Source organism: Melozone crissalis, unplaced genomic scaffold, assembly GCF_028551555.1.
Source record: "Melozone crissalis strain CALT ecotype California unplaced genomic scaffold, PUWL_Pcris_2 ptg000034l_1, whole genome shotgun sequence".
Lineage (NCBI taxonomy): Eukaryota > Metazoa > Chordata > Aves > Passeriformes > Passerellidae > Melozone > Melozone crissalis.
This window is the reverse complement of record NW_026535812.1, coordinates 16,758,126-16,821,610: the sequence shown is the minus strand read 5'-3', so window position 1 is coordinate 16,821,610 and position 63,485 is coordinate 16,758,126. Positions and strand designations below refer to the sequence as shown.

The window sequence follows — 63,485 nt, the reverse complement described above, 5'->3', positions numbered from 1 at the left end:
GCAACCCCCCCACTTCAAACAAAACAAAAAGAGAGAGGGAAGGAAGCAGAGACAGGAAAGTGCAAGGACACTCTTCAGAGAGGCCACTGCTGCAGGATAAAGGGACAGATTTTAATGAATGTACTGAGGTTCCCTCTGAAACTTACTTTAGGCACCTGAACAAAATTTACCAGCTTTGTGCAGGAGTTTAAACAATCCCCTGCTGCCAGCAAGGAGCAAGTGCTTGTAGAAAAGTAGCTGCCTCCTCAGAGCTGCTTGGGGGAAGCTGGGCTGGATTGAAACACAGGAGATGTGTCCATCTCACTAGAACAAATAATGAAACAATGAGATGCAGAGCAAGGAAATCTCTTTTTCAGATTGGGCTTTCCAGACACAAATGTGTTACTGCCACCAGAAAGGTGTCAGATCACCTGGATTGGTTTTGGTTAAGAAGCCTTGGTCTCTGCCCTATTTATGGGCGTGACCCAGGAGCCAAATCACTCGAGATGAAATTGGTTCTCACTGCTTCTCACTTTCTGGGTGACTTGAGCAGTGACACAATTGCTGACACTGCTTTAGTTGCTGTAATTGAGGTTTCAGGGAACCTTAGGAGCCCCAGCATGGTCTGAGATTTGTGGAAGTTCACAGTCCTGCAATGCTGGCATGGAGCTTTTGGTACAGTTAGGGTGGAAATTCTGGCTGTTTCAAACAGCCCAGTTTCCACAGGCCTTGAGGGCGGCAGGGGCTTTATCGAAACAGAATTGTTTTCCTCAAGTCCCAGAGCTGCCACATTCCATTGCCCAGCTGCTCACTTGGATGAGGAAGAAATAGAAAGGAGCCAGTTTCATGGAAAATCATGGTAGGCCACGATCTGCAGAATTAACAAAAAAATGTCATCTGCTTACCAGGAGCCAGTCCCCTACAATACTGCAAATTTGATCCTGGGGGAAGGCTGCTGGAGAAAAGAGTAAAAATTTCATGGAGACTGTGCTGCTTGACAAAGAATTCATTTGGTGCTAATGGTTCTGCTTCTTGCAACAACATGAACCACGCTCCCAAAATGCAGTGCATGAGCAGCCAGGAACAATAAAGTGATTTGTTCTCAGGAAGGATTCAACCTCTGCCAGCAGGCAGCCGGATCCAGGCGAGGGCTCGGACACAGGGCGGCACACGGCAGCCCAAATGAGGAACTCTATCACTTGGCACACAGCTGCTATTTCCAGCTCTTTCATCCCATCCTCACTCCAGCTCGACTTTTTCACTCTTCAGAGGAGGAGAACTAAATCTGATCTACAAAGGCCAGAATTTTTCCTTGAGATCAGTAGTAGGAGGTGTCCTTGAACTCCTAAAATCCCTCTGCAGGTGGTCTGATTGTCAAACAGCCTCAGCATTTGTAGCTGTCAGTTACAGCCCAATATAAAAGGCACCTTAAACATTTACAGAATAAACCTTATTGTTTCAGGCATCCACTGCTTTTATTTGTCCTGTTTATTTGGTTCCTCAGAAGAGTTAGCTCTCAGCATTATTAAAGGAAAAACAAATAAAACGAAGTAACACTTTAAAAGTCTTTTAAGATGAAAGCCAGCAAGGCATATTGAAAACCATTTTTGAAATTAAAAGCAGTCCTAGGTCACTCACATGCAGAGTGAACAAAATAATTGACACTCCCAAATCTGTTGCCTTAAAATTATATTAGAATAGCATTTCCCATACTTGAAGATAAGAACAAAACATTAAAATTGTCACCTGGATTTCTTACTGCTTATGTGAAGCATTCTCGCTTTCACTGCCATCAATTACTGCCCTAGTTTCTTGGAAACTTGGACCATATGCCAAGGACTGCTGACAGAACTTGTACCAAAAGGAGGACATGTTCCAGAAAGTTATTAGATGTCCTAGGGTGTGCCACTGAGCCTGCTGCTCAGAGAGCACCAGGTCCTCAAAATTGGAAATTTGGATCATGATGCTGTTACTGAATACAATGTCACTGCAGGGCAGAAAGGAACCTGGAGCTGGGAGGAAATCTGCTTTGAAATGTTGGATCCCAATTTGTGACAAGATGTCAGGCTACAGAATTACAGGTCTGATACCAGTAGGACAATGTTCTACCTTCTGCACCCAGAAATTGGTTTCTTTTTGAAATCCATTAGCAGCAGATTGCCATAGCTTGGCCACAACAGTCTGGTCTTAGTCTCTTGTGTTTGTCTTGAAACATCTTGCTATTTTCCACCTGTCAATAAACTCTCAAGAGTCTCCCTCCTTTCACAATTTCTATGGATAGGTTGGGAAAGTGCAGCCTAGCCCAGAGAAGTCCACGTGGCTCAGTCACAGAGGTAATTTGGCACAGGGTTCCCACAGGATCAGTGGAGGTTTGCAAGGCTGTAATTGTAGATATCCTCTATTATAGAGAAATTATATAGATATAATAGATATCCTGTGTGCTGCCATGCCCACACCCCTCCTCAGGCTCACAGAGCACAGGAGGTGCCCGGGGTGCCTGGCAGGGCTCACATACTCCTTCCTTACATTCAAGCAAGGAGCACTCCCCAAGATCTCCCACATTTCCTCTCCTTGGAAAGTGCTTGGTCCAATATTCAGTCAGACTGCAAGCAAGTGTGAGGATGGTCCAAACTGCCAGGAGGTTCTGTCTCAAAGATAAACTCAAGCCCTAGCTAAAAGTAAGTCTGATATACTTAAACACCTGCAAGGAAGGCAGCATGTTTGGTTTTTGGCTACCACCACACCAAGATGTGCATGAACACCATGCAGAGCTCCTTATCTCAGCACTGCCATCTCCGCCATGATTTATAAAGATTAGTGAAACTTTGTTTAAAGGGACAACTCAAAGCCAAACCAAACCACCGTCCCTTCCCATCACAGCAATATTTCCCCTCCAGAGAACTTCCTTGCTTGTCCTCCCTTACACACTGAAATTGTACAACAAATCATACTTCTGACAGCAACCCAGTGCTGTTGGTGGCATCCCACATGCCTGGGCTCTCCTCATGAGAGACCACAAACAATGAGTGGTTCATGGTTGCTTTGCAACACTTCTGAGTAAACACCATTACCTGTGCAGAGGCAGGCCAGGCTGAACTGAAGGGAGCCGAGTTTCCCACTCAGATGGAGATAAAAACTGCTGGGGACAGAATTTATCAATAATAAACCAGAATGAAATGTAAAGAAATTCATACAAAAAAGTTGCATGACGCCCAAACCAAATATATCAGAAAGAGAAAGAAGAAACAAAAAAAACCCTTTAGGAGCATTTTTATTTAATCATGGAAAGATAGTACAGAATGGGCCCTCTGTGCAAACTTCAGCCTTACAGAGACTCAAATAACACTCTGCATAAAGAAAATGACAGTGAATATACAGCAATTACATCCAAAAGACATGGTAGCATCACTTGGGACTTTGGTCCCGGAAAAACTTTCCTTGCAGATCCGTGTGTCGTTTGCAATAATTTTATTTGCTCTTTGTGAAAGAAATTACAGCCACTCTGAGTGCAATCACACCCCTCCCACAGGGGCAGCAATTTCCACTGCTCCTGTTATGAATTTCCCAGGAAGGTGTTGAATCTTGCAGCTACCTCTTCATGGCACATACAAAAGACACCCAGCAACTTTTCAGAGTGAGGTGCTGAATTTGCTATGTGTGTGCTACTGACCTCCATTCAGGGACCTTCTCACCCCAAAGAGTGCAGTTCTATGAACAAAGGCAGAATTGACATTTTTTATTAGCTTCAAATCTCCTGACTGCCATCACAGGGGCTTTTTTGTGAAGACAGAGGAAAGGAGGACATGTTACTTCCTCAGCTTCTCAAATTACTCTTCAGCTGATAACTTATTTCTAAGCACATCCATAGTTTTTCTCAGTATTTGGAAAATCAGGATTCTCATGCATTAATATAAAAATAATCTTGGATTTCAAGCTCCATACTCTCACAGCTAAGAGAACATGGGGAAATATAGAGTTCTGCAATGCAGCAGGCCTGAGCAAGAAACACTCAAGCACACACACTTCAGTTGGTTCCTTTCAGTCCAACTCAGCAAGGTGCATTTTGGTTTTCATGAATCTTGATCTGCTGGAGCAGCTGCCACACCTACCAACCACCTTGGGGTGTCTGGCAAGGGGTGGTGAAGTTTTACCTCAACTCATAAAATCAGTGAGGTTTTGGGGTTGTTGTTCCCCACCGCCCCAAAAAAACTAGTCTGCTCTCAACACTTTTCAAAAGCTGCTCTCCATCTTACACAATGAGATCTATCATGAACATAGCACAGATCCAACATGAAACTCAGCCCTGCTGTAAATAAAAGGTAAATAAAACTCAGCTGCTGGAGCATTCTGTTATTCGTGTATGCAAATGAACTGCCCAGCACTTCATTCACAACTTGGCTGTTGATGCTACAGTGCTGGAAGAAAAACAATTTCAGAGGAAATTCTGCCTACCCTGGAAAGCCAGAGGTGAACTTTTATGGCTGTTTTCCATTACTGCCTTTTTGTGAACCAGAGGACATTTTCCCATTAGTTGTGTTTATCAGCTCAGAGAGGAGGCAGATGACTCTAAGCAGAGTCAGAGATTTTCTGTGACTCCTTTGTCTGGCAGGGGGACCTGTGTGACAGAGGCTAGCAAGTGTCTGGAGTCACTGCATGTCCTGAGTAGTCTGGGAGCTAAAGTAACATCCATACTCTGCCTGCTTGGTGTTACTGAGTAGTAAATGGTAACTTCCACATGAATTGACTGGATTTTAACCTACAGGAGGTCTTCTCCTACAAAACACTCCCATTCTGATTTAATGTCTATCCAAAGGGGTTTCCTGAACCTGTGTGTGGGAAACACAACTTTCTGCAAACATTTGACACAGCTCACTGATCTCAGTGGGTCTGAAGCAATGACATCAGTGGCCTTGGCTCTCCAGTTGCCACCACAGAGCAAGAGGCCCAATTCAATGTCTTGTCAGAAGCACAAAGCTTTCTTCTGGCTCTACAGAAATGGCTTTACAACTCTTTACTTTAGGGGAAGGCACTGTCACTACAGGAGTTGCTTTACCTTTCAGGCTGTGTTCCACCTGTTTGCTCTCCAAAACCAAAGCCTCACCTTCCCCTTTTTCATACTCATTCAAACATTTGTTTCTGAAGTGTGACTATGGCAAATACACTGTCAGCTTTTGCACATCTCTGCCTCAGCAGGAGCCAAGTCCCAGTGTAAACTGCATTTATGTGTCCTAGCAGCTGTGACATGAAGGGGTGTTACTCAAAAGCCACCCCCCAGTGAAGACTTCAGTGTTTCCTGGTCACTGTTACTGTTGAGAGAAAGAACAACAAACAGCACTGGCCTTGTAATTCACTGGCAGAACTAACTGCTGCTTTTTATTTAGTGGAAGGATTCCTGATATCTCTTGTCTAGCCAGCACTTCACATGCACCAAAGACCAGCACGAATTCCATAAAGACATAAACAGTCATTGCTCTGAAGTGAGGAACATAAAAAAGCCAACAAACACCAAAGATGATGGAGCACAGTTACATGTAAAGAGAAAATTGCTTCTGATCTGTTCACATTCTCATGGTTTCTTCTATGAATGAAGAAGCAAAGCTCTTCATTCCAGGGGAAAAAAAAGAGATTTTTCATTCCACAGATGTTAAACAGTAGAATTAACAAAAAAAAAAGCAGAAAGAAGTAATAGGAGTAATTGCTGCAGATAAAGAGCTCAGAGGTGAGCATGGATGGTGCCTTGGGCACTGTAACAGTGTTTTTCATCTGCTACAGGTCAACCAGAAGCTGATAAAATACCTCCTCTTCAGGGCCAGGAAGATCTCACCCCACACAGGAGTGCTCTGGGCTGCAAGGCTCTGCACATGTGGCAGACACTGTCCCTCTTCACACAGATCCTTTGGACACAGACACCTCCCAGCCCAGTCACACAGGCAAAATTTTAAAAAAGCAATTGGCAGGCTGCTTCAGCAAGCAATAAGTAAAAAATACAGTTTCTTGGTAAGAATCCTGGGCTGAGCCTACATTCTGTTTCCAAAGACATTTACACTGACACAGAAGGCAGAGAGCAAGAGTTCCTTCTCAAGGTGGCAATGTCACTTTAGAGCAAACAATCAGAAAATATCCATGTCCTCTGTCAGTTCTGGGCTGCTGCTGAGACTCAAATTCTAATAACAAGGCCCTTGTCTTAGGCAGTTTTAGAGGCCACAGACACATCCCATCAGATAATCCCCAGTCCCTGCAGTGCCAACAGCCTCACTCTCCTGTGCAGGTCACCAGTGAAGCTCATTACAGGAAGCTGGCTCTGTCCTTCAGCAATGTGACAGGTGATTCTCGAGGAAAGGAACTGTTCTCACTTCCTGTAGGACTGGCTGCCTGCAGAAAAACATCCAGAAAGGGTCTGTCAGCTGAGAGCAGGATTTATTTACAAGACAGAAGCTGCCTGAGGGCAATGCTTGTTCAACTTGTACAGGCACACAAACATCACAAAAAACATGCAGAGAGGCACTTTAACTCCTTTAACTCCTGATGCTGCAACTCAGAACTGCAGAATGTATTTATGGCAGCCCCTTTTCAGGGGATATTGAAAGAACTGAAAGGGCATCACCGGGGCCCAGTTACACTCCTAACAAAAAACATTCCCCATTCTTCTGGTAGAGATTTTTGTACTGCCCTAGCTGCAATGTGCCTTGGTACACTGCAAACAGCTTCAGCACACCCATGCTGAGCTGCCTGGAACAGACAGAGAATAAGGATCAGAGTGGATTAAACCACACAACCATGTCCACATGGAACACAGTTGAAAAGGTCTACATTTGGAGGTGCCTGTGCTCCCTGTGGAACTCTATTTTCCAGCCATGCTGCCAGTGTCATCCCTGTACCATCCTGGAAGTGGAAATCACAGAGGATCCCAGCATAGCTGATTTTATTTCATATTTATTTTATTTCATATTCATTATATGAAGAGCTTGCTTTTGCTCTAGAGTTCAGCTAACAGCAGGGGCTGCATCTCAGGCAGGAATCTGGCCCCAGGCCTGTAGCTGCACTGAGTACCTGGGCTTCCTCTGCATTCCTCAGGCATTCCACACACTCCATGCTCCAAGAGGAGCGGTCAGCTGGTTCAGGTAGGTTTACATAAAATCAACTTGTTTCCAGAAAATACACCTGTAATAAACACTAAAATCAAGCTAAAAATGTGCCTCTAAAATAAGTGAATGCAGCAAGTAAAAACAGAAAGTCATCTTTTTCTCATCATGTCCATCAGCTATAAAAACTTGCATTTCTTCAGAAATACTAAGAAATCCACAAATTAGTCTTCCACTGGAACAGAGTCTCTTTAGATGTAAAATCCTACATACCTATGCAGCAGGCAAATGGGAGGCAGCAACTGCTGGAATCTACTGATTTCTGATATCTGTGCATCTGATACCATTTTTGACCTACAGATGAGTCAGCTAGGAAATTAAAGGAGCAGTAAGCACAGAGCTTTACTGGGGAAACATTAGGGGCTCACTTGCTTCAGATCTCTTCCATGCATCTCTAAGTAACAGCTGAGAATTACCTTTGAGAAACTCAAGTTTCAGTGTGAGTGCTTAAAACCCTTTTTAGTCCTTAAAAAATCTGGTCCTTACAACCTTCATGTAACTCTTCCCACCTATGAGAAAGTTCCTGCAGGAAGGACAAGAACTAATTGGTGCTCTGTGACAAGAAGGCTGGACACATGTACACAGAAGGAGTGGAAGATTAAGTTGTTTGCAAAATAATGTATTTGCTATTTTTAGCAGGAAGAGCTTATCATTTAATTGTTGACACTGTCTCATGCCACATGTGGACAGATAGAAAATGATAGCCTGGATTCCCCAGCAAAAAACTGGGAGAAATGGTAAATGGACCATAGCAAGTTGGAATGCTTGCTATACATTCAGCATACATTCCCTGCAAAGAGGTATAGTGTAAAACAAATAAAACAATAAAAGTTAGAAGAGCTCAAGTATCTGAACTAACAGATCACATATACTGAATCCACAGAGGACCCCAAGTGATCTACTTTAGAGCAATTTAAAAATAAGATATATTTAACACTGTGCCCCTGGAAAAGGATCTTGCTCCAGAGCCTCCTGAAAGCAACACTGGTCTGTCACATCTTTCCTAGGACACTCTCCCAGGTGTGCAAAGCTGCCCTGAGAAACCAGAACATGCAGAAGATTTTTTTGTGCACGCGCGCACACACACACACACACACACACACACACACTCTGTACTTTTCCTGCCCTCACTAGGGCTTCTTTTCCATGGGCCAATGCTTTTGGAAATGAACCGAAACAGGAACCAGGGACAGACTCCTGGGTGTTAACACCAATTCCAGTCAGGGCTGCTGTCACAGGAAACAGAGAGCACTTGTGTCAGAGGTAAAAGCCAGGGCACATGCAGCAAAGGTAAAGCTGAAACAGCTGCATTACCTCAGCACAGGAGTGTTGAAGCAAGGAGCCTCCAGGTCAAAACCTCCTTTCGCCACCGAGAACATTCCCTTCCAATGCCTCACCTGTACTCCCTGAACGAAACCACACCACTTCTCTGCATGTGCAACTGTGTGGAACAATGAATGAGCAACACAGAAGGCTCAGCATGCTCTTTCCAGCTCTGTTACTGGTTTACTGGGTTATTTAAACTCTCTTCATTTCATTTTCTCTATCTGTAATGAGTAGCTAATGATATACACACATTTCGAGTATCTTGGGAAGGTATTGACTTACTATGGTTTTGTCAAATGTTTCAAGGTAACAGTTACAGCTAAAGAATAGAGCTAATGTTGCATTGTGATCAAATAATCATCACTAAACTTGTTATGATGCCATGCTCCTGCCATTTTCACTGATGATGGACACAGAGTTGTATTAGAATCCAGCTTTTCCTATCCACACACCTGAGAAAAAGTTTGCTCATTACTGAAGAATGCAACTTTCTTCCCCCTCCACCCCAAAAAACACCACAACTGACACTCCACACGTGTTTACTGATGTGTGAGCATCCAAGATCCATTTTTCCTCTCTACTGAGCTTGTGCTGCCTGGCTCAAAGCAAGAATCCATCATTTTCCTCCGTCCTCACGTCAAAGCCACCCTCTCTTCTGAACCCCCCACAGATGAAGTTCTTATAAACTTCTGCAGGCCACAGCATGGCCACATGGCTGTGGAGTACCAGTCTCCAGCAGAAAGGAGACTGCCAGAAGCAGCACATTGTGCTTACCCTGCTTACCAAGCTGCCCTGAGCCATCTCCTGGGCTGCCTGACATCTGCTCTACATCCAGCTGCACTGCAGACACACCCAGGGATCCGACTTCAAGTTACACCCTAACCCTAACCCTAACCCGGTAAAGCAGCCTAGGGTGAGGGATGGTCCCAAGGAAAAAGCTTGGAATAGGGCTTTGTGAGATTTAATGACCAGTCTACAAATCCAGAAGACACAAAAAACCTGAAGAAAAAAATTCTAGATTTCTTAAATGAGAAATTTTTTATCACAGTCTTGAAGTTCAGCTGCTACTAACCAGCTTCTCATCTTATTACTGTATTTGCTCGTGCCTCTTGTTCACATCCACATCAGCATTAATTTAAAGATTTAGACAGTGTTATGCCACCATTCCTTCTATCTCTACAGGAAGAAACTTGAAATACTTCTATGAATTGGTTCAAGCCTTGAAGCAGGTTCTGTTACAATTCCTGCCTGGGTACCCTGAAATAAGTTTGGAACATTGCACTTGATGATCTGTGTTAGCTGGTTAAAGTCACAAGTGTCACACCAATGTGACTTAGAGGGAAAATGTGGCCTACTTGTGATTGCCACCTTAAAATGTCCTGACTCATATCTGGAAATTTCACTCTTGCAAATGAAAGGGCACTTCTACTGCACTGATTGATCTCTAGGTGTTACTGCCACAGAAAATATCTGCTCAACTGTGCCAATAGTAAAACTTGCCATAGAACTGCACCTGGAGGGTGCCCATAGGCAGAGCAATGACAGATGCAGGTCCATTCAGTGGGATGAACAAGTGTCTAAAGTAAAGGAAAAATCTGATGACATCTAGAGAAGGTCTAATCTGAAACTCATAAGCTTCCCCAAAAACTTCTGAGAATTTGAGTCACTTTTTTCCACCCAGAGACAGGAAAAAGCATGTCTTTTAACTGCTCACATGACAGCCTGGAAATAGGAGCAGTGTTCAGCAGGATATAATTACATGGTTGTACATCCTGCAGATGACAAGCACAATGTCATATACTCCTGGCACATTTGTAGCCTACCACTTCTTTCCTGAAGAGTTTCTACAACGCTCCCTCCTTTCTCACCCAAGGAATGACAAACAGAATGATGGCATTTTCCACTTACTCTGTCTACTCCTTGAAGATCCTGAGGAGCTTGGATGGCTTGCTTGTTGGGGTCCAGACTGAGAGAACTGGGGGGCAATGGCTGGGACCTTTCCCTTCCTGGGGCTGCTGCTCTGCCCGTCAGGAGTGCGCGGGATCTTGGGTTTGCTGGTGAAAGCCAGGGCAAAGTCACTGGAGGAGGAGAGGGAAAGGGTCAGCAATGCATGGAGAAACACATCTGCATAGTGAGGCTGCAACCAAGTGAAACCTGCAGTGCGTGCTGGGACAGCCTGGCAGGTGCTCAAAGCTCAGGGAGGCTGCAAAATGGAAAGGAACATGGCACCACAGGCACTGCCTGGGCCGTGTGCTCACTGCACAGCCTCCAGCCTGGCTCTTGACCTCTCCATCCTGCCCAAACCTCACTCTGCACAACAGGAGTGAACACGGGCACTCAAATTCCCTGCAAACCAGGAACTGAGCTTTAGCTTGTTTTCTGTTGTGTTTATCACACCAGTGACTCGTTCTGGGGTGCAAAAAATACACAGATATGCTACAGCACAGGAACACATCCTTTTAGGGCACAGACACCAGGATTTCTTCCAGGTACAGGTCAGTCTTGGCAGACATAGGCAGCCTCCCTGGCTCCTGTCTGAGATAAGATTTGTAGAACGCCCTGAAGGCTTTGTCAAGAGAGCAAAAAGCTGTGATGGCGTCTCTAAAATAAATTCCTTAAAAACACAGGTTCCTTGCTGACACTGAGAACATAAAGCAGGTGCTGCTATTTCACAGTCTGCAAAAAAATACCATTCTTTAAAATTTTGTCAATAACTGTTTGAGGATACACTGCCCTTCCTTGCCCCCAGCATAAATATAGCTTTTCACAGTTAAAATAATGGAGGCTACCAGGAAATAGCAAGTCTCTAAAATAATTCTGAATCTAAATTAATGTTTGCACTAGTGAGTCGATTTTCTCTTAAGAGGAGAAAAGGTTAAACCCAAGTAACTGCTACATGAAAACTTCATCACGTTTAAAAAGGGAAATAAAAGAGCCAAAGGCAGGACATCGAAAGGTGCCCTCTAAAAATCGGCGATTCAAAAAGAAAGTCCCCGTGTTATTAGCTCCATCAAAAGAACCCTTTGTGACCATCAGAAGGGGTGATTAGGGGGATTTTCAAGATATTTGATCTCCCCTCCTCCCCTGGGAATGCTGCTGAGTCAGTACTGATTAGCCCTTCCATAGCCCTGCTTCACCTTGCAGGGAGATTTGAGCAAGTGTTCCTTTTGTATTTTAAATAGCATCATTGTCTGTATTTCGCATATGTATATGCTGCTGTTGGGGGCAGAGAAGTGCTAACTGCTCTGCTGAGAACCATCTCTGCAGCCCTCTGCCTATGACTATTACAAGTGTTAATACCTGTCTCAGCTTCAAAGGAGGAGGTGGCAGATGGCAGCAGAAACAGATTGGTAAAACAACCAAAAAATAAGACTGCCAGGATAAAACCTCAAGGCGTGGACCGCGGAGATATTTAAACATCTTTAGCTCCATAGAGGAGTGTCATTGTTATTGCTTATTTTGTCATTTAACTCAGTCTGACCTGCATCAGTTGGAACAATCATTTGTTCCTGTGGAAGTAAAACAACTGCAGCAGAAATGTCACTACTAAGATCTCATTCTTCTCTCCAATTGATTTTGCATCCTTTCACTCAACTCTGTGCAGTTAAGTTCCCAATTTACACTGCTAAGGAAGAGGGGAAAGAGAAGTGACCACTTCCAGAGCCCAACTCAGCCCTCCTTTTCTCATACATACCTCTTCTAGGAAGGTCTTGGTATTTGCCAAACAGGTATTTGCCTCCAGGAAGGAGGCAATTCTTACAGTGGACAAAACTATGAGCAAAGAAGTGATTTATTAGTCCTATTTGTTTTGCAAACAAATTATAGTCTGCGTCCAGGAGTGAAAGAATGAAAAGGCAGGTCTAGTTGCAGGTATTGCAACACCAACATATTAACAAAAGACCCTTGACACAGAAAACCCTGGGCTCTCTTCAACTGAGAATGGCTGCATTCCTGTATCTGTAACTCAAGGCTGTGTTTGGAAATCCAAATTACTGCATGCATGCTGAGGAAACACAGGGTGAAAAGATATGATCTTCCTCTGCAGGACACTGCACCTGTGCCTTCACTCCTATAAATTCCCTCCTGAGATTTATACATATGATTGTGAACAAATATTAAAAATTACTGGGAACACACCTTTTAAATAACAGGTTATGTAGAGAAGCAAAGCATCTCACTAAGGTGGGGGACAAGATGCTGCCAATTTTATTGCTTCTTGGAAACAAAGCCTGAAAAAGAATATCCCTATCTCCACCACAAAGCAAACAATTTGGTCATAAATTTGCATGGTCTATTTGTACTTCTATTATGTGCTTAGCTACTGTTACAAGAGACAACAGAAAAAAAAAAAAAGCAATGCTGGCCCAGAGGTATGACTCCTAATCACTTCAGCTGAAAACAGTATCAGTTTGTTGACAATGTATAATTGCTCAGATCTCCCCATGGAAACAGTACAACTGGGGAAAAAGCCCAACCAAACAACCAGAGCCCCACCAGTCCCCCCAAAACCCCCAAACCACAGACTGGCATCTGCAGGCATGAAGGAAACAAAGTTCTAGACACAGAATCTTTCTGAAGTGCTAGAGCTGTAATTGACACAAATAACCAAGCACTTCTGAAAAATCAGATGCATAAAGAGCTGTAAAAGCCTTCCTTTAACACATCTCCACCCATTCTGTGTTTTAGTTCTGGAACATATTTGCTTTTAAAATTTGTCTACACTGTTTAAAACTTGGCCCAATCTAATTAGCTCTAGGAAAAAGCTGTTAATGTCTGAAGGACAAATGCAGGCTCTGAAAACTTTGGTAGACTTTAGTCCAATTGCTAATTAATTCCTTGTTCTCATCCAAGATATAACATCACAGCTGTACACGTGACAAAGGCTTCACAGAGGGCCTTAGGTGAACAGGATAAGCAGGATAAGGAGAGACCTTTCATTTTACAGGAATGATTTCAAGGAAGAGTTGAAACCCATTGCTGGGTGACCTCATAACTTTGCCTCCTTTGCTATACCCATCTAGTGGATAAATGAAGCACTCTGGTCAGCAGTGCTAGCAACTCAGCATGTTTAAGCACTCTTAACCCACTTAAATGCTTCATTTTTCTTCCTTCTGCATGTTAATTCCTGTCCTGTCCCCACAGTCCTCCCTATTTCTTTACTAATAAATGATTTTCATGGACTACTGTTGAGTCATATAAGGAAGCAATCAGGAAGTTTTATTTTCAGAAGGCTGCATTGAGCATACATGTGAAGTTCATTAATAATGTCTTGCTTGAGACTTCTCTCATTCTGAACCAGATGCTTAGAAATTGAGCAGCTGCCTCTGGCACAGCAAAGGGTATTTTGTCTGGCAAGCACCACCACAGCTGTCTCAGGCCAGACTACATCACACATCAAGTAACTTCACAGATTGTCTTTACAGCAGCATGGAATTAGCTGGTAAACCCTGTCAGACTCCTCTTACAATTTTAGGTATTCTCTGGATAGATCATACCTGTGTGATGGACCATTTACTTTGTCCTCAGTGAAGCCAGCAGATTGAGAAGACAAGGCATCACCAGCTGGGATGCATTGGTCCATTCTATGGCCTGATGACTTCATTTCAATTGCTGCTTAAAAAAGAAACACAGTTCAGTGAGGAGCTGTCTCCTTACAGTTTTATTAGAAATACAATCAAGTCACTACTCCTGCTGTGTGAAGGAAACCTTGAGGTTTTGGCAGGCTACTGAGTTTGTGTAGCAGAGTTTATTAGGGCTCATCACCTGAGCAAAACAGCTCAGGTGGCAATTTAAGCCCTCTGCAGTTGGAAAATAAAACTGGCCACACTGTGCACTTGCAATGGGATAGGAGCATGCAGACCTGCAGTTAACACACATCAGCTACATCCAATACCCCATTAAAGCCACAGGAACACAACCCCTTGCAGTTGTCTGTACATATCCACAGTAACAGGGCCACTGCAGACAAAAAGAAGTGTTTTACACTTCTGTCAGACTCAATTTCTGCCTTACACTAATGGGGAAGTGAAGGACACTCAATTTGCTTAGAACCACAAGGCTACCAAGATGTGCAAGTTCAATGAAAGTTTAGGGAAAATCCCTAGCTCCATTCCTGCCATGCTCAGGACAGGCTGCTGTCCTGGTTTGCTCTCTCATGCTGATAAGAATGCAGATCAGGTCACTCTCAGACAGGCATTTTGCTGCCCAGCACATGTTCTGTCTAGCATTCAGCATAGCAAGTGTAGGAAGATGACCAGGGCTCATCTTTGGTCCACAAGTTTTCTGCCCATAGGAGACAAAAAATAAAAGAGTGCAAGAATTATTGATTCTTTAACAAAGGATAAAGGGGGAGAGGATGGACCCAGACAAAATCAGACCAATTCAAGAACAACCAAATACTTCCAGGAGGACATTAAAGAACGATGCTCATTTTTGGTAAACAAAAGAGGATCAAGGTTCCTTGAGGCTAAACTTTGCCTCCCTGAGATAGCCCCTTGAGGAGGCTAATTGTTCACATGAAGCTTTATTCTGTTTTTTTCACTCTTTGTCTCTTACTATTCATTTCATGACTTGGCTGCATGAAACTCTGAGTCCCAAGGTACTCATGAGATGCTGGGAAACAAATATTCTGAAATAAGCAGGCTCCTGGTACTGCAGAATGACCATCAGACCAAGATCAGAAGTCAATAAACAGCGTATTTATTGCACAGCAGAGATGTTTGGCAGAGCATCATGAAAGCCTCTAGAAGCAGTACCATTATTTTTACACATTTCTGTTCCCTACTGTATCTTAGAAGGCAACAGAAGAGAAAGGGCTTATTTTCCATTGTCTTAAATTAAAGCCTTTTTAATTTAAATATTACAATCCCCAATGCCTTTTGGAAATGTGGAGATGTTCAAAGACCCAGCTCAATTATCATCCTGCAGAATTAAGTCCTGTCACTGACATAACAACCAGGGGCTCCAGCAGTGCAGTCTCTCTTTTCTTTTTTTCTTTCATCTCATTTCTAAATCTCAAAAGATAAGAAAGACAAGCACATATGTCACTGCTACTTGGAAAAACCCAAAACAAACCTCAGGCCATCTTTCAAGTAGCTCAGTGTTATTTTATAGCCTGGATTAATGCTAGGAAAAATTTCCTCTGTCACAGACAAAAATTATTTGTGTTTTTACATGTATAATGCATATAAAAACCAGCAAGATGTTGTATATTCTGACCTCAAAGATTTTTCTACAGGAAAATAATATAATCTAGTAGTCTTATTAGTAGCCACCTGCATATAATTTTGACTGAAAGCAGCTAACAGAATGTTTTAAACAGAGGCTACAAGCAAAGTTCTGACAAAATTAAACATTTAAGCTGGCAGAAATATCTTCATCATGAACACTTTAAATCAATATTAATCAAAAACTAACAACATTTGCTTTGCTGACTGACTCAGGCTGCCTGTTTAAACCTCTTCACAAATCTCTACAAAACAAACTATCAGACAGCATCAGTAGCACAGCAAAAGTGCCAGAGGTGAGTGCATCCATCTCACTGGAAAGAGATCAAAATCTGTTCACTTGGGCTCTGGATGGCTGCAAAATGCCTTAGGAACTGCATCCAGTTACACTTTAAAACACCAAATAGGAGCACCCTTGATAACTACTTGGCTTAATTTCCTTTACAAAGCACAGGTATGTTCTTTTTTTCCTTCTCTGCAGGAGCACTGCCAAGTCAGTATGCTTTTACTTGGTTTACAGCCTTTGCTGGTGTGAGTTGCTGACCAAGGGCAGCCAAACCCCCTGAGCTGTACTCAAGGTGTTACTGTGCACAGTGAGGCTGAGAACAGCAGCTCCCGTTGCTGCACAACAGCAAGAACCCAAGTGCCCATCATGGACAGGAGCTTCTCCTGCTCCTGTCCTCCTCTCCTTCAGCATGTTACATTTATCAGCTCTGGGCATTACGCAAGTGAATTCCTGTCTGCAAGACCTTGGTTACTTTTCTCAGAATCCTTTTCATTTCCTTTAGGAAATTTAAAAAAATAGAAGAGAAAGTAAAAAGTATGCTATTCCTTTACTGCTTCAAAGCATATTTTTCAGAAAAGAAAAGGCACACTTTGCCTGAACTTATTAATAATTCTGTCCCGGATATGCTGCAAGATCCTTTATCTATGACTGCTGAGCAAATTGCCTTAGATCTGTAATTGCAAATGTTAATGAATCCCTGCAGGAAGGTTGAAATTCCAGCATCCAAAGGTGCAGGATCTCGTGGATATCAGAAGTTCAGCTATTGAGTATTTCAGAAGGCTATAACCTTTTAAATTCCATCACATGTTTCTGAGCTCTCAGGCCCAGCTGAGTTTGCATTCATTTCAGCTGAAGCTGCAAGGGCAGAATCTTTAGCAGCATCACCCACAATGCAGCCACACAGCACCAGGCTGCCCATCCTCCACAGCCCTGGATGGTCTGAATGCAGTTGCAAATCTCAGCAGATAACTGCAGCTGCCTTCAGCTCTAACACTGAGATCCAGCCAACAGAGCCCGCAGGTGCCAGCAGACAGTGATTCATTTAGATCCAAACAAGGGATATTTGATCAAGCCAGGGCCTTTGCCTGGTGGGAAGTGCACTGCCTCTGGCTGCAGCTCCTTCCCTGGGCAGGGGACACTGCAGAGAATCCTTCACACAGCGGAAGCCCTGGGTCTGATCCTTGGAACTCTCACAGGAAGCAAGATAGAGTGAGGTAAGTGACACCATTGGTGTTTGCTGGCCACACGTTCCCTTCTGTGGCCATTCTTCAGCCGGAGCTGGAGCCTGCTGGGTGCCCCAAGGCCCTGCAGACTGACCCAGGCTCTATAAAAGAGTGCCACTTCCACACTACACTAAGAGAATCCCCAATCTATAACACACAGTCCAGGCCCCCCACACCTGCCCCAGTCAAGGAAGACGTCAGCAATTAAGAACAGCACCCACAGGCCATCCTTACATGAGGGGGAAATGCAGAAGTCAGAAATGCTGGACTGTCTCCCACCACAAGTGGAAGAGGCACCACTTGCTGGAGACTGCAGCTTCTCATCCCTGTCGTGACAGGAACTGGAACCATTTTCTGGCCTGGAGGAGAAAGGAGAATGCAAGGTGAAATAAAAAGTACAATATAAAAAGTTTACTCAGAGTAAATTCTAATTTCTTCTAATTGCCTGTAATGACATAGTACACATTGAAGTTATTTTAAATTTCATATTGCAAACCAGTATTAAGGATGTAATTAAACTGTTTGACTGTAGCTCCCTCAAACCAGCTGACATCAAACATATCTGAAATTAACATTTTTTCCTACTGCAATAAAAGAGCTGAGGAAAGGAAACCATAACTCCCTGCAGTCTGAAGACCCAAAATACCATCATGACACTTACAGAAAAAGACTGTAAAATGGGCCTGAAAGATCTTCAATACTTAGCTTTTTCAAAGATTTAAGATTTGCTTCTGAATGTTCCAAGGATTTCACTTTAAAGAGCAATATGCAACACTGACTTAAAGTAGGCAACAAACAGAACTCTTGATTTCACAAGTGAAGTGGATCAGTGGGAAACTGAAGCAGCTGAAGGACAGAACAGGGACACAATTGCTTACTAGTAAGCCATAAAACACAGCACAAGTGAAAGGGTGTGAAAAGTGTGTGAAAAGAAGAAAGAAGTTGGCAGACATGGAAAGTTTCCCTGCCCAGGTTAAGGTAACTAAACCACATTTCTAGTAAAAAGGATGCAGTCCAAGGAGGCAGTTAATGATTTCACAGCTAAATCAGTTTCTAAGGAAATAGCTAGCAGAATATTAAGTAGTTCAGGCCCCCTTGAGTGATGTCAGCCAGCTAAAGAAGGAGGGAAAAATGAAAAAAAGAAAAAGAAGGCAGCTTTCCAGTATTTCCTGACTCCCTCAGCTCCATACAGCAAGAGCTTGTCCATACAGGGATCCCATGACAATTCATCTGAAGTAACTAGAGCCTTGTCTGCACTGGGAAGTCATAGAAAAATTAGCATGAAATGGTTGCTTCATGTGCAGTGGCTATTCTGCATTAATTTTCTGTGTGAATACTTCTATTCAGCACTAAAGATCTTCATCCCCCTCCCTTTTGGAGGTATGAACCAACAACTCAAAGAGACACGTTATAGTATCTCCTCAACTGCTTCCTCTTTCATGATGTTTTTAAATGGAATATATTACATTGAGTCTCACATGAAGAACTTCAAAGAAGTTATATTCACTTCAATTTTGAATGGCAGTATTTACAAAAATTTTTAATGCAGTTTAACCACTGTGCTGAATACAAGACTCCAGATAATTCAGATGAACTGTCCTGAATTGTATCTGGTAGACAAGCTGTGTCCAGGGCAAAAGTGTCTAACATTTTTCATGAGATTTCACATGATACAAGCCACTTAAATTATTTAAACTACAAAATACATCCAGTTCAGATATTGCTTTCAAATTAAGGCAGCTAAGTTTTTATTGTCTTCCTCCTGCAATAATTTCCAAGTGAGTATTTCCTTATTTTGGTAAATTAATTTGTACTAAAATTAGAACAGCATAAAAACCATCAAAGCTTGTCCTTTTTTGCTGCAAAATGTAGTTTGAGGATGTCTTCATCTACTCACTGCAGTTTCCTGCACACAAATTAGTTAGGTACAAAGGACAAACTTCTCATTCAGGGTGGTACTGCTTGTTTCCTGTTTAAAACATAGAAGCATCAAACACTCATAGTATTTTCACCATTTGGGCAGAGCAGGAGGGAAATTAATTTTCACGTATTTTCACAGTGTTGGATTTCTGCTGTTTATATTTCTCCTCTGTAGTCTGCATAGTGAGGCAATCTGTAAAGGCTGCTTCACACCATCAAACTAACACCTCTCTTAGACCAAGAGCTACCAGAACCAGCATGATAGAAATGTGGTTTTAATTTGTATCCAGCAGTGACCTGCAGCCATCTTGCAGAGGCACAAGCTGCACAACTGAGAGGATTCAAGTTGTGCCAAATCCAAGACTCAAGTCACTCCAGGATCCTGGGACATTTAGGTAAACACCCTGCCTGGGTAGATGGTGCTAAAGAGAGGCAACAATCACTTCCAGAGATTATTTCTGATGCAAAAAATGCAGTGCAGTACACGACATAGGGAAATAAAAGGCACTCCCATGGGTTTGACACAACTTTTTTGTGTTCATTTTCACACGCTTGGTTTTATCTCCACTTACAAAGCAAGAATGTAAAGCTTAGACACTCCGGTGATAATGATGATTTATTCCTGAAAATATACTTTCTAAATAGGCTGAAAGGCTGCCAGTCAGGGACTGAAATGGTTCCGGCCTTAAACATTGTGAGGAAGGAGTTTTGTCCTATAGCAAAAACAGTTTCAAGAAGCTACAACCACAGAAGCCCCCCCCCTCCTTGAAGATGCCTGGCTGGAACTTTGAACTGTGAGTTAAGCCACCTAGATAAGATAAAGAGATGTTCAATCATCTCAGATCTAGGGAGAAGCAAACAAGGCTGAGAGCAAGGAATGCATTCACAAGAAAGCCAAATGCAGCAGAGAATCATCCCTGGCTGGGTTTGGGGTGAGGGAGACCACAGCCCACAGAGGCCAGGCTTACACAGACTCCCCTGAAATGAGGGGGGATGGTGGTTTTGGGTGTAGCCTCTGGTCAGAGGCACTGAACACCCATCCTCCCTTACACAGACTGTAAAACCCCACAGGCCACATCCACGGGACACTGATGTGGGAGGCAGCTGAGGGGATGTCATAATCCATCCAAGACCCCCAAAGCATTCCTCAGACTCATTCCTAAGGCCTTGCACCACAGGACTGCACATGAGGCAAAGTGATGCAACAGCCACAGAGCCTGCAGCAAGAGACTGAGTCAAAGTGTCCCCCCAGGGGAGGTACCAGGGCATTCCCACCTGGCCTGGCCATGCCCTCATCCATTGCATTCCGAGCTTTTTGGGGCCCCCTCAGCACCAAGAAGACCAGAGCTGGAGAGGATCAACAGAACATCCTTGGGATCCATGGAGTGGTGAGACTTTCTTTAATCTGCCACTCTCTTTCTGTACTCCCACCTCATTCTGTTTCTTTCTCTTCCTTCTTCTCCCTCTCTCTCTTATATTTATTATCAAATAAAATGCACAATATTGACTTTGGCATATGGGCTCAGTAGCACATTAATTTGGGCAGAGGAATTTCTAGTAACTTTAAAGACTGGACTGTAACACTGCCCTAACAGCCAATTCCAGAGAATCAGTCCAGGTCTCCAAGCCCACCATGGGTAAAAGTGGAGAAGTGGGACCTTGAACTCTAACACTAACCCCACAGAAAAGTGGCAATGTATATTTAGGCATAGATTAACCAGTCTAGATTTTTAAGGCCTGCAGTTCTTTTGAAGAACTGCATGAAAATTATTAGGTAATCACTATTTTACTAACATATTAATTAATTGCTGCTTTCTTCTGACACACAAACACACCTATTTCATATATATGGGGAGAGGTCTTGCAAAAACTGGGGATGTTGTGATGGTGCAAAAAGTTGGCCACTGTAAGAAAGGACCCAAAGTCAGAACTCCAAATCCACATTTAGGCTATACCAGGCAGACAAAGTAGAGCCATGTTCAAAACTGCCTTTTTATCCAGGCCAACACTCAGAATAAAAATTAAGATTTTAAGACAAATTCTGCCATGGGATATCCAAAAATTCTTCTGCTTTGGAAGTGTGTGTTTCCTTCATCTTGCTTTCTAAAAAAATAAATGTCTTCTGGGGTTTTGTCCATGCCCAGTTCTGGTATGTTACACTTGTCTGTTTCTGTAATCTAAAACATATAATCCCATGAGAATGGTACACCTGTCAAAAAGGTATGTTTGGATGACTCAGGAGGGCTCAGGTGACAGTCACGTCACCTGCTTGTAGGAATGCTAATTCCAGGACACAGTGGGAGGCAAGATAAAGCTGTGACCACTCCTTGTCCAAAACAACAGACCTCACTCAGAGTCACCTACACCTGTGCAACTACATCAGTCCTCACTGTCTTCTGTACCCATTTTCAACACTAAAAGGAGGAGGAAAAGTACTTTAGGAAATAGAAAATATGAACAGAAAAGCAGAGTGGCAGAGGGACAACATGGGACAATCTTCAGGACTGATGTGTTCGAAGAGCCACCTGTAATTTCATTACATTGTTGTGTTTCAGGTTACCCGCTCATTTTAACATATTTACCTATACCAATCCTGTGAGTCTTGAGTACTCTCATCATATTTTGTTAGTCTTGTAGTGTCTCAGATTAAGTATCCACAGAAATAAAAACATTAAATCCTCACAATAAACATGCCTGTATCATAGCTACCTGGACTTGATCAAATCCAAAACCATGCAACTGAAAGTAGAAAAATGATTTAAATTTGGGATCTCATTTGCATTTTACTTCCTCAGTCAGGACAGTGAACAGGACAAATCTCATCTCAGAAATTAAGATATACTTGTTCTAACAGAAAGCAGAGAATACTCAAGGAGCTCTACATGGTAAGACTCCTCTATTCCATTTACAATAACCCTTCTACTCTGACCCAAATCACACCAAGAGCAAAGTGCCATACACACTTCTGATGGAAAATGTATTTCTTCTAAAGCAGGGAAACACAACATAACAAGATTTTCATTGTATCCATTTTTTTTTTCATCTGTCCTTTAACAAACCAGCTCAGAGCAAATACACTTTTTTGCTTGTGAAGTGGAAGATCCCGGGCATTGTAGATGTTTGGTGCAACTTTCCAATGGAATATTTTACAGAAGATGCAAGAACATGTGGGATATAATGTAAACTTAAATCAACCTCATCAGTATATATTCATTGAACTATTTTGAGAATGTGACCTCAGCCAGTGGACCTTTGCCTGCCTGCTATGTTTTGCTCCTTTTTTTGAAATTATCCACAATGAATGACAATGGCAACGCACTTTTAGATAGAGAAGGTTTAGCTATTAGGCATTGTTATGGGCTTCTTTTCATTGTTGTTATGCTTTTTAAAAGAGCTTAAAAAACCCAGCGTGGTCTCATTTGTTTGGACTTACATTAGATATGCAGGTCTGTGATAACCTGGTGTCACAGGTCTCTGGAGTGGCTCATCTATACTCTGATGGACACCAGCAAATTGCTTCTTCTTAGTTTTTGGAGTGTGAGTCATTATCTGATATACAGGAAATGAAGAAAAAAAATAATGCAGTGCAAAAACAAAAACATGGTATTTGAAGCCATAGAGAAAATTCTATAGAAACATTGCAGCAGAAACTTAATTGCATTCTGGTGTCACTGCACCATAAAACTTCCTTGAATCACTGAAAGCTCTTTCATAACATCTTCTCTCAGGTCACTTTTCCATTGCCAGGATTCTGGACTCTTGGATCCAGAAGGTGCACATTTATAATAGAATGGGTTGGGTTGGAAAGGTTCATAAAGACCATCCAGTTCCAACCCCCCTGCCATGGGACACCTTTCACTACATCAGGTTGCTCAGGGAAGAATTTTCTCCTTATATATAATCTAACCTACCCTCTTTCAGTTCGAAGCCATTCTCCCTTGTCCTATCACTGCATGTTCTTGTGAAAAAGCTCCTCTCCAGCTTTCTTGTAGACCCTTTTAGGACTGAAAGCCCACAATAAACTCTCCCTGAAGCCTTCTCTTCTCCAGGCTGAATAACACCGCTCCCTAAGCCTGCTTTCACAGGAGAAGTGCTCCAGCCCTCTGAATATCTCAAATTAGTCACAGCACACTAAATGGCATTCATACAAACTTTATGTTTTTTTACTTAATAGCTTTTTGCTGCTTGAAGTAAGGCAGACAATACTTGATCCGGCACAACGCCTGCAGGAGCAGTTGACTTTTCAACTTTTCTTTTTTCTAAAATAATTTCAGACCAGCAGAATGTTCCAGTTATTAACCTGCTCAGTACTTTGCTTTGTGTGCTCAGAGTCACTGGTGTAGCACCAGAACCCTAAGGCTGCCTGTAGCTTATTATTAAGCCACAGCCTGACCACCCCCTGTGAAAGGGTAGCTCCTTTCTCACACTGGTTCTGCCTCTCCTGAGCAGCAGCTCATACACAGACTGTGAAAGATCCACACTGCTCTGCAAGTAGCACCTGCCTCTTCAAGCATCAAATTGAATAAAGTGGTGAAATTACTGAAATGAAACACTTAACTCAAGAAATTAATTTATTTTAAGATTCTAAGGAGTGGTACTCACTCCCAAGTACTCCGTTGTTAGCAGCTTCTCTCCTGAAAGCTCCCCCAGCTGAGGCAGCAAAACCTCATCTTTGTCCAGATCAGGCTCCAGGATGTCATTGTCCTCCTGCAAGGCAACAAGAAACTCAGGTGTGCAAGGAAGCTTTAAAGCTGGTAATTAAAAAAAACCCCAAAAGCTGGTACAAAAACCTTGGAATCAGTATTTCAGAATAAAAAGATCATATAAGGAGGCAACAACCCTCTGTTGATTTTATTCCACAAACCCAAGTGTAACCAACTTCAAGTAAAAACTACCAAGAATTCACTCTCTAGTGCCTATTTCTAAAATAGCTATGGGTGATTCATCTTTCATGGCAGCTCTGCAGCTTCTACACATCAAAAAAGCCAGGAAATTTTGAAGTTTGAGGGATTCCTCCAGCAAACCAAAACCAGTAGTACAAGGACAAGACAGTATTTTTGCTTGTGTTTTGCTACTAGAAAGAATCCTCTTCTGCCCTGCACACGATATCCTAAGACAGACCCACTCCAGATGAAGAAAATGTTCTTTGCTTTTGAAATTGTTGTGACAGTAAATGTAAATGACTGTCAAAAACAGTAAATGAGAAAAAGTAAAGGAATCATTCTAAAAAGGTATATTGCATAGTTATGTAGAGAGTCTAGCATAAGCTCCATTAAAAACAATGTCCACTGGACTCTGGTGAACTCCAGAGCACAATGAAAATGAAAAGCTTTTTTACTTTTGTGAGATTGAGACTCAGTTTTAAATAGTCACAATCAGCTCTTCATTACCTGGCAAGCTGGGTATGTGTGAAAAATAACACAGATGATGGCAAAAGGACAAACACTTGTAGACTAGGCAACAATCGTCTGTACCAAGCAAAAAACAACCCATCACCTGCCACCCCCCACCAAGAAACCACACTCCAAAGTCCACAATATGGTGTATTTTTAGGGGAGGGGGGAAGTTGCAAAGATAAGCTCTATAAATAGGTCTGGGGGATTTTTTTTTTTTTACAAGGTTTGTTAATGCAGCCAATCCTGCTCCCTGACATTATTTAACCTGCCAGGTAACCGAGCCTGAAAGTGTCCCCCTGTCCTCTGCCTCCTTGTACAAAATAAGGACTTTGCCCATGTGCCATCACTCCACTGCTGAAATAACACAATTGGTGCCCTGTTCCCCACTGCTCACAGTCTGCAGCAGATGTTGGAAGCCAAGTCCTTTAGGGTAATGGCTGGAAGCCCTGTGATTAAGCCCTTTCTTTTGATGTGCTCTGTGACTGAAGTGGATTTTCACACTTCAGCTCTCTGATTTTATTGCCAGGTGCTGAGTGACAGCGGATCAGAGGGTGTCTGATAAATCCTCACTGTACAGGCACCTCACACAGCTCCAGCTTGTAACCAAGCTTTGGAATCACAGCTACAATATCACATACTCACTTTAACAAGCAGCTTTTCAAGATGGTCCAAGTCAAATAAAAAAACAAACGCAAAGATCAAATATTGAAGATAAATTGAGTTAGTATTTAACAGACCAGTCAAGAGAATGTTGAGCACCAGGAAATACACACTGTGACTGTGGGTGTCAACACACCCCAGAAGGTTGACATCTCAGGGCTGGGTATGTACTCCAGGAGCCAGTATATCTTAAGCTCTACACTAGTTAATTTAAAGCTTACCAGCCAAACACAAAAGCCAATTTATTTCTGAATAACAGCACACACAGAGAAATTTTTTACACATGGTTACATGCTCCAGCGTTACACAGTACAGAATCTTAAATTTCTGAACGTATGATGCCCTTAGAAATCCCAGAATTTTCCTCTAACAGGCTCAACTGCATCTTAGCCACAGTGTTTAGGAGAAAGTAGCCATTACCACAAGATCTGCTCAAAGCCAGGAGAGAATTCATCAACTCTAAATTAAACACAGATAAAAGCAAAAAACCCCCATGAAAGGTAATAGTAACAGCACTGGGAACATTTGCACGCTCTTGTAAACAATTAAAGCTGGAGCAAAACCTCCAAATTAAGGCTGCATGAGAGAGTTTTTGTTGTTTCTTGAGTTCTAAAGGTATTGAGCAACAAATTCTAACATCAATAAGCAGTCTGAAAGCATGTCACTAAATTGACAACATTGGCAATATATGGACATATACTGAAATGTATTCAGTCTGTAGTGGTTTAAAAGTTACATAAAGGCAAGGTTTTGGATAAAATTTTCCAAAACTTTCCGTTGCCAGATCACAACATCAGATGTTATCACAGAACACCATTGAAAACAATAACTCACTGCAATTCTAAAATACAAAAGAGTTCCAATTATTGAGGTAGTGAGTCAACAAATCTTTGTTTATTTAACAAAGTAACAACATTATGCATTACTGCCATGATATTTGTAAACTATATTTTCTAAACTGAGGGACTAAGAAACCAGATGTCCTTGTAGCAGAACAGAATTATAGTTCCCAGCAGCAATAAGGATTCAGAATGTGTTGCAATTAATGTTACACTAAAAACAGTTTCAAATTTGGCTTTTCTTTTTAATATAATGGCAAAGCTAATGAAAAACTGGAATTGGACACAAAAGCCTGCAGTTGTTTTTTGAGTCAAATAACAAGAAATGCCAGAAGTCCATCTTAATCACATGATGGTCCAGTGGCAAAAATACATTTCAAAAGGATTTGACCTAGAGCCTTTGCTGGGATTGTAAGCAGCAGCAACTCATTTAGGGGGTAGGACTGAACAGGAGAATTCACCTTCCTTTCATTCCCAGGAACAGGTGACGTGATGGAAGTGTTGAACATTATCATGCAATTCAATGCCACACCTTTCAGGAAGGAGCTCCTTATCCATGTGTTTTCACAACAAAACACAGTATCCTTTAAAAAACTATACTGAAGTTCAGGCAAAGGTATTATCACCTTGGATTCTCACCATACACCCAAGACACTCAAAGCCTTGAAATGTCAGTTAAAAGGAATTAAACAGCATTTTAAGCAAAGGGAAGTTTTAATGATTAATATCCAGGAAGGCCATCTTGCACCACAACCATTGATTTTCAGTTGGAGGAGTGGAAAGATTATAAAAAACAGACTTCAGGATTGCAGGAGGTGAAACAATTACAATAATCTAATCCTACAAGAAAACAAAAGTTTACTGTATTCCCTTAGAATTAACTTAGAACTCTCCCCTTAGAATAAAAATGGGAGAGTTGATTGTCAAATAAAACTTATTTTCTAGCTCTAAACTTCGAATTTCCACATAGCTCTAACTTTAGGAAAAGGGATTATTAGTTTACCACCTATTGTGCCACAACACAAAAGAACACAAAAAATGAATAAATAATTCAACCAGTGCAAGGCTTCCCTGGATACTGCCAGGCAAAGGCTGCATCCTGCATGATGCTGCACCTCATAGCAACTGAGAGCACACCACACCTGTTGCAGTCAGGATATTTGCATTTTTATCTGCTCCCACAACAGGAAAAGGTCAATGTGCACTAGAAAATGCATTCTGTCACGCTGCAGTAACAGGAAAAATTTTAGATTTGGTTTTCCTCAGTTATTGTCATTCTCATTAATGTGCAATGAGCTACTAGAATGTGGACACAACTATGTTTTATCTGTCTTATTCTCCATTGGTTCAGGACAAAAAACTTATATTTAGTCTAAAAACATGGTTTTCATTGAATCTGTTCTGCAGTAACACTTCTAATACAAAAACATTTTGCAGTTCACTCACTCTCCATGTCACTGACTTGTTCAGGGCCAAACACATGTTATGAATGTATTTATTTGCACACATACACACACCTAAGCATGCACAAATACTGTTTCCAGGACATCTACTACAGCTGTTCTTTTAAATTTCTCAAGCAAGGCTTCTGAATAAAATAAAAATGCAGAGGGGTAGATTTCCTCAAGATAAAACTCCCACATAACTGCTGACACTGTATTTTCAAGCTTCCACTGTGCACTTATGGCAATGCAGAAATGGCAACACCACAAGTGAAAACTGGGTATAACATTTCCCTCACAAGATTTACATCTTGCTTTAATTTAGGTGATCCAGTATGTTGTCTACACCCATGGCTCTATGAAGACAGCTTCTTAAAAGATATTGAAATACTGGTGTAGAATGCATTTATTAGCAGAGAAGGAAATGCAAAGCTAATCAGCTTATATTTACTATGATATAGTTTCTCATGCTTATTTTATTTTATTTTCTCATGAGTCTTATTTCTTATTTGTAATAACCATTTCCCTTTCTTACATTCCAGCAATTTACTAAATATATTTCATAGTTTTTAAACAACAAATGAAGTCACACCCTGAACAGATAATGATACCTTAAGAAAAAGTGATAACCTGTTTATAAACTATTCTGGTAATATATACTTTTTTTTTTAACTGTATCCAATAGGTCTGCTTGAAAGCAAGATTCCTACTTCTACAGTAACTCCTCATCTCTTCACTTATGTCCAGTCAATCCTTTAATTATCACAGAGGTGGTGAGTTACTAAAATAAAAGAGTAGGACTTCAAATGAAAGAAAGGTAATGGAAAGAGATCCAATTTTCTTGTTAATGCAAGAATAATTAAGCAAACGTAAAAACCAAAACCAGAAAACAATGTCTGGTTTATTGACACAAATATTTTCTTTCTAGAAGGTTAAGGATTTTTCTAAAAGGTGCCAGAAAGCTTTTACTTACTTCCTCATACTCCTCTTCCTCATCATCATCAGACACAATATTGTCATTGAATGGCTCTTCTAGAAAGAAGCAAAACAAAATGGTGTCAGTTAAGTTGCACATGTACACCTTGACAGAATCTCATTATTTCCTCAGTTTTACAGGAGCAAGATTTAACCTGCTTCTCATACAGACATGTCTTTTTCAGGACAGCTATTGTAATAATTTGATCCTATAAGCATTCTACTAGAAATCACTCAATTCAATTCATATTTTGGAAAATGGCAGAAACAGAAACACTCTGGAATAGTTACTTTCTCAGAAAATCCACAGTGACACCTCACTGTATTTACAGACAAGACTTGAATGAAAGTGTGTGCACTTGCAAGTTTGTCTATTTTTCAAATATTTTTGAATAAGAGACTCTACTTCTCCCGAAAAGTACTTTAATATTATACTGCTTTTGTACATAAAAAGTTAGTACTCCTGCAGAATACTTATTGTAAGTTTTGGACAAAATTATTTCCTCAGGAAAAGAGTGGCCAGGCTTATACTGGAAATCTGAATCATCAATGACTCAGACAAAAGCTCTTAAAAATGCCATTTTCAGGTAGAAGAGGAGTGGTTCAAGAACAAAACCGTCAAGAACAAATATTGTATAGTGGCAATACAGTACTTAAAAAATTTATTTGTTCTTTTACAAGGCAGAGTTAGTAAAAGTTCTAGCTTGTAAAAGAACAAAAAAAAAAAAAATGACAGGCTCTGTTCTCTTTCCGAAAGCCAAACAGAGCAGTTCAACTTGTTCTATGTTTACTGTACAGAAAGATTCAACCACAGCTCATCTCCTTTTCATTATTTGTTTTCTCTTTTTTCAGTCTTCCTTTCAGTCACAGGCAACAGAAAATGGAATTCATATTCCACCTTCTCAGTCTGTATTAACAGCATCTACCACTCTGATAACCCATCAACATCCTCTCCAAAAAGGATGGTCTCTGCTCCCTATTCAGGATAAGCCATTTCACATAAAGCTACACCTCAATGCAGCAAGAGACAGATCTAGTCCCTAAATCCTATTTTACAAATTTCTACTGCATTTTTGCAGTTGGCAGCAGTCTCTCATTACTATCAGTCCACTGCCATGAAAGAAAACAGCAAAGGTAATTTTATTTATGATTCCAAAACTTTGGAATTGTGTCTTACTCAGAATTTTATTTCTTCTTTATTACTAGAACATAAAGGAAATTTTAAAATACATTACTTTAAAATCCTGACTTTCATTATTCACCCTCTCTCAGACCATCACACTATTGTTATTCTTTGAGGTTTCCAATGCCAAGTAAAAACATGAGCTTTTTTATGGTTTTTGTGAAAGATTTAAAGCTCTGATAGCTGCCTGTGTTCTGACCTGAATTGAGTTGCTTGATAACAAATTCCATCTGTCGAACCATCTCTTCATTTCTTTCCTTGATAAAGCAGCGCAGAATTTCTTCCATCCCCTGGATGTAGCAGAAAACATTGGAAGATCAGTGTTTCATGTCACCACAGTGACAGAGATCTGTTAGCTAAAATATCTTTTTTCTTTTTTGGTCAAGGAAGACAGAGGCAGTGTGAAGCAAACCACGGTGTCCAGCTCCAAGTGTTGCACAAACAAAAAAAATATGTTTTCTAGATTGCTTTGAGGCTTAAACAGAGAAATGTCCATGATGAACAGCAAATTTTTACAATAGATCTGTTGCTTTTGCCTTCTGAATTCAGTACACAATAGTCATCAGAACAGGGTAAAATTTACATCCACAGAGACAACAGTGCAAGGTTCAGAGAAAGGAAGCTGAAAACAGAGCCAGATTTGACTTTAAACTTGGTCTCTCTCTTTATGGCTCCTTATAGCCTTGATGTTGTGTCTTTATGCATTTATGATCACTTGCAATCCTCTGTGAGATAGAACATCTGATAACAATTATGTCTCCATAACTCTCTGGGTTAGTTCTTAAGATACAAAGACATGCTGCTATCCCAGGAACAGCTTCCTCAAACACAGAAGCTGAAACACAGTCATTACCATTAGACTGACTTTCACAGGAAATCAGTTCCTAGTTCTGAAACCTTCCTCCTGCTCCTTCCCCAGATAACCATGTCTACAACAGGCAGAAGGAAAAGCAGCAAGAAGTCCTTTTAGTGGCTACTCACTGGTGCAGAATAAGGGGAAGAAGTAGCAGGTGAGATGAAAGCATCTCCTGGGACCACAAGGAGTTTACAAAATGCTAGAAGGACACAATTCTAAAAGAACACCTTTAATTTATAATTCAGACTGAATCCTTCACTCTACTGGGGCTCCACTCCTGGGAAAAAGACCTGGAAATATGGCAGAAGTGTTTGAGAAATAATTCATACTTCCCTGAGGTTCAAAGGATTAGGGCCTCTTGTGGGTTCCCTTAAAATGCTCCCACCTCACAGCCCTGCTGTGCCCTGCTCAGCAGGTCCCCATCTGGGCCATCTCTGGCAGAGATGTTGATTTTCATGCTCTGCAAAGCAGCACTCCTTACCATTTCTCTGGCTTCTTCTCGGACAGAAGGGATGGCCAGAATACTGTACAGTACTCCATTCACATATGACTGGACCTAAGAGGAAGAAATAGTAATACCATGAAGAAAAACTCTTCCATTCCTCCTAGTTGACTATCAAAATATAAAACCAAAAGTCTAAAATTACTATACTTCAAAGAGTTTAACCAGGCTAGACTGGACTTGCAAAAATTCCCACATGGGAAGCAGAGAAGTTTTAGGATGCAAATATACTGTGATATGGTTGATCTAAACCAATGTGCTGCATGCCAATTTCCCAAACAGCCCCCTTGCTTCTGATAATGTATTCTTGCAAATTGACCTAGCCATAAGAAAGAAAAAAAAATAAGAAAAAGAAAGAGAGACAAGCAGAAAAAAGGTTAATTTCTGACAAACACTAATAGCAGTACAAAAAACAGGACAAAGAACAGGGAAAAATCTCTGCCAGCATGAACTCCAGACAGTCTTCAAGCATTGTAGCCTCAGGCAGGATGATAAAGCCAGAGCAGCTTCATGAATGTCACAAGTCTTCTACTTTCTTACAGCATTCCTTAAAACCACAGCAAATGCGTTCCCCTGCACCTGATGTTTTGCATCACACATTGTTCATCTCATGAACAGTCAAGCTCGAGATGGATTGGTGCATGACATTTAAGCAGCATCAGAAACTGCAATCAAGGCACATGGACTGCATGGTAACTGCATCCAAAGCTGCCATTCTTAGCTGCCAATGTTTGTTAAAGCAAGACACGCTTCTGTCTAGAAAGATCTCTGCTCACCAAAATAAAATATATGCATTTGTGAATTTTAGGCAACTTAATTTACAAGGATCTAATAAAGGAAACAAAACCCATTTACTTTTTACATTTTTTCCTTTCTTCTTTTTTAAATTTTTCTTTCCACCTTTTCATTAACCCAAAGTTTGATGTACAAATACCTTAGGATTCTCATGGTCAAGAAGACCAGAAAGAACTCTGAGCATGGCGTTTGGGATACTTGCACATATTTTCTTCCCTGCAAAGGCAGAACACATAAATATGCTTGAAAAACAGAACAGATCAGAGCAAGTTTCTTACTTTTTAGAATCAGTATTGAATATAGTTTGCACAGAGCAGTATTGTTTCTTGTTCCTGACAAATGCTGTTCAGCATAACTGAGTTCAAATCACTGAAATTACTCTGGATTTATGCAGTTGTAGTCTTGGACAGGATGCAACACAAAGGGGATTTAAAAATTTACCAAAGGCATTTTTTTGCTTACAAGAAGCAGATGATTTTTCACCCTTACCTTACTTTCCTTTTCAAAAGGAAATATAATTTATGCTCTTTTTAAGTCTCTTGGACACAGAGAGGATCTTATTTTCTTGGGGGGAATGTCTGCTTTGTAGAAGTCAAAGCAAGGTGAAGGTTAAGCTCCTCACTCTTACTCCTCAACCCAATTCTGTCTGTTTACAAAGAAATCTCTAACACAGAGTCTGTAAGTGGACACAAACAAAATGTCCTTTGAAAAGTGGGCCTGAATGTAGCAATGGCAGCCTTCACATGCCAATATAAAAAAATAATCAAATCTTAAAGGGTGCCGTTGCTTAATTCTTTAGAATTCCCATAGCTGGAATTCTTGGGAAAGGAGATTTGCTCAAAAGCATTGGTTATAACACTCAAATATCTCTGGTTGTCGTTCCTGCTGCTGTTTGTAGCCACTTGAAAGAATCCTGGTAAAACAGGAGAAAAAGATTCACAATCTTCTCTATCTATTTCTTGGAATAAGGTAGTAATTCAAAATGTAAGACACCTGCACTCCTCAGACAAAGATTCATGAGTAAGGCAGCACAATACTCCAGGTTGTAATCAGACAGGCAATCTGGGTCTATTAGAACATCAACCAGCCAGAAAATGAGCCCATCCTGGATCATTGCTGACTGCAGTGTGCGCCTAGGATTAAAAAACAAAAACAGATCACAAATCACAAATGTCAGATCCCAACATAAATAGCTTTCATATACACTTATAGCCAGCACAAGCACATTAAAAATACAATAGCCTGTCCAAAAAAAAGAAAATTCCTAAACTACCTGTTCTGGCAGAATCACTAAACCAAGTAATTAACAAAGCCTGAAGAAATCGAAGATGGAGATTCCCATATGGTTATAGGACTAAAACATTGTTGGATAGATTGGGGGGTTTTGTCCTTTGTTTTATTTTGTTCTTTTTAAACCTGTGAACTGCTGAGGTAAATTTCTTCATTGTTCTAGGGCTTCATACTCCAGCTAAAATGGCATTTTCAATTGTCTTTTTTAATTGGTTTAAAAAGGCAGCTACACACAACAGATCCATAAAACAAATTATTTACTTCTTCTGTCACAGGTAGCCATAGCACTGTAGCACTTTTGTACTGCCAATTTGACAAATGAGGTTTTTTGCTTGAATCTATTTGCACTTTTCTCTAGAGATTCTTAAATCTCAAGCTCTTTTAACTCAACTTGTAGTTGCCCTCAAAGACTATGGTGAATAAAATGCCAGGTGGCCAACCATGGTTTACAATAAAAATTCTACACCTTACAATACAAAAAAAGAAGTATGCAGTGGTAGAAAAGTCTTACTGAAGAACAGAATTTTTCATAATATTATTTCCAAGAGGCATTATATTTAAATTGCAAAGATCAAAGCAGGTGCTTTCCTGGCTTTGGTCCTGGAAGTTCATATGTTTCTTAGTGCTGGATATTGCAGCAGGTCTGTGGCATGGACTAAGCAAAACAAGGGAGCATGTGACCACATATTAAAAAGTTTCCCTTATGTCAAGTATCTGGAATTAACCTTCTATAAGATTGTTACTTTTTAGAAAATAAAAAACTTTCACATTTTCAGTATTCTTCCTGCCTGCTGTGAAAACAGAGCTCCTAAGATCATACTTATTTGATAACTAGAGCACGCCCTTTACTGCTTTTGTGTATTTCTTTTGTGGCGGGCACTTGAGTCAGACTGCTAATATAAAAGTAAGAAAAAAGACAGCCTGTGCATAGACAGCTCCAGGAAAGGGGGTCAACAGGATAAAGATGAAATCCCTGAAAAATGTTTGCAGAAAGGATAATGAAAACCTTATGCTTTGGAATGTAACACAACTCTTTTTCCCGTGTACGATTGTCAGAGCTTTCTACATTAAGATTTTCACTTTCTTCAGTTAAGGAACACATACAAAGCACACAAGGCTGTGGCAGGAGATGCATATTTACTTGGGCCTTGACAGCTGGTAGGGAGTCAGGTTAATTCAGTCAGCAAAAATGAATTCTCCTCCATAATAAGTGACATTGCTTTCATCAGCCATCAGAGGTTCTGATGATTGTTATGGGAAAATCAGGTGCTCTTCTTTCCTCCCTGAACAGAGCCTAACTAGCCTGCATTTCCTCCCCTGCTGTCACCACCACACGCTGTGCTTTCATCACCTGAGGCTGAATTTCTGCAGAGCCCCCAGAACATTCTCCCATGTAAGGGAATCCTTGTCTTCAGCTTTCAGTCTGTCCTCCAGCATTTGCAGCAAGGTTGGGTTCTGAGAAAGGTAGGCACGACCTGATGCAAAAAGCGATGAAAGAACAGATGCTGAGATAGCAGCTATGACAGAAAACCTCCCTCTCTTTGGAAAAGTAAGCAGGATTGACCTCAGTTTCCTCTTGACAAGCCACAAACTTGTACCAAGATCCAAACAAACCTGCACAAAGTTGTGTAGCAGACCAGTTGCATTTAATCCAGACACTTGGGGTATTAGAGGTCCACAATTGCAAATCAATACCACACAGAATCCACTTTCAGTATATGCTTTCTGATCTAGCAGTTTTGTACAATCAAGAAAAAGAACAGAAATGTCCAAAGAGCTTGGGAAAGTCAGGTGCCCTCCTGCTACTGACTTCAAATGAGATTTCAGCACCTAGCAATACTTAGCTCCAAAAATAGCAGTAAACCAAGAGCTAATTTGGGACAGGCAGAGATACAAAGCTCGATACATATGCAGCTAGATTGTTAGCAGTGATGCACAAAGATTTATTCAGGTGAGGACCAGGAAAATGCAGGAGCCACAGCAGTTACTACTGCACAACCTGGTAGCAGGTCTGCCCACAGGAAACCTAATTAATGGGGGAAAATTAATGGAAAAAAAATCCCCTGATTAATGAGGATTTTTCTCTTTAACCCTCATGGAGCAACTGAAGACTATATTAAAGGCAGTATCTGAGTAAGTTCCCACACAGATCACAGATCATCAAAACAAGTCAGAAATACTGAATATAGAGTGTCAAAATGAAAACATTCCAGATACTGAAAAGCTGTTTTGAATGCATGCTACAAAAGATAGTCAATCACTAGAAAAAGGGTGCAAATAAGGCTCTAAATTACCACATGCACTGACATGCACTTGTAAAGCACCAATAAGAAAGCATTATATGAAAATACTATCTTATTTTTTTGCAGTGAATCATTTACCTTCTATCAGTGAAGCAAAAGCATTGATGAGCCTTGCCATATACTGTCTGACTACCTCACTTTTAGAATATAATAATTGGAGGACACTTCTCTGGAAAAGAAAGCAATGTTAATAAATGGCAAAGAAGGAAAACACAAAAGTTTGTCTTCTATAATGTTTTAAAAGCTTCATTAAACTTACACAGGAAAAAACCAAACCCTTTGAATGCATACTGATTTGTCAATCTGACGTACAATTTCTTTCTTTATTGGCAGGGGGCTGAAGGAGAGATGGAAAATGAACAAATAGGCAAATTACAACTTCTCATCTGAGTCTGTTAAAACACCATTAAATTTTATGGTGTAGAGTGGAAGTTATACTGAGCCAACATAGTCCAGTTAAAGCTGGTACCTAAAATTAATATTCAGTCAGTGACAAAAAAAAACCCACAAACCAAACAACTTAGCTTTGTTGATAAACTTAAGTGCAGTAACATTACCTGAACAGGAATGCTTTTCTTTGACAATGAAGAGTGTGGCAAGCAGCTCAGTAACTTACCAAAACCACCACATTGAAATTATTTCTTTTCTGTTTTATTTCAGGCTTTACATATAACTTCCCTCTTACAGAAATTCAGAGGGAGGAAAAACTGATGGTTGATTTAATAATCCTTTACATTTCCTAGTGGTACAAGAAACTGTTGCAAAGACAATAAAGCCACAATAAACCAAGTAGGCTCAGTGCCTCAAACCCCTGGGAAACTCAATTATGCACAGTAGCCACTAAAACCAATGAAAAAAAGTTGTGCTTTTCTTAGCAACAGTACTGGCTTATCAGGGACTGAAACAACTTTCCAAAATCAACACACCAGAATTCCCCTTTCTAAAGAAAGGTGCCAATCCACCTCAAATTCACAGAAACACAGTTGATCACTGCAGATGCACAATGACACATTCCACGGCGCACTGGGACTCAAGTCCTAATTTAGTTCTTATCTTTGATCAGTGAAATGAATTGAGTGTATTATTTAACAATACACAATCACTCAAAAAGAGGCACAGCATCTGATAAGCAAGACTTAGAGGGCCTCAGGCTTCGGTTCAACTCACAGAAGTGAAGCACAGGGAGCTAAATGTGTCACCCAATTTTGGCACTACTACCTTTTTTTCCTTCTCCTCTTCCAGAGAACAATAAAATTTTATGATTAGCACTTCATATATACAAGTGAGCAATATCACACAGAAGCTGGACAACTGACAACTCAGTTTCAGCTGACCTGACAGTTGCTGTGGCAGTCCAGGAGGTCATTACTGATGTAGGCTTGCATGATAGTGTCTCTCTGTTCACCAGGATATGATGTTGTCAAGCGCTAAAACAAATAACAACATAAGTAAACAAGTCAAGTACATAAAAAGCCAAAACTATGGATTGATGACCCCTGGAGATTTTAAAGGTGTTGATACTCTATAGTTGAGAATCTCTTTCATGGGGAGCAGTAATTCAACCTCAGTGACCTAAGGGAAAGAGATTAAATGAACTGACCTGACCTCAACTCTGTGATCCAGTACAAAATTGTTACTTGGGAGCTGTCATGACTGTCCATACAGGAAGGACACAGAATTACTTCCCATAAAGTTAAAAAAGCCCTTCTAATACTTACAGATGTGGTGCTTTTCTTAATCATTTGAGAGAGAACATTGGGCAAGAGGTACTTTTGGTTACAACAACTGATTGTTTTTATGTGAAAACAGACAGTGAAACTTGATCAGAATTCCACTATTATCAACTTTCATGACTGTCACTTTGAAGACATCAGCTTCCTTTTCAGCAGGAAAATGTAACTTCCTGTTGTCACCTGTAATTTTTCTTAAATGTCATTACATGACACGAGTCAACCAAAAGGTAGGTTTCTGTAAAATATTGATTATAAAGGAAAGCTGGTGATTAGAGTCAGGTATGTCTTGGATACACCAGTATTTATATAAATATAAACCAAAATGATATATGGAAAAGGGAACTGCCTGAAACAACAATTTATTTGAAAGCACATCAGAAATTATTTCCACTGAATATCCCAGAAATCTGGGAAATCCTTGTGTGAGAAATCTGTCCCTCCTCAGATGAGAAGGACACTGCTACACTACAAATAAACCTGCCTGGGCTGCCTTCATAATCTCAACAGCCTTAGGAAGCTTCATCAACAGGAATTTGCCTGTCATGTTGAACTCACCACCAGAACAACCATGTTGTTTGCTAAATGGATCTAAGTTTGGATGCCCCCTGTCCTTACCCAGCGCAGAGCCTGCAGTAGGAGGGCCTTGAGACGATCACTCCCTGTAATCAAATCTTTCTTCAGCTTCTCATAATCCAGAGAGGGCAGCAGTGGCACATCCTGCACCTTCCTAAAGGAAAAGACATTCATCAAAACTCTCTCTCCTCATTCAGTGCAGCTGATGTTACTGAGGTGAGAAGAGCCAAAACATGAAGTCTGCTTCAGGAAAAGAACTTCCACATTTTCACACTTTTATTACTTCTGTTACCATTATAATGTTAGAATAACACATTTGTTAAATTTGGGGTTATTTCTTACTTATGCATGCAGCTTGCTTACCGTTACAACTTGCAGACAGTAAACTGAAAACAAGACAGCTGATGATCTGAGATTTTTACAAAACAGTACAGTAACATCCTTTCTTCCCTTCTCTACTGGGCCACAAGGGCATGAGGACAGTGTGAAACAGATGCAGTAAAAAGCTGCAGCTCCATCTCCACCTCCAAGCCCTTATGCACACAGAAATGTCTTCTCCAAGGCAAAGGTGGTGTGGGCTGAGTGGGTTTTTATAGCCTGGAGTATGCTGAATTAACATGAGACTTAATACTGGACTACTTTCTATGCATCAATACTATCTTGCTATTTTGATATCTAACACTGCAATAGAAGTTTCTCTTAAGAAAATCGCTTCCAGTCAGTGTTTCAATCTTAATATTTAAATATAATCCACTAAAATGTTTTAGTATCTTCCCATCCTACCCCTTTTCAAAACAAATTTTATGTCCTATGCATAATTGCTCATTATCTTGTAAACAACAGGATAAAATGTGTCTCAAAAATTTAATAGAACTTCACCTTGAATATACCATTTCTATTCAGTATTACAGGACAAAATTTATTAAGTCAGACACAAAAAAATTTAAGTTAAGGCACCCAAAAATCCATATTAGTGATTCCCCCTTTTCCTGGATTTGTGAGAATCAAACCAATTACAACAATAGGACTGAAATATGTGGAAACACTAAAAATACAGCAACAACCTCACATGTGTGGAATGGCAGATTTACTGGATTAACAACATTCTGCTGAAAGTAGAACGTTACTGAAGCTGCTCAGCAGGAGAACACAGATCACACAATATTTGCATCAATGTTCACTGAGGTCAGAGGCAGCACAGAGGAGAAGTCTCACTTGAGGACAACTGGCAATGTGTACTTCAGTTTACAAACCCTTCTCTACAGACAGAAATGGAGCTCAGCAACAAATACTTACATAGAGGATAAAGATGCTCTTAACAGTGTGGAAGCCTGAATCACAAAAAGAAAGAAAAAAGGAAATTACAGCATGTAAGTCCAAATTTCACATAATGTTATTAATGAGGTCCAAAGTGAATTCTTTCACTAAGATTCTGCAATTCTTTTCCTATAAAAACCTGTGCTGTAAACCAGAAACATGGCTGAAGAAAGAGCAATCTTTTTTTACCCTAAGTGTTTTACAGGTCAAAATCTCTTTTGTTATGATTTGGCTATATTACTCTCACCCACATAGTCCAAAAAATACCTATGCTTGAAACATTTTAAAAAATAATAACAAATAAATTAATAGAAACTACTATCTGAGCCCACTGAGGAAGATGAAGAACTTGCTAAGCACATTCACTGACTTCATAAATTTTCATCTCTTCAAAATTGCAATAATATTTCATTGGAGACCCAGCATGCATTCCTGCATATAAATTTATTGTAATTCTTTGCTCCAACATTAATGTTATCAAGTGCCTGCTGCTACCAAAATAAATCCCTATATATAATTATTAATATGTAAAGACAGGATTATGTATTCTAGTATGGATAAAACCAATATGAAATAGTGTGCCATTTCTTAGTGGTTCTGCCTAAGATATTATAATTAAATCCTGGATATTTCTGCTCTGATGCAGGGTGACACAGTGCCAGTGCAGTACCACTGTGCAACAAGGAACACCAACACCACACAAAAGTTCCACATGAAAGTTGTCTGCGTCAGTGAGCATTTTTTGCTAGATTTAATTGTAGGTAAGCAAAGAAGCAGCAATTCTGGCATAAGAATGCTTCATGTCATGCATTCTGATGTCAACTACATGCTGTATTTGCAGAATATTCAATGTCATTTCTTTGTGCTGATCTCTCTGCTAAAAATCTCTCATTACCACTTATGCTTGTAAAACTGGTCTTGTCTCCTAACTGAGCCTCTTTCAATGGGAACTATATAATCAATGCTATTGTCAGATTTAAAACTGGGATTTAGGAGACAAAAAGCATGAAATACCATAGAGAATATTGAATTACACCAGCTGACATATTCCTGAAAACAACCTCGTGGGTATCCTTGTAATACAAGGAACTGCTCTATTAGATGTGAAATAAGCTTATGTGCACAGTGGAAAGCATTTTATATTATGTCAATGAATGATTTACAAGTCATACACCTCAAAAGTAAACTGTCTGGACCAGCAGTTCTCACATCACAGTTTATCTTACATAATACAAAATTCTTTCTAAGTATCATATCTGCCCCTAGACTGTTTTGCCCTCGTTCATTTTCTTTAGCATTTTCAATACGTATAAAGAGTTAATTTTATCTAAACAAAATTGTTTTCCCAGTCAAAACCTAAAACCTTGTAGCTGCATGTGCAATGAAATCACAAATCACTTTTGTTGCCGCTGTCAGCACCTTTCTCCTTTGTCCATTAGGGGAAATGGAAGAAAGTGACTACAGCACTTAAATGCAAAAGAAATTGCAGAGCCCTTGGAGATGGAAGGTCAAACAGAGAATAGCAATGTGTAACGAAACAGAGCAGGGCACTAGGGCTATATAGATGCATATAAAGATTCTATGCTTCTCAATAAAGGGTTTTTTTATGCACTACTTTGCTGTCTTAGAAAGAAAAACGTGCTCCAACCAAAATCTAACCAGAGGATTACTGGTTAAGATGCACATATCTCTCTTCTACACAAATAAAACTTTTTGGCAAGTGTAGGATTTTGCAAGCTTTTATAAAATTTCAAACTACAGAAAATTCAACTGGAAAACATTCAGATCAAATGGGACAAGGTCCTATTAATTCCCAAATTATTTTTTAAGCCAGCAGATAGAGCACAGCAAGGTATTTAGTATGGTTTCCTTCTGTATTCTTCCTACACCAAAAAGGCACCAGAGAGTGAGGCAGGCCCTGCACTGGGGCTCTGAGGGCAGAACCACTGAGCTGGAAAAACTTCTGGTCACTTTGCTGATCAGACCCAGTTTATCAGTCTAGAACCTGCATAGGAAGGAAGTTCTTTCAGGTTTTTGGTGTTTCTGGGAAAGCAGCAAGGATAAAGTTCATATTATATCAGGTTCAATTGTCAAGGTTCAATTCTCCAGGCTAAACAGGAATGAAGAAAGTAAGTTTTGGGGGGCTAGTTTATTCTTCACTGCACTGTCATTTCTCAATCTGACAATGGTCAGCACCACTGATAAGCAAAAAGAATGAAAGCATGTTACAGGCAGAGGTTTCCTTTCTTCTTTTTCATCTGCATGATTGCAATTAGTCATAAGTAAGCTAATCTGTATCTGTGGCATGCTGAGTAAGGCATTGGCTCAGGACATACACTCCTAGTCCAGATTCAGACACCAACTGCAGACAGAATCCAAACACATCATTCCATGTCTCTCGGCCTCAATTTTTCTCATCTGAAAAGCAGATCCAGGCATCAATCTCTTGAACAAGCTAGGGTTTGAGATCTACCAATGAATGGCAGAGTGCCAGAGCTAAAGGTTATTATTTTGCTATTAAACAATTGAATGCTTATAGCACAGCCACCATAAACAGAAATTATTTAGTTGCTTCTCTTCTCATTTTTCTTAGATTACAATATTTATTTCCTCAGCATTTTCTCCCAAGCCCTTCCCCCAGTCTTTCCTGGAACAGGTTAACCATTGATTTTAACCTTTTGAGTGGGAGTATACCTTAGATAGCCAATGAAAGGCAGAGTGTGAAGAACCTGTTGCAAGGTTCTACATCCCAACACTCATAGACTTCATCTTGAATAAAATACATTTCATGCAAAACCTATCTTGAGAGAGGATCATTTGTCATAACTGCAAGACATGCAGAAGCTCAGTGTCTTAAGGAAAGAAAAAGAAACACAAGAAAAAACAGCCCAAGCATAGCTCATTCTGGTAGGATCATGGGTATGACTTATGTTTGTGTTGGTTCTTGCCAAAGCCAAGCCAGGTGCCACATTAAGTCAAATAATTCTGTCACGATGCACATTAGACACAGATGGCATCCCTTTATTTTTGAACAAAGACAGGCATGAATATGAACAGCATGGAATAAACCAAAGAAGTTTAAAGGGAAAAAAAAAATCAGTATTTATAAAAGAAAGCAGATGCACTTCATGTGCAAGCCAAAACCACAACTGATTTTATCAAATACTGCAGACCTATATTCAAACCATATCCCCTTTCCTGTTTGATGTATATATTCATAATATGCTGAAGGCAAAGCTGAAAGTCAGATTCTGTCCTCAGTTCCCACTCTGAAAATGTGCTGCAAGAATTCAGTGCAAATTCAATGCAGATTCAGAATTAATAATCAAAGATACGTGATGAATATGTGAAGAGTAAAACCAAAATTTGAGCAGATTTCTACAAATCATCAGAACTCACAAATCTATGTTGAGCTCATTTGCTACACACTAATAACAAGAAGACTGCTCCACACAGCCCGTGAGGGTTTGACCCTGAGCTTGTGTAACCTGGCAGGTCTACTGGGGATATGCAAAGTATTATTTCATAAGTAGATCTGCAAATGTTTTTAATTATTTTTTTTCCTACTTACACTAGAGATATGCTGTTATGAAAACTTCCCACTTGCCATATAAACCAGGTTCTCTAAGACATCTGATGTGTACATTAAAAAGTCACACAGCAATACTGTGTGATAATGTAATGACAACACAAATGTCAGAAAGAAGTATAAAATACAATACATAAACAGTGAGGGGAGCTGAAAGCTACCCACATATTCAAGAAATATTTCAGAATCAGAGTCAGACAGCTTTGCAAAAATTTTATAAACAACTCTTCACACTAATCTATTACATTCTACAATGTATAAAGTTACATTTAACTAATGCTTTATACTAATCTGTATAAGCAAAAAGTTTTTCTTTAGCAAAAATAATTTGATTCATCTGTCATCAACCTTTCTCAATCTCAAAACAGAGAATTATATGAAGGAACAAAATGCTTAACATCAAGCAAAAAGTGTCCATTATGAACATTCATGTCACCAATGGGAACAGGTTGATTGATACAGGTGATCTTTCACCACAGGTGGATGTGGGTTGTGTTCTCTACATCAAGATAAAAATAAGTATGTAAGGAATAGTCCATTGCATACAATATTTTTATGACTATTTCTCAAAATAAAATGTTGTTCTAAATGGAAAGTTGAATGCCCACAAGAGTTTACTTTAATTAGAGGTGATATATATGTTTGAAATTTGGGCAGCTTTTCTTGAAAAACAAAATCTAGTTTTACCTAAAGAAAGTGATAAAAATATAAATACATATTATTTGAAATTGACTGGCATCTTTCAGAATTGGTGTCAATCACTTTTATGAATTGATTACATACTGAGTTACTTAGAAGTAGACTCATTTCCTTTCTTCACAAAGAATGCACTGACTACAGGCAAAATTAGATACTTATGGTGTACTTGTAGTATTGCCAGAATACAAACTTCCATCTGGGTTACAGAAGTCGCAGGCAGTACAGAGAATATAATTTTATGTTTTCAGTGAAAGGATCATTTTAACTGTGTGAAAGAATTTCATAATCTTTACTACCAAAAGGAAGTTTGACTTTAGGAACAAAAAATACAAATATGCAGAATACAACACCCCTCTGAAAAACATGAATCAACTTGCTGAATTATCTTGAGCAATAATATTTATTTGCTTTGTCAAAGGTGTTGTGGGATCAGCTGGTTTTGGCACACTTCAGAGAGAATGTATACTATACACAGATGATCCTATGGAAGAAACAATTGCTTTCTGCATGCTGTAAGAAGCTGAGTTTCATGTGAAAGTTGTGGACAAAGCTGCTGTTATGTTGACATGCTGTGTTAAGTGCATTATGAAGCCATAAGGTTACCCAGAACATCTATTCCATTCCCCATGCAGAATTCCCAAGCCCTGTACACTTTCTGGCTCTTCATAAACCACACAGTTAGTGTCATGACAAGTTAAAATGCAGGGAAAATTGCTGCATGTTGTGAAATAAAGAGAAATACAGACTGTGACAGAATGAGCAGGCAACGTGAAAGGAAATAAAGATAGACACTTACATATCCGTCATCACAAGGGCTCATAGAGTAATATCCCTTTATAGGCAAACAGACACACATTAAAATAAAGAAGATTAAAAAATAAGTTAACAGAAATAAATCACAGAGAAATGCACAGTTCAAAAAAACAACCAATAGAAATCAGCTAAAAATTAACAGACTATTAGCTTTGAAAAGTATAAACATGTTCTCCCAATCCTCATACTTGTATGTCTTAGAACTGAAATTGCTGTGTCTCTCTTGTGATATATTTGGAAGTTCTCTTCTCAACACCTGGCAAACACACCAGTCTGCACATGGTTCCACACTGTCAGAGTCAGAACACCTACTCACAAAGCACTGACAAATTGACAGGAATATATGACCTGTGCTGCTCACTCCACTGAGGCAGCCAAGAGAGAAACCCTGAACATGGCCTGGATCAAAGACCTCAGCTCCTGAGAAAGCCCCTGCCACTATTCTCCACACTTGCTTTGACTGGAGTTTCTGACCAGCACATAACAAAGACTGATAGAGACAATTTAAGGTGTTTCAGCAATGTTATCAATTCTTCGTGCTAAAAGGTTCCAGGGATAAACTAAGAAAGTCTCTGGAAGGAAACCTAGTATGTAGTTACTAAAATAAAGAATGGTGCTAATTCATGGTTTGAGTAGTTTAGTACAAAAGATGCCATGTTCTCCTTAATTAGACTAAAATACTTAGAACAGCTTGGTATCTAAAAAGAACAGTCTTAATTAAAAATAAAGGTACACAGTTTAACACAATGAAATAAGACCAATATTAATTATTTGCCTTTTTGTGCAAACCTGCCAGTACTTACTTTAGAGGACATATTTGTACAGATGAATAAGCACATAAACACCCTATTTAGCAGGCTGCTCTTTAACAGACATATACAGCCTTACAGAGAAGACATAAGAAACTTGCCACGCTTCACTGTGAGCAGAAAATAAAATTCTTTTTATTCTTTATCAAATTTTAAAAATCTGACATTCTTCTTTTTACTACTATGATACCTAGAATTCCCTGATGTGAATGATTACTTTAACTTTCATGGTGCTATACACACACACAAGAGAGTTCCTGGCAAAGACAATTTAAAATTAAAGTTAAGACAAAAGATGACATCAATAGAGACCAATAATGAGCAAAAGAAACCAGGAGATAAACTGCATCATGATGAGAGACATTTCAACCCATGCATGACCTGAGCCACTGAAAAAGGATGTAGACATCAAGACAAAAGATGACATTAAAGTAAAGTTTTAACATTAAAGGAAATCACAAAAGATTGGACCAGACAAGCTTTCAAAGTCCCTTCCAAACTGGGCTATTCTATGATTTGAGGACAGTAACAAGAAAAGCTTGTGGAAATCCCTACTGAAGGCAATACCTTACCCTTAAAGAGTTTATGTAAACAAAAAACCTTGCAGCAACTTGTGAAAAGGGCATTATATACTGTACCAGCAGGAAAATATTAACTTCTCCTTGCTTACATGAAGAGGTAGGCTTGTTTCTTCTTTTCCATACATAAATGGGAACATATAAAATAATCCCAGGGACAGAGATGTAGAAAACTGATTATGCCATCCAAAGAAAAGTTCACTTAGGGTAGATGCTGTTTGCTGCAATGAGCACTTTATTTTTAAATGAAAGAGCAAACATCTGCATAATAATGCCTGGTGAATCCACTCTGAATGGTTTAGAGAATGATTAAAAAAAACAAAATAAAAACCTTCTGTTACCCTCATCTTAGGTTTCATGTGGTCTGCTGGTGCAGAAATTTCATAAGCAAGAAATGGAATACTTACCACCAAGTATTACAGCTTGATGGCAAGTGTACAGTTGTAGTAAAAACCATGTTTGAGGAAAAAAGCAAAGAGCACAAGAAAAATAGGAGCCCACAGTAGTCATTACAACTATCCCAAAAATAAAATTAAAAAATCTTTCTTGTTCACAGTTTGTAAGTGACAGTTTAACTTTCCAGATGAGCTGGTAATTCTGTCCAGTGACAGAACTTAAAAAAACCACCCCACTAGTTTTCCACAGCTTCAAGAGTGGTGGAGACCCACCCAAAGAGACCCAAAATTTGCAAGGGACATTAATTCACCTAATTGCAGCTGCAGGTAAATTTAATCAGAATGAATAGCAGCAAAAACATAATGGTCATTTATTCTATTCCATTACACAGGTGCAATACATGCAAACAATTTTACAGCTTTCAGGTCACAGAAAGATTCTCCAGTGGTTTACACCCATCTCTATTACTGACAGAAAATGCACATCTGAAGAAGCAGTTCCTGTTTTGCCTGTAATCCAAAACTTAGAGAACCTTATTACTTTATCCCTAATTCAAAATATTCCAGGAAGGTGTACACCTTACTTCAATAAAAAAAACTGGTTTTGGGTTTCAGACTTGAGCCTGTGCTACTTTTGGTGGAGTGTGAATGTACTGTGTTTGTGATAAAAAGCCAGAATCCTCTTGGCTTCATGATGTGTATTGAACAGAAAACTGCAGGCATCAAAAACGACAAACTGCTTCTTATCCACCAGACAAATCAAGACTAGAAAAGGAAAATGGTAAAAAAAATATTAAAACTTGACTTATCTCAAGAGTGTTAAAAATATACGGGACTGTGACAGTCCTGTAATAGATTACTGTATTTGAAAGTATACTTTTCAAATTTACCATTACCCACATCAGCTCCCTATCCAAAGGAACACTAAAAAGTCAAGAATCTATCAACTCCTCAAATAAATGTTTTCTTCAGCTTGTCAGACCTGCTGCTCTGACCTTCTATTCTTAAATCCCCACCTTCTGCTCTGACAATTCTCTCAGGTTTATCTCCCAATTCAGGACTACACATGTCAAATGACATGATGGAAGGTGGAGATAACATTCAACTGTAGCTAAGAGAAAAACCTTAGGGTGAAATAGAGCTTTAGAGGCCTTGCAAACATCTCCCAGCTGTACCAGTAGCGTGACCTCTCTCCCACTGCATGCAGCAGATGCATCCTGTTCATGGATTGTACATCAGGCTCACAAGCTGACCCAGAAGTCACAGAGCTGGTAAGAGACATGGAGCTGTTCTGCAAAAGAATGAGATCCAATCCAGCTCACCAGAGAACACAGAGCTGACACTAGATGCCCTTGCTAAGTAAGATTTCAGGGCATGATTACAATGGAAAACTCTTCTGGCTGTCATTGCCTCAGGTCTTAAAGCCAGCTCAGTAAGACTTGCCTCTGGGATTTTCCTCCTGATACAAATTTGAAAGGCCAGGCCTTCAGCCATGGGGGAGGGCAGGCCAGGAATGATGTTTGCACATTAACAACTGATACAGGTCACTTTTATTGTAATTTCAAAGCCTGAGACCTCACAGCTTTCTACTACACAATATGACTTTCTCCAACATTAAAAGTTGAGCAATGTACTGGGAACAAAATCAACTCTGCATACAAATAATGCCACCTAGGATATAATCCAAGGTATACTCCTTAATTTCCTTGGACAGTACTTCATTTTGGTTACAGTACTCATACAATCCTCCTTCCCAGTGTAACTAAAAACTACCAGTGTAGCTGATTTAACAAAATATACTCTAAAGCTCAAGTACAGATCTCAGAGAATGATGCAGTTTTAGCATTCTTGCTAATAATTCCTTTTTCTGCTCATTTATGTAGAGATATTGATCCAGCAGAACCAATTTATTTCAGGGCCTTGTCCTGACATTGGTGATCTCAGTGAGACAGGATCATCCAGAAAACTCAAGGTGAAGTGGGGGGGGGAAAAAACCTAACAACCACAAAACACCATATTTAATGCCTGATAAAACTCTATAGAAAATGACTGTTTTTTAAGCTTCTCACTCATCTTGCCTACAGAACGAGGTAAGATGATGGTAAGGTAAGGATGAACAAAGTAGCTGCCCCTCTGCTAGTCTCTTCTCTCTGTAATTATGCAGCTGGCTGCCCCTTACAGCAGGAGGTTTGTGAAATGGAGTAGCTGGAAAGACCACACTCTAGTGCCTCTAAGTAGTTATGGGCAAAAAGTGAATGAATCTTGCAACACAAATCCAGCACAGATGCTGTGAACTCGTGCTGCTACTTAGTCTGGGTCACGGTGCCTCCAGCTTTATTCCAAAACTTATGCAAAAACCTGAAACCACTTAAGGGTAGAACAATAACATCTGAGTGTATAACAATGAAGTACTTGAATCCTTGAAGAAAAAGTAATGGCATGCCTGAGTGGCCTAGTGGCAAATAGTCAGAATTTTAGTTCATCTCATCTGGCTTCCTGTATCAACAAAGCCAGGGAGTGGTCAGAAATATTCTGGGATGAGAAAAGAATCTCATTTTTCCTTTCATAAGAAAATATCTATTTTTTCTTCTAACATTTATTTGTATTTCTACATGTTTGCTATTCATGTATAAGATCAGAACCCTTTACATGGGAAATAAACAAGAAAATATGATCAAGAGGGGACAAAAGGATAAGACGAGGAAACCTGATTATGATGCAGTTAATGTCTATATGCAAAGACTGTGATTAGCCCTCCAAAACTTGGCTAATGTCTCAGAGAGGCTGTGTGGATCTGCTTATAGAAACAACATGAGAGTTCAACCACAGCAGCTGCTAGAAGCTCACTGTCAAGGCGTGACCTAAACCAGTCTAGAAACCCTTAATCTAAACAGTCTCAGGGCTGTAACTGGACTGGTCCTTCACTAGAGAGCTTGGCTCCCACAGCACCTACCTCAAACAGTGTGGATAAATGAGCCACAAAGTCACACAGAAATAGTCCTGCTAGAAAAGCCTAGTACAAAAATAGATACAACTGTGCCAGGAAAACACAGCTTTGCTCAGGTTAACCTAGTTAAGGGAGACAAAAATGTACTTCCAGCAGGGAAAAAAATCCACCACCAACATATCCTCTTTCTTTAACCTATCTGCATCGGTGGAGACTGTGTCAAAGTGGCCATAGTGCCATAAGTCTAATGGCAAAGGTGATTTTGGAGCAGAAATGTTTTTAGGGAAGTAGAAATCAGAACCTTGCTTAACAATGACACTTCCCTCTGCCCCTTTCCTAAAAGGGTTCAAGAGACTGGAGGATCAATGTATGATAAAAAGAATAGAAATAATAAGCAAAACCCATGGCAAATGGAGCACCTTGAAAGCACAGGAGAAAAAGAGAAGTCTTGATGCAAGCAGAGAGCAGGAGCAGAGAGAAGAGGGCACGTGGCTGTACAGAATGGGTGATCTGAGTACAGGGAAGAGAAACGCACACAACCTCAACATCAGATGGCAAAAATACAGAAGACTACTGAGGTACCTAAAGCATTATCTCAAAAAGCCACTGTCAAAGAAAGAGCAAAGACATCTGAAAGTTGTTGGTTAGAAGAAAGATGGGGTGGGAGGAGGGACATTACAGAATGGGAGATAAGCTATGGATATGATATCAATCTGAAGAGAGGGGAGCAGCAGACAGCACCTAATACTGAGGTAACAGACAAACAGTTGCTGGCTCCTTCCTGAAACCCTGAAATAGCAGCTTTTGGAGGCTGCGTAAGAGTGCACCTCCTAAACTCATGGCAGGGCAGAGAAAGAAGTTCTGACCATTAACAGGAAAGTGAGGGCATTTAGATCAGCCTGAAGAGCAATGAGGAATAATACCTACCTCTGAAAATACTAGCACGTAGAAAAGAAAAGGAAGCATTTATACTATCTCTTTATCTCTCTGTAGCAAGTTTTCAAGAAGAACAAAATGTACCCATAGCATCATTGTTATTAAAAACCTTGGCTAGAATAAGAAGCAGGAATTTTATTTTCTTCTGCTTTTCCTTTGACACTTCACTAAATTCTCCTGCTACAAAGTTAAGTACACATGAATGCCTGCCATGGCAAAAACAATAAGAACAGTTCATGATTTTGGCTTGTCTTTGTAGAACAGTGGTATACAATATTTTCTTAGTAAAACATTTTGATGCACTTTTATGATTAATTTTTATTTAAAGCATTTTGTTAGCATTTTAACAGACACAAATTTTACTGTCCTCACAATAACAGAATTAACCATACTTACACAGCTATAACTACACAATCAGGTCATTGACCAGCATCTGAGATCAACAAAACAATGTATTGCCATATTTTTATACAAGCTTGAACATATTATGTTTTGTCTTTCCCAGTACAGAACATTTATTGTTCTATATGTAGCTTAAGTAGTATTGTCATTTTAGACAGTTACTGTAAAAATCCCAAACATTTATACTTACAGTTCCAGGCCTTGTGAAGTCAATGTTGTGTGTTACAGATTGTTTCAAATGATTGCTAAACAAGCAAGCACAAACATTTTGAATATATTCTGGTGTAATCTAAAAATTAGGAAACAAAATGAGAACAGGATTACATAAAACTTACACTCTCTACTAGACAAGTGTTTCTATATTAAAGGCTGTTTGTTTGGGTTTTTTTTTAAAGTAAGAAATCACACACCTGAGGCTCATTGACACAAGCACAAGGTATATACTGCAACTACCATTCTGTACAGAAATTTAAAAACTGTAAATTCTCTTTATCTGGGAATGGTTATGCTATTCACAAGACTAGTGCTAAACACTTTCAGAGGGTCTAGGAGAAAACCAGATTTTTTCACACCTCTTTTTGCATACAGATTTTTGTGAATCAAAAGGTTCAAAATCAAATCAATTTAAAAAATGAAGCAATTTTGAGCTTGAAACAACGCTGACATGTTGTTTACCTAAGGAGTAGGACTTACACAACTGTCTTGTAGAGCATAGAGAATAAATATGAATTACACAGTACAGAACTTTATTTTTCAATGTAAAACATCTCAGTGGGTTTAGTGTTTTTGTTTTGGGGAATCTACAGTTCAACAGAACAGCTTAATTTTAGGAGAGTTAATACTTTCCCCAAAAGAGAGATGAGAGGACCGAGATTATAGAAATTCAACTGGGGACACTTCCCAGACCTTCAGCAGGACAATGAACCCCTTCAAATTCAGAACGCTGTAAGTTCAATATCACTTTATTCAGTACCCAGCTGCCCCTTGGATTCAGAACTGCCAGAATCCAGGATCCCTAACAGAAGAGCACCCTCAGCTGGACACACCTGGGAAGCACCAAAGGAGTGCCCCGCTCAAGGCTCTCAAAGGGAACTGAACAACATCCGCGACAGAAGAGAGCCAGCGTCCGGCTCCCGACCACGGAGGGGAATTGGATATCGCTGGAGAGCACGAGGTGTAAATGGGAGGCAGCAAATGAATGATTGTGATTTTATTGAGCAGATACCTTCCCTAATCTGCTGTAAAGCATAATCCACCCAAAAGCAAATTATCCCCTGCAGTAATAGCAGCAGTGATCCCAGAGCAGAGTAACAAACCATATGGTGTTCATGCTGATGACAGGAGGAAGGTACATATTGACTTGTCAGCAGGCTGCCCAGGAAATGCCAGGTCATTCTCCCTGCTAACAATTCACAGTTCCTTTAAAAGCACCTAGAGGCCACTAACATCTGCCATAAGAACAACCTTCAGGTTACATAGAACTCATGCTTCCAGAGGAGCACAACACATGAAAAAGACTATCAACTTCATGCAAAAAATACTCCTAAAAAAGTTGTACCTTCTCCACTTACATACATGTGGCTCATTTCACATGATGAATAAGTCATTCACTCCTATCTCCCTGCTCCCTTTATCAATTAAATTAACAAGTCCGGTTTAGCAGAACAGAGAGCAAATATTTTCCTCACCAAAATATTGGATAAGAAGATTGTTTCCACTACTGTGGAATTTAAAACAGACCTGGCTGAAGTTTTAAATACACAATTGTTGATGGGCTGGACTGCAATCAGTAATCACCAAAATGCCCGCTAATAACTGCTGCTGCCAAAGCTCAAAAGGGGACTTGCACAAGAGATCTGAGATGTCTTGTGAGATGGTGATAATTTTTTCAAGATTTCTGAGCCAGTGCAATTCAACCCACTTTCTGCATTTTTTTTTATCCTCCTTCACCAGGGCAATGAGAGAACAGCTCACCCAAAGTGCTGTGCTTCATTAGTAAAGGGCCACAGCTCTAACAGAAATGCTCATAACTATGAAGCTTAATTCATTCTTTGGTCTCCATTTTCTGGGGGGTGTGGAAGCAAGTGCACATCTGGGTCATCTCTTACCATCTTGCCAGTGACTGTGGCCTCCAAAGAATCCACCAGCTCTGCAGTGACTTCAAGGAGACCGCGGTAGTCCATCTGCAGCTTGCGCAGTCGTTTCAGGTTGGTCATGTACCTGTGCTCACGCTTCACTAACTGCTGGTGAAGGTGTTGCATCATTTCTGTCAAGAGAATAATAAAAAAATAGCATGACCCATTCAAACAAAAGGACAACAGAACCCACAAGCCTTTTTACTGCTCTGAAGGGACAACCTCAATTTCTGAGGTGTGGAGTTTGCCTACAAGGATAATTTCATGCCTCTAGCAAGATTCTATTTCATTGCAACACCTACCAGTATTTATTAAGCCTTAATTGCCCAAAGGACCAACTGCTTCACAGTTACAGTAGCAACACAACTATAAGGCAGTAAACATCACTGAACACATTTGTGAAGAGGATGATCCATTACTCAGTGGTTAATGGTAAACTCTATTACTTATTTTTAATATCCTAAGTTTCTGAAAATTTGTTTTTCATTTCTATCTGAATAATAAAAAAGTTACATTTCTGATACATTTTGTTCCTTCGGGTTCAATTCCTTTTGAGACAAAAGCAAACTGAGTACCAGAATGTGTGTACTCCACCCCAGTCTCAGACCTAGCCAAGCCAGTGTTCTGCATGGAACTGGGCACTGAACCTGGAGCTGTGGTCCACGGTGCAGATTTCTGTGACCAGACAAAACCATGAAGGAGGCACAATAATTCTGTTGTTACAGCTGATGCTGTGTATTTTGCTAGAACATTATGTTTTAAATTAGTTTGCTGAGAAGCCAGCACTGCTTTAGTGCTGTGAAAGTGGCATTGGGCCCATCTGCAAACAGATACAATATTTACCATAGGAGGTTTTGTTAAACAGTGGGAAGGAACCAGCTTGACTGTGGAGTTTCAGACAAAAGTAGGATTCCCTCTCACAGATTGAGAATCTTTCTGGGTTTAAGTGAAGTGTTCTAAACAGCCCAATATGACACAGTTTATCTCACTGATGAACGATAAGCCACAGATCCTGTTCACATCCAGCAAAATGCACTTAAAAAACTCCCAGACCAATTAAAAAAACACCACTAGAACAGTAACATTAAGCTTTTAACAATTCTGTAAGCTGTTACACTAATCTTAATTTCAATCAATATTAACTTAAAAATTAGTAGAGTTAAGATGACTTCCAAAGACAACCAAATTATTCAGCCTTGATGATAATAATTCAACTTTGATTTTGTTTTTATTTCACAGCCATTACTGTTAAACTGCTACCACAGCTTTAATATGATACAGCTTCAAAACAAGAACATTTTCTAAACTAAAAAAAGATTCTGAGAGCAACCACTGCACAAAACTAGCTACTCCAGCACTTTATTCTGTTGCCTAGATGAGCAAATGGGAATATATTTTTTTTTAACTGTGACATAACACATTCAATTTGTAAATTTCCAACGGACGTATCTAGAGCGTGACTTTCACTCAGAGGAAAGTTGGAAGAACCAAATCACAAAGCATAAACCTTCTCAGAGTTTGCTTACTTTTCATAGCCCAGTGGGTAAAATTTCCAGTGATGAAAATATGAGTTCCAACTTCAGTCAGCAGGAAAAAACTACATAACCAAAACTCAATGCAGCTCATGAACACTAGTCTTGGAAATTCAGAAACAGGGTCCAATTTTACCTCTTGGCTGTTAAATGCAGGGATTGTCAATAATAAACAGAGAAAAGGGTGTCAGAAAGGAATCACAAAGTCTTGGCATCTCTTGCAATTTTGTATCACTATCTTCTCACACATAAGTAATTTTACTGAAAAGGGGAAAGCCTTTCATGACAGCTTCTCCTGCTGAAGATCAGGAAGCTCTCATCACTGTACAGCAGCAAGCAGCTGTTCCAAGTTCAGACAGCTGCTGGAAGAGCTGGTCCTGTGCTGCCCCAATCCCTCATGGCACTCCTGCCATATCCCTCTAACAGCATTCATTTAGACAAATCAGGGAGCTACCAGCTAAAAATTAGTATTAAATTCCTTGTTTAAAATGTTAAATCATTACCATTCCAGTCCAGATTTGGTAAAAGAAAATGGTACCTTTCAGAGGCATTTCAGTTGACATTTATGTCATCCTGCAGCAGTGATCCAACTGCACCATTACAGGAATCAGAGTAACACTGTGGCTTCTCTCTTTCCCAGACACAACTCCCAGCACTGACAAATGCTTTGTACATATGATAAGCTTATCAAGGAGGAAAAAAAAGCTCTGGCCAAACATCTACCAGAAACATTATTCATATGTCAATGAAAAGAGGAGAAAATACAGCACAGAAGACTTCCTGGTGTAGGAAGATACAAGGTACAGTGAAGCTTGTGACTCTGCCAAATGAAGATGCTGGCACTGGGTATCATCTTTACTGCATGTTTCTACCAGAATTCTTGCCTGCCCTCTCATGTGTGTAATTGTCAAGTCTTCTAACTCCACTTCCTACAAGCAGCCAAGAGTTACGCATATGCACTTAATTCCCTGATAACCTTTTCTCTCTAAGTGAGAGATTCCTTTACACTTACCTACACTGAAACACTTGTTTCCTGAACTTGTGCTTGCTCTGTCTCTTTCTGTCTAATCTCAGCCCACCTTCACATACTTGTCCAGAAGCACTGACTCCAGCCGCTGAGTTACTGCACAAAGCAGAGCTCTGAGCAGAGGAGCTGCAGGTCTCAGGAGCTGCTGTTGGACTTGAATCTTGCTCCCAGGACAAGCAGGAGTCTTCTTCTTGCTTAAAAATTACTGCCCATACTCTAAACTGACATTTTTCCACATAAATAGTCAGGCTTTAGCAAATCCTCACAGACAGGGAGGTCACACTCCACCTTCTCTAGTGTAGGAGCCTGACACACTTCCACCACTCTCCCCCTACCTAAAAAGGTGGAAGAATGGCTGTGAACTCATCCACAGGTTTGTAATGAGGCAGTGAAGGGAACAGCAGCTGAACACACTTCCAAATACCTCATCCCCTCAGCTCCTGTTAGCAGAGAGGCCACAAAGAAGGTCTGAAGCTCTCTGTGCAAGATGCCAACCATTCTGAAATTTTTTCCTTTCCAGCCAAACTGAAAACATATGGGAGAACTGTAAGTTAAGCACAACTGCCACACAAATAGCTTTGGAAGTCATACAGGAACTGAAATTTTTTAGCAAATGGGTAAGAAGCCAGGTAAAGGCTGGTAAAGGCCAGGTAAAGTTTACTGTAGCAGGTAAAGCAGGCAAGGTAAACACTATGAACACTTCAGGCCACCCTCAAAAGCATTTACACCACCCTACCCAAACTTGAAGTATTTCAGCATGTCAGACTGATGACTGGCAACTATTTAGAAAAGGTCTTTTCAGGATTCTGCCATACTGCTCTTCATTCATGTGTTGCCTATAGATTTCCTTTGCATTTCCCCTTCACTGATAAAGTAAATATTCTCCAGCAGCGAGTAAGTGCTGTGGATCCCATGTGATGTGAGCAGGATACTGCAAAAATAACCTCCTGGATCCAAAACCTTCATATGAGACAGTCCTCAAGTAACCTTTATGAAAAATCCAGAGTGACTCAACTTCCAAGGCACATAACAGATCTGTAAATTCAGGCTGACCTGCATGAATTGAATTCCATTACAGTCCCTGAACAAAGCACAGAACCTTCCCAAATTAAAACTAATTAGGGCCCAAATAAGTCAGGTACAATTGGGTAGTTATTTCTTTTTAATAATAGCATGGGATTATTGCCTTCAGGAAAGTTCTCCACAAGGAAGAAGTGTAACTTCTGGAAAATAAAAATCCAAGAGACCTTTCTATTATTCAGTGAAAGTCTAATGCAACAACACAAAGCACAAAACAACAAAGAAAACACATGGAACTCACACTGGGAGAATATCTAACTTTCTGCCTAATTCAATCTACAAAAAGTAAATCTTCAGGATAAACCTACAGATAAAATAACTCAAGAGGAAAAGTAATTTTAAGAGTCCAACTGGTCTCATATAAATCCCTAACTAGAAAGTATATGCAGAAAGTCAACTGAAAAAAATCAATGAAAGGTAGTTGGAAATCCTAAATTCTGTTTATTGAACTGATTTTTAAAAGGCACATGTTTCAAGTGTTACCACCATCTAACAGGATTCTGAGTTGAAATTATTACTTCTAAAGGACTACAAGTCACACACACACATTAAAGTGTGTATAAGCAGCTCACCTCAAAATGCAACACATCAGCCAATCACATTTAAATGAACACATTCTTATTCAGGATATACTAATATGCACTATTTTAGGAGGTGCTATTTAAACAAAATTAGTAAATAGGAACAAAAATCAACTTTGTCTAAGATCATCAGACAGTCATCAAAACAACTGAATGAGACATAAAACCTGGAAGCAAGGGAAAGGAATCTGAGGCAACTTACCTTCATCAGAACTAGAAAAGGAAAGCTGGTATGCACTTTGTATGGGGTTCTCCACTTGTTTTTACCATGTTTCAGAACAGAATAGATGTTTAATACAAATCCCACTACCAGGTCCTTTCCCATTTCTAGTCCATACTTATTGATACTTATTGACTGCTTGAACCTTACTGAGCTTGGAAAGCTATAAATAGCCATCACCAAAGCTGGGGTCTGGATTTCCAAGGACTTTCTGCTATGCATCACTGGTTTCCCCACCCCTGCAGTTAAACCTCCCACTACCTTCACAGCCCCTGACAATTTTACAGAACATCCTTACCACAGCCCGGTATTTACCTTTGTTGCACTGTCCACTCTCCTTCTGTTGCACGAGTAAAAGCAGATCAGGAAAATGTGCACCTTTTCAGTGTTTGTTCCAGAGAGTCAGAATGAGAACCTCAACCAAGCTAGGTATTCCTACTATCCCAGGCAAACTGCAAGTGCCTGATGCTCTACAGAATACATAAATCAACAATAAATACATAAAATCTCATAAGTGCACAACTGCAATGTTGCCTGGGGACTTGAGATCCTTTGCTGACCTATGAGTGATGAAATAATTTGCCCTGGATAATTTGCTCCAAATAAAAGCCCTGGAAAAATTTCAGCTAGTCTCTGAAATAGCTAATTTAAAAGACTAACTAGTGAAATGCTAAGAAAGAAGTCAGGTCAGGTTGGTGCCTTTGGGTATCCTGTATTTATACATGGAAACAAAGAATGATCACATAATAAGCATGGAGGTTCATATGGATCTGGACATGGTCTTTATATGACCTTTCCAAAAGTCTGTTTTTGAATGTGGAATATAAACATTTCCTGTCATAAAAACACCGAACTGCAATGTTACTGCAATTCTGCAATAAATCTTATCAGCACACTCTTGCAATAAATTATACTGCCTCTTTACAGTATTTCTAATTATCTGCAAAGTGTGTTCTTAGAAGGATACAAATATAGTGAGAAGCCGAGGAGTCTGTCTGGCTTTGAGAGCCAGAGACAGGAACGTTTCCAGTCTTGTCCTTAAATCCAGTGTCCAAGAATCCTTGAAAAGAAAAACAAAGAGTGACAGTTGTTCACCAAATATGTACACTCTGCAGAAAGTACTGCTTGAATCACAGCAACTTCCCACAAGGCAAAACAAGGCAGCCAACACCAGATTTAAAATTTTCCCTTCACTGTTACTGATGTGAATGTGTTTGCTCAGTCCCATGAAAGCATACAGAAGCCAGAGGGGAGTTCAGATATTATTATTAAGAACTCTTATTCCTATATAAGAGTTCTAGAAACACAATGTATCTTTATTTAAAGTACAAAACTGTCACATAGTGTTGGTGGCTTATATACACACACAACAACTGCCCTGAAAGTAAAAGCACCTTTAAAGAACAAGCAACTTCAGAAAAGGATAAAAAAATATTTTCACATGTATTGAATAGAGTACAAAATTCGTAATTTTGCACTGCTCAGCCTTCATCCTTTGCTCCTAACAAGATCTGGGAATTGTAAGTTTTGTCAATAACTACTGCAAGCATCATGACATGACACAATGTTTCTAAAATAAGGATTTGGAGAAAAACAGCCAATGCAGAAAAAACAGACCAGCAGAACAGACTCAGAGCATTAACTGGAATGCTGTCCTCTGCCTGACGTAGTGTCTTATATTGACAAGGAAATAAAATTAAGGGAAAAAGTCAAACTGCGCCTAGGAATCCACCAAATACTCATGCCTTCTATTTCAAGCCTACAGTGAAGCTGGTTTCTGCTTGAGGAAAAGCCAGCCAATGAAGAAAAAGCTCTGTCTTCCAACAAGTACCAGGAGCTCCCTAAATTTATTGCTGTATATATATATTGCAAGCTGTTCTCACAGCTCAGATTTGCCCTTATTTCACCATGCTGGAGAATTTACTTGTTGCATTTACCAACTCAGTATCCAGACAGTGGTGTACCACAGGACACTGTATATTACCAAAGAAACCTTGTCTCCTGCAGAGAGGAGTGCATATGATTTTTCAAGATGTATTACACAAACTATCAGGAACTCCAGCTATATAAAGCATCAGATGCCTGAGAAAAATATATGCCATAAGAACTCTGCTTTGTAGACTAGTGACTCACTGCTGCTCATTCTCAAACATAAAACAATCTGTGTTTCAACACTAACATGGAATGAGTTGAACAATTCCCACAAGAAAATATGATTGAGTGTGGACTAAGAGCTTGGGCCCTGGGTTACTCAGAATAAACCTGAGGATCTCATCTTAGATAACACATTTTAAAAAAATGCTGCTAAGTACAATTAAAAAAGAGTAGTCATATTCCATCTCTGAGGTCAACCATCTATCTCATTATTTATAGCTAGTCCCAAAGGAAAATGGCAGGATATGCCTTTTTTTGGTGTTAAGCTGGAGCTCCTCATCAGCTGGTACATCCAAAGTCAGCCCTAGGGCAAGTATCACTTAAGCTTTGATTTGGTATCAAAAGCAGGATGGCAGCAATGCAGGCTGAAGACATCTCCTGGCACCAGAGTGGCTGCCCACAGCTGCTCAGCCAGGCAGCACAACTGGCCACATGGTCAGGGAAGCATTCAGAGCAAATAACTCTAAAAAATACCAAAACATGCTTTACAAACAAATTTGTGTAGGTATGTCAGTGTAAGTCACCACAAAACCATCTCTGCCACACAGATACTTACCTGGAAAAGTTCTTTAAAGGAAGGATGTACCATGGGGTTTGGAACAAATGGCAAAGCATAGAAGGGAAGAAACTCTGTAGTCTGGCTCAGTGCAGCTCCTTTTGTTTCCAAGTATGCCTTGAAATAAGAAATCCTTTCATCAAGTTCAGCTTTGTCCTAGGAAATAAAGCAGCATTTTTAATTTAGAAAACTACCATTCTAAATGAACTGTAAAGCTGGCAAATAAAATAAGAGACCCAAGTATATTAATACCAAATTAGAAATTCCAGTATACTTGTTATCTAAAGATCAGTATTTATTTAACTAGAGAACATACTGCATGTTTTCACCAGTCATAAAGGAAAATGTAAATTAATGCTATTGTTTCTCTCATCCAGGTCCAAAGAAAGAAGAGACATACAATTGCTTTTTGCATGTAAATTATTCCTGTTCACTTCAGGCTAGACTTTTAAAGAAAAATGCCATTGCTACACTCAGGACAGAGAGAAAACATACTTTAGAGATGCTTTATTTCAGTGGTAAGTGCAGAAACAAAAAAATCCACTTGCACAGCAGTGGGAAGTGAAGCTGGCATACAGAACAGAACAAAAGCTCCTTAGAGGCTGGAAAACAGACTGCAGGCATCCAAATATTCCTGTAGCAGCTGACAGGTGAAGGCCAGGAGCTATTAAGCCCTGGCTGATCTGGCTGAATTCAGGCTACTTAAATGTCTCTTCATCATAAAAACCCCAGGTAACAGAGATTTTGCTTTATAACATCTTGGGATTTATATTTCTCAGCATGATATATTGAGCTGGTCAAAACTGAGCTTTGTCATTTAATCAGAAATTGTTGTATTTCAACTCACAGTTCCAGTCCAAACTCCAAGCAAAATAAATGTTTTAAGAATCTGCTATGATCTACAAGTTTGAAGTATTACAAGTATGAAAGTATTGCCATTTTGGTATTTTCTGAGTTGAAATATTTCAGGAACTTTGGGATAAGGATAGCTCCAACTTCCATCTCTGTACTCCACAATACAAAGGATCTGGCTGAACTAAAACGCAGACTGTGGCCAAAACTGGATACATATTCTTGGAATAAATCTTAGAAAATATCCCATCCTCATCCACACTAAAGACAAATAAATGAAGTAAAACAAACAACAGCAAACAGAGGTTTGAATTGTGAACTAAACTTACAGGCTTTCCCATAGTTTGTTTCAAGAGGAAGGTGGCAAAGTAGATGTGGAGATAGAACTCCAGGTTCTGAGCAGCTGGATCACTGTCATGGAGTGAAGACAAAATATGCTCCTCCCAGAGCTGGAAGAAAACTTTCTGATCACCATCTTCAAATGCTGTAAGCATTTCTTCCTGTGAAAGGGAAAAGCATCATGAAAATCCAAACACAGAAAAGCCACATATTCTTAGCACCAGGCTAGTGAATGAAGAGTTCCAGTGCCATCTGAACACTTCCAATTAAAAGTTTTATTCACAAATGTCCCACCTTTCAATGACCACCCAAATATTCTTTCTTCACTTATCTTTAGTAACTTTGAGAGCCTGAATCAACCATCAACACAAGAAGTAAAGCCCATATATTCAAGCATATCAGTAAAAACTTAAAGTAGTGTAAATCAAAACTAGTGCCTGGAGTTCAAAATGACTGCAGTTGTGAAAAAAAAATAACCCCAACCCCAAACTTGAGGGTTCTTGTGATGGAAGAAGACTAACAGGAGATTTTTTCAAATAATCAAGAATCTGTTCAGACAATTCACTGTTGTAATAACTCACAGGGTGGATAGTGACCTCAGTTTTCATTCTTACTCAAAGTAAGTGCAAATGATGTATTACCTGAACAGGCAATGAATCTTCTGAGGAAACTTTTGCTGGTTTAGGTAGTGGCTTCCCTTTTATTTTACATTCCTTTTTAAATACTTTCACTGTTTCTTGAAATCCGGCAAAATCTAAATACTGCAAGATAAAAACATAGAGGAACAACATTTCTTAGATGATTATTGCTTCAGCAAATGATTAATCCTTTTTTAAGTGATTAATGCTTCAATGAATGGCCCATGAAATGCCAAAGTTTCTCTGCAGAATGGTTCACAAATGCCAAAGACTGCAAAGAACTGGTACCACGTGGCAGGAAAACCAAGAACTGGTACCACGTGGCAGGAAAACACCATCTCTCAATTTCCTCGTGCATCCTAGAGACAACTGAAACACCATCTCTCAAAGAATGATGCCTCTTGGTTTAGCCAGTAATTTCATTCAACCAAAGAAGAAAATTTACTGCTGGCATTTAATGGACATTGAGCCTTTTGAACTGACAGAGCATGACAGAAGTCAGCACAATTTCAGAGTGTAGCAACACTCAGCCAGATAAATAGCTCCAGAATTTAGGCCTCAATTACAATGCCTGGCTCTGAATGCAAACACTCAGAAATCTTGCCTTGCAAGAATCATTAAAATAAAAAAAGAAAAGAAATAGAGAAAACCAACCTCTTTCACTAGTCCAAGTAACTCAGCCTCATATGCTAAAACATCACCCATTGCTAAGGGCTGCTGCTACTTCTCATCGCTGATAAAGCTGGAAAATGGCAAAGAAGGGGTGTTAGTGCAGAGCACAGGGCTCACACAGCACAGCCCCTCAGCCATGGCATCTCCAGAGGGCATGAGGAGAGACACAGACAGACAGACAGAGACACACACAAACAAACACAAACACAAACACAAACACACACACACACACACACACACACACACACACAGGAGCCCACGGTCTACCTGCCCCACTCTCACCTGCACCACATCCCACTGCCTCCCATCCTCCCTGTCCCAGCCCCTCCTGCCCCACATTCTGCCTTGCCCCAGTCCCACCCCTCCCACATTCCCACCCCAATTCCCCTGTCCCTCAACTTCCCCTGCCACAATCTCCCCAATCTCCCCTATCCCCCACTCCCACCCGCCCATTCCCACGTGTCCAATTCCTCCCTGTCCCCCATTCCCATCTGTCCCATTCCCTCCGTCCCCCATTCCCACGTGTCCAATTCCTCCCTGTCCTCCATTCCTCCCTGTCCCCCATTCCCACGTGTCCCATTCCTCCCGTCCCCCATTCCCACGTGTCCAATCCCTCTTGTCCCCCATTCCCAGGTGTCCCAGTCCCCCCTGTCCCCCATTCCCAGGTGTCCCAATCCCTCCTGTCTCCCATTCCCCCGTCCCCCATTCCCACCTGTCCCAATCTCCCCTCAGCCGCCGCCGGTGTCGCCCCGGCAACCGCGGCCCCGCCCCCGCGCCGCGTCCCGCGCACGTGACCGCTCTCAGCCAATCGCCACCCGGGTCCGGCGCGTCACGCGGCGGGAGCGTGCCCGCGGTGGTGGAGCGGACAGCGCCCCGTGTGGCGCGGCGGGAGAGCTGCAGCGGCGGCCTGAGGTGGCTGCGGGGGATTCTGGGGGCGGTTCGGGTTTGGAAATGACGAACGGCCCCAACCGGGGCTGTTGTGCCCCCGCTCTCCGCCTTGGGCCGGTAAAAGCCTTCCCGCTTGGAAGTTTCGTCTGAAGGAGATGTCGAGAGAGGAGGACGGAGGTTTGCAGGGAGCGAGCGGAGCAGGAGGAGGCTGAGCCCGGCCGTGGCACTGTGCGATGAGCCGGAGCTGTGCTGTCTGACGAGTCCTTGCCTGATGGAAGCCCCGCCAAAGCAAAGGGGAGGATTGGCCAAGCTCCTTATCGAGTCTTTGTGCCTTTTCAATTAACAGTGCTAATGAACTTTTCCCCACTAACATCAGGTTTACCCTACATCAGGTAGTTGCCCGCTGTAAAACAGCGTTGTATGATCAGGTAGGTGCTGCCCGGTGTGAGAGAGCTGCTTTCCAGTCACAGCAAGGCAATCCAGCCCAAAATGGCAGGGAGCTGGGAGAAAGGAAGAGCTAGAGATGCTATGTTACAAAAAAAAAAGAATATGGACAAAATAGTCTGGGAACTGGGTGCACAGAAACAGCAGCACAGAGAGCTCCAGCATGAGGAGAAACATCCCCAGTCTGGTCTCACTGCCCTCATCACACCAGCACAGCTTTGGTGCTGGCACTG

At 40.3% G+C, this 63,485-nt stretch overlaps 1 protein-coding gene across 2 annotated transcripts; it reads right to left on the bottom strand.

Moving 5' to 3' along the window:
• Positions 1-6,216: 6,216 nt before the first annotated feature.
• Positions 6,217-62,689, bottom strand: ARMC9 (armadillo repeat containing 9). 2 transcript variants are annotated; one of them, XM_054282543.1, is made up of 26 exons: positions 62,650-62,689; positions 61,903-61,992; positions 61,252-61,371; positions 60,601-60,771; positions 59,420-59,575; positions 57,677-57,769; positions 57,025-57,049; positions 52,243-52,400; positions 50,325-50,423; positions 44,051-44,086; positions 38,946-38,980; positions 37,692-37,803; positions 36,678-36,770; positions 35,422-35,512; positions 34,392-34,515; positions 32,744-32,883; positions 31,890-31,966; positions 30,935-31,009; positions 29,797-29,887; positions 28,413-28,471; positions 23,705-23,809; positions 22,536-22,651; positions 17,417-17,541; positions 13,943-14,057; positions 10,356-10,525; positions 6,217-6,351 (listed from the first exon to the last, which is right to left on the bottom strand). In XM_054282543.1, the coding sequence occupies exons 2-26, from the start codon at positions 61,951-61,953 to the stop codon at positions 6,329-6,331; spliced, it is 2,460 nt and encodes an 819-aa protein (XP_054138518.1). In that variant the 5' UTR covers positions 61,954-61,992; positions 62,650-62,689; the 3' UTR covers positions 6,217-6,328. The 2 variants fall into 2 exon arrangements, with proteins under 2 accessions (XP_054138518.1, XP_054138520.1); XM_054282545.1 differs by lacking the exons at positions 6,217-6,351; positions 10,356-10,525; positions 13,943-14,057; positions 17,417-17,541; positions 44,051-44,086 and having other exon boundaries at positions 22,532-22,651.
• Between the last annotated feature and the right edge of the window lie 796 nt (positions 62,690-63,485).

Coding starts and splice junctions, on each gene's coding strand:
- ARMC9 (XM_054282543.1), bottom strand. CDS start 61,953: ATGGGTGATGTTTTAGCATATGAGGCTGAGTTACTTGGACTAGTGAAA. Junction 52,401..57,024: donor GAGTGGACAGTGCAACAAAG/GTAAATACCGGG, acceptor TTCTCTTGACAG/AAATGATGCAACACCTTCAC. Junction 44,087..50,324: donor ACTTCACAAGGCCTGGAACT/GTAAGTATAAAT, acceptor TTGCCTATAAAG/GGATATTACTCTATGAGCCC.